Here is a 56,611-nt window from a genome sequence, read left to right as displayed (position 1 = left end):
TTCGGTTAGGTGAATTTGACATGTTTTCATTTCAAAGTTTAAATAATCATTGTAGTTGACTCTTATCATTGATATGTTGAAACATATCTACATAAATTTGGACCTCACCATAAACATAAATCACTCGTCACTCACTGCTAAGTCATCGTTAAAAGCAATTCAAAACGAACCTTTGCGTACTATTGGGAGGGGTATGGTCCAGATGGGTTTTGCCCCACACTCAAATGCTTTATACAAGCGCATCACTGTTTTGGTTTACCGCGTCCATTACACTATCCCACTGCCCTACCTGATGATATAAAGAACCTAGAACCACAATAGTCTGTTTATTTTTTTTCTGGATAATCTGCTTTAATGTGTTATTTTGAAATTGTCGATGAATACGATTGCAATATCTTTTATGATTTATTCTTCTTTTTCAGATGGCTACTTCAGTATCATCTACTTGTGCTGTGGAGGTTCCGGCCTTCCAGCCCATCACAATCGCTGCAGAGGTTCTGCAGCAGTTTGACCCACTGGGTCAACGCGATCAGAAATCCGCTACCAGGCTGTCGAGTGATAGTTCGGGCAGATGTGCTATCAAAGATGTCTTCGGAGATATCTGCTTTGCTCAGGCTATTGGCCAGAGTAACACCTTACAAATGGAGGATGTCCCTCTGTCACCAGTTGAAGTCCACCCTGCTCAGGATGTCTGCTTTGAAGCCACTGAGGTTCCTCTGCCCTTAGAGTCTGTCTCACCCAGTCTGCAGTTTGGTGATTTCGTCAACGGCTCACAGGAGGTCGTGTTCATACCGAGACCGAAGGTCTTTACATCGAACATCGACGTGTAAGTTATTGTTAGAAGAAACTAGATATTCCAATGCTCTATATATAGTAGTTCTAAGATTTTAAGGAAATGATACGAATTGTCTTTTTTAGAAGCAGTCACAAATGTATTTCACATCTTAAAAGTTGTGGAGTGACAAAGAGCATCAACAATAGTGCCAATGTATATATATATAGTCCCCGACTGTGAATTGGTTTCATATATATTGCATTCTGAACAATATGGTAATGTATTTCATTCTTATACAGCTTCTCCGATCTAAGGACGTTCAGTAAGCTTACAGGTTTCATACCGACCTCCCAAGTGACCAGGGTGACAACAAAGGTGCCCAAAATCATCGCTCAAGGTATGAACCAAGACTTCATATTCTCTGAAGTTAATGTTAGTCCTTGGTTATTGATTCCAGATCGATCGCATTTTATATCATCATCTCAATGTCATTATATTTTAGCTACTACTTTTAAAATAAATTTACACATTATATTACTTCATGCTTGTGTGTGTTACTGCTCTACTTCTCAAGTCAAAACGTAGGTTTTCATTGTTGTATGTCTATGTTGGTCTGTCCAGTTGTATTTCTCCCTCAGCAAATGGTATACATATATATGGTCTTTTCGTTGATTTTTCTTGACATCTTTTAGCCTTCATTTTTCTATTCCTGTATCTCCATCTCATTCTGTCTCTCCCTCCACCCGTCTCCAGTTCGTGCTCTTGGCAGTGTGTTCCGTGATCTCAAGCGCTCTGTTCTACCCAGCAAGAGCAGCCACAAACACTATGACACACTTACAGACAAGCCGGCTCTGCAGCTGTAAGCTTTATTACAGTCTGATCTTGTTCGGAGTTCTGCCCTTAAAATGTTCTTCCTAGATGCAAAACGAATCATAGTATTTTACTTGTCTACTTTGTGTTGATATGCCAATTGAAACAACTCTGTCTTATTTCTAAAGATTTTCCTACGAGACCATGCAGGAATGGAGGAAGACGAAGAAAACCCTCCTTACAAGGATGTACCGCCACCAGGACGCCCTCTCAGGCCTCCGAGAAGCCAGAAAGGTGGGGTCGAAGACAGTTTTACGTGTTACAGACGTATTCCATTTTCAGGCAGACATATTCTTCATCTTGTTTTAGGTTGTACATCGGCTGTGTGTAACATGGGGTTAACATACAAAGCCATATTTTTGCAGGCTTGTTGGAAGAGCGAAGCCAAAGTAAAGAAGTATCAACTGATCATATGCACTCAGCGATCCGCTCTTCGGCACAACCCGGGCCAGAAGGAGGCTAGGACAAAAGCCTTAAAGGTTAAAACATTAATGACAACGAAATACTCACTGATGTTCTATTATTAAACAATAACAACAGCAATCTGAGCATGTTTAACTGAAAATTTAGTGGCAAAACACTTTCAATTAGTCAAATTTTGATTTAAACTTCCTCAAAAATTACCCAAAGGTCGAGCTTTATGAAGTATGTAATTGAAATGATTTTGAAAATGAAAATTTGTATCTATAAAAAGGTATGTATAAATTTAAACATTTTCATGTTTTGTATGAACAGGAGATGGAGGGCGTCCTCAATAAAAAACGGATGGTGCATATTAAGAACATTGATGCCTTTAAGGATAAATTCCTGCATGAAATATTTGCAAGGGATTCTATCGTTCAGGTAAGTTTTACTAAGAAAAACTTGTTCAGGCGAGATATGTTTATATGTATGTCATCTGTGAAGTTGGCCTTGTTGCGTTGTGATTGTGAGCGTCCTTTGAGTGTCTGTGCGTCCTTGATTATTGCGTGTACATTAAGTGTCATCTGTGAAGGTGGCCTTGTTGCGTTGCGATTGTGAGCGTCCTTTGAGTGTCTGTGCGTCCTTGATTATTGCGTGTACATTAAGTGTCATCTGTGAAGGTGGCCTTGTTGCGTTGTGATTGTGAGCATCCGTTGAGTGTCTGTGTGTCCTTGATTACTGTGTGTACATTAGGTGTCTGTTGGGCCTTGAGTCTTGTGTGTACATTAAGTGTCAGTTGGGCATCAACTCTTGAGTGTACATTGAGTGTAAGTTTGGCCTTGATTCGTGTGTGTACATTAGGTGTCTGTTGGGCCTTGAGTCTTGTGTGTACATTAAGTGTCAGTTGGGCATCAACTCTTGAGTGTACATTGAGTGTAAGTTTGGCCTTGATTCGTGTGTGTACATTAAGTGTCAGTTGGGCATCAACTCTTGAGTGTACATTGAGTGTAAGTTTGGCCTTGAGTCTTGTGTGTACATTAAGTGTCAGTTGGGCATCAACTCTTGAGTGTACATTGAGTGTAAGTTGGGCCTTGATTCGTGTGTGTACATTAGGTGTAAGTTTGGCCTTGATTCGTGTGTGTACATTAAGTGTCTGTTGGACCTTGACTCTTCAGTGTACCTTGAGTGTATGTTGGCCCTTGATTCGGGTGTGTACATTAAGTGTATGTTTGGCCTTGATTCGTGTCTGTCTCGTTTCAAGAGTGTCCGTCAGGCCTTGATTACTGTGTGTACATTGAGCGTCTGTTTGGCCTTGATTGTTGTGCGTACATTAAGTGTCTGTTTGGTTGATGTGTGTACTAGTGTTGTGCCGATGCTCGAATATAATCGACAATTGATCGGAAAGGCCTACATCGGCGACAATCCATTGTGAAATTTGAACAATTGACTATAGAAACAAGGGACGTAACCGCTGCAGACAAATTTACTTATTTCTAGCTAAATGCTAGTTTCTGTTGAAATGTTAAGGTGTTACTATGTTATGTTCTCATATTCTTATCAAGTCAGGATTATAAGAAACTACATTACCTTATTACAAATTTTCTTTGTAACTGCTTAAGGATTGATTTTCAACTTCTCATGTTTGTGGTTTAAAAGTAATTTTTAAAACATGATACCGTTTACTTCTTACCATGTAAGAATTTAGTTCACTCAGTTTTCTGAAAGAAACTGTTCTTGTAAAACATATAGAATATTCAACTGCTTGTTGTACTTGTTACTGACTGATTATTAAAAAGAAATTGATATCTTTCTTTGTTTATTTTACACATGTATACATTACTAAATGTAAGACAAAAAAATAGAGCCTGTGGTCTCGTGTTCTTTAATAGTAACTTGTAAACACTAAAGGATAGTCGCGTTCTGAATAAATAATGTAATTTATACAAAGAAATCTACAAACAATATTGTAAGGGAACATTGGTGTTTAAAACTGGTGCATGCACTGTATCTGTATGCCTTAAATATGAAGGCCAAAGATAATTAGATATTGATTAAATCGATTAATAATCGATCATTGATCGGTTTCATAAACCAATTATCGATAGTATTTTTCTGTCCGATTCCCAACACTAGTAGTGTGTATATTGAGTGTCTGTTTGGCCTTGATTCTTGTGTGTACATTAAGTGTCTGTTTGGCCTTGATTGATGTGTGTATATTGAGTGTCTATTTGACCTTAAGTTTTCTGTGTGTACATGAATGTATGTTGGGCCTTGATTCATGTGTGCACATTGAGTGTCTGTTTGGCCTAGTTTCCTGTGTGTACATGAATGTATGTTAGGTCTTGATTCATGTGTGCACATTGAGTGTCTGTTTGGCCTAGTTTCCTGTGTGTACATGAATGTATGTTAGGTCTTGATTCATGTGTGTACATTGAGTGTATGTTTGGCCTAGTTTCTTGTGTGTACATGAATGTATGTTAGGTCTTGATTCATGTGTGTACATTGAGTGTATGTTTGGCCTAGTTTGTTGTGTGTACATGAATTCCTGTTTGGCTTTGATTCATGTGTGTACATTGAGTGTATGTTTGGCCTAGTTTCTTGTGTGTACATGAATGTATGTTAGGTCTTGATTCATGTGTGTACATTGAGTGTATGTTTGGCCTAGTTTCTTGTGTGTACATGAATGTATGTTAGGTCTTGATTCATGTGTGCACATTGAGTGTCTGTTTGGCCTAGTTTCCTTTGTGTACATGAATGTATGTTAGGTCTTGATTCATGTGTGTACATTGAGTGTATGTTTGGCCTAGTTTGTTGTGTGTACATGAATTCCTGTTTGGCCTTGATTCTTGTGTGTACATTGAGTGTATGTTTGGCCTAGTTTCTTGTGTGTACATGAATGTATGTTAGGTCTTGATTCATGTGTGCACATTGAGTGTCTGTTTGGCCTAGTTTCTTGTGTGTACATGAATGTATGTTAGGTCTTGATTCATGTGTGCACATTGAGTGTCTGTTTGGCCTAGTTTCTTGTGTGTACATGAATGTATGTTAGGTCTTGATTCATGTGTGTACATTGAGTGTATGTTTGGCCTAGTTTCTTGTGTGTACATGAATGTATGTTAGGTCTTGATTCATGTGTGCACATTGAGTGTCTGTTTGGCCTAGTTTCCTTTGTGTACATGAATGTATGTTAGGTCTTGATTCATGTGTGTACATTGAGTGTATGTTTGGCCTAGTTTGTTGTGTGTACATGAATTCCTGTTTGGCCTTGATTCTTGTGTGTACATTGAGTGTATGTTTGGCCTAGTTTCTTGTGTGTACATGAATGTATGTTAGGTCTTGATTCATGTGTGCACATTGAGTGTCTGTTTGGCCTAGTTTCTTGTGTGTACATGAATGTATGTTAGGTCTTGATTCATGTGTGCACATTGAGTGTCTGTTTGGCCTAGTTTCTTGTGTGTACATGAATGTATGTTAGGTCTTGATTCATGTGTGTACATTGAGTGTATGTTTGGCCTTGATTCTAGTGTGTACATTTTGTGCCTTAAACTCCCCTTATAAAGCTCGTCCTTCTAGTTCCTATTGTATAATTTTAAAAGTTTACACAACAATTTGATTTGCCCATCAAAAGGTTGAGGTGGTAGATTCTAATGTTTGTTGTTTTTCACTGCAGCTGGCTGGTGACGTTCAGAGAGAGATCATGGTTGAAATGGAGGCAGCAGTAAGCCGCCTGATGAGGACAAACAGGCAGGACGTGAGGTTGGTGAAGTTAATGTTTTTGGTCGATCGATCATGTATGCCTTATGAATATGGCATTTGTACAATTCTATTGTATACTGGATTCAAAAAATACTTAGGCGTCTGGGAAATTGGTTACAAATATGATTTTCCGCTAAACACATGCACAATATTTTCATGAAACAATGTGCTTAAGGTTCATTACATGAAACAAGGATGCTTATACCTCAAGGAAGATGTGTTAAGTACTACAGTATTTTTACTGGTGGGTGAAACCTGTTTTACACAGAAAAGTCTGGAATGTTAATGTCCTTACTGTATTTCAGCGCTGAGCAGGTTGCGGACTTTGCCAGGCAAATCTACGGCATGACTTCCCGCTCCTATTGCTTTGAAAAGGTCTCGGTAAGAACTTAAATTTTAGAAGCGCCTAATTATCGGTTTCTATTCATGTTTAATGTGAAAACCTTGAAGTTTAAAGTCATTCACATTATATCAAAATTGTTGAATGTCTAGTATAAGTCTGAATATTTGTGACCTTGCTGTTTTTAGCCTGATCCTTGCCACAAGGAGTGGGTGACCATTTCGAGCTTCAACACCAGTAACATGAACAGGAAGGACATGCTGAAGGTAAGGACCTCTTGATTCCATATCATAATGTGGCCTCAATATCTCCAAATGTTTTAGTCTCTTACAACAGGAGCAAAACTCACCTTTTTGTTTCGTTATAATTGGTATATATTTACACTCGGAAGAGTTTTTGAACTTGAAAGATAATAAATCTTTAAGATAATAACGATAAACTAATTTTTAATTGTAAAATCAAGATAAAGTTAGAAATTCTGCACAATGTAAAAAACTGCTACGCTTGTCAAACTTAAGAACTTTTGAGAATTTTGGCGTATTGTTAATATGTAACTTTTAAGTTTAGACTGAAAAGAGATATGGAGATGGCTTTCTTTTGAAAGAAACTGCACGCGTAGAAAAGGATAAATATATAAATATATATATTAAATGATATAACACTGTTTATTGATTCGTTAGACTTTGTTAAATTACTTTTGGTTGCATACCTTTAATTAGACTGTTGAGTTATATATAAAGACACGTTTATTATTTTTGGTGAAACAAATACATTATTATGTCATCTTAAGAAAACTTTAATGAAAAGTACTCATGTGTTCTATCTTTCTTTTTCAGGTGTCGGCTTAAGGCGGAGCTCTTTGTGGAGAGTCCGTGTCTTGGTTGTCTGTCTCCGCTCAAACACTATGTACTCTAGACTATTGCACCTGTGAGGCCCGTCCGCCAGAACTCTGGGCTAATTGCTGTATTTAATTATTACTACTTACTTGAACATAATTTGTACTTTTAACTGTATATTTCCTGTCTCTTGCTTCCGTCTGTAGGGTCCGTTGGTGTTGTTGATTAGTGTCTGGTTTATTTATTAAGTGATCCACACATTAAACAGTCATATACTCTTCATTAAGTGCCGGAGTTATTGCACCTGGTGTGTGCGGGCTGAACAGAGTTTTTAGTGCAAAGTGCGTTGAGCGGGTCGGGTATTGGGGCCGTGTGCAATAGTGTTTAGTTTCCGTACATTGCAACTCGTTTTTAACCAATAGTAAATGTCAGCCGCTATGGAAATCATCGCCATTTTATGATCTATCCCTTATAATGTCATTTTGGAAAACCATTTTCCTTTAACCATTAACAAATAGAAAAAGCGAGTTGGAATGTCAACGTCATATATACGCAATACAGGTGTACAATGAAATTTCCATTAGACTGCTTTTTGGAACAAATTTTCGGGTTTTATAAGGCAGTTTTTTATATAATTTTTCTATAACATTTTAATACATATTTAGACATGTTTGTGTATATACTGTAGCGTATATGGTTAAAGGAAAATGATGTCGGCTGATCAAAATTCTGAAAAATATAATATTATTGTTAATCTATATAGATCTTTAGTAGTAATTGGTAAATATAATTTTGGATCATCAATTCATATTTCAAACAATTGGAATTGACATGACTGTTCATTATAACTCAGCTGACACAATTTTCATTACATTAAGTTTAGTCTTCAAATAAATAATTTCAACTTCGTCATGATCTTTATTGTTTATTTCCCATACCAGCAATTTGTTGCTGAGATAAACACACTCAAGTACACGTGAGCAACGTACAGAATATTGAGCACAAGTTAACACTTAATATTGTTCACATGTTAACATGAACATCGTACATAATATTTAGCAAAAGCATAGATGTACACTGACCGGCCCCGATAGCTCAGTGGTATAGCGTTCGCTTCGGGTGCGGAAAGGTCGGGGTTCAAACCCCGGCCGCGTCAAAACGCTAAAATATTGTACCAGTAGCTCCCTTGCTTAGCGCTCGTATATGGTTGGACTGGGAAATCGTGTACACAGAAATGGTCCGACCCAGGAAAGTTGCATCCCTTGTATCAGTGCCCTACATCGAGCACGTTAAAGAGGTATCGGCGCAAAGAGCTAGGTATCGCACCGGATATCTTGAGTCTTACTCTGTTTCTTCAAGTCTTCAAATGTTTTGACTGTGCAGCGTAAGAAGGGGACTTATTGATATAGATCAAATATCTAGTTTAAATGCCAGGCAACTATTTAGCTCGTTTATGAATACGATTTAATCAGCTAATCTATATTACACTGGAGTATGTTTCTTGGCTGGAAACCAGAACTGTTTTCTATTTTGAGGGGACAAAAAAGTCCATGTCGGTGCTCGAACGCATGACCACATTGGTGAGAGTATATCACCACCTTACCTACTGGAGCCTAGCTTGTTGCCCGGATCATTATTGTTATGTTACTGTTTACGAACAAGCCGGTTTTCTTAACTCATAGTTATTGTTTATTTTTGCTTTGCTTAACCATTCATTCGGCATAAGAGAGGCTCAGCAAAAATAAATTAAAACTTATTCAAAAGAAACGTAAGCTCACTTTGAATTCGAAAAAGCAAACCTTTGGTGTGACCAGTCTCTGTCCGTTCAGATCTACATAAAGGGCAAGACGAGTCAGCTGGACATTAGTCCTATCTAATAATTTTCACAATGCATCTAATTATCAGCATTAAGCCAATGAGTGTACATTAAAACGTACAAGGTCAAGATAGATACACAAAAGAAGCGTACCTTTTAGTTTTAATGTATTATAATTATAAAGTCGTTAATGATCAAAACAAAAAAGCATATGATTTGTGTACAAAATAAAAAACAACAACAACATATTAGCCTTCATAACTGGGGTTTTCAATTAATAGCTACGTGGCCACAAATATCTCATTTCTAAAAAAGGCAATTTTCAGTTTTCTTAAAACATGCTATTTGCCGTTGTCGTCGACTCCGGTACTTCTTTCCGTGTACGTTACTAATGTAGCAGAACGTGAAAGTGTACCGGGGTATCCGACCATGTGTATTTGATGTTTGGGTCTACAGCTCAGTCTGGCCTGTTGTGTTTTATGGTCTTATAAGTGTCAGGTGTAATATAAAGCTCCCTCTACTTTAACAAAGTGAGTCATTGTGTGACCCGCTTATGTCCGATCAACTTGTGTCACCAAAGTAATGTAAATGACATTGGAACCATTTATATACCTTATAGTGAGCTTGTACGTGACTAACCAATGTCCGTTCGACCGTGATCTTACCCGCTCGTGGTCACATGACGTTGTATGTGACCCGCCTATGTCAATTCACTCGTGAGCTTGTGAGTGACCCGCCGATGTCCGTTCAGCCATAAGCTTTTATGTAACCAACCCATATCCCTTAAATCGTAAGCTTGTAAATGTCCTGCTGACGTCAGCAATGAGCTGGTATGTGACCCGCCTATGTCCATTCAAATGTGAGCATGTGATTGACATTTATATAAGGCGCATGTAAATACAGAATACTGAGCACATGTTAACACAGAATATTGAGCACATGTTAACATGAACAAGATACATAATATTGAGCACATGTTAACATAGAATATTGATCACATGTTAACACAGAATATTGACCACATGTTAACATAAACAACGTACACAATAATGAGCACATGTTAGTGACCAGCATTTGTCCGTTCAGCCGTGAGCTAGTGAGTGACCCGCCGATGTCCGTTCAGTCATAAGCTTTTATGTGACCCGCCCAAATCCCTTAAATCGTAAGCTTGTAAATGACCCGTTGACGTAAGCGATAAGCTTGTATATGACCCGTATATGGCCATTCAACTGTGAGCATGTGATTGACCCGCCTATGTTCGTTCACCAATGACCTTGTATGTGATCTACCATGACCCCTTAGATCGTAAGCTTGTATGTGGCCCATCTATGTCCGTCAACCAATGAGCTTGTATGTGACCCACCTATATCCTTTAAAGTGTGAGCCGTCTATGTATGTTCACCGTGAGCTTATATGGGACCCGCCAAAGTCCATTCAACTGTGAGCTTATATGTGACTAGCTTATGTACGTTCAACCGTGAGCTTGCATGAGACCAGTTTATGTACGGTCAACCGTGAGCTTACATGTGACCAGCTTATGTACGTGACCAGCTTATGTACGTTCAACCGTGAGCTTACATGTGACCAGCATATGTACGTTCAACCGTGAGCTTACATATGACCAGCTTATGTACGTTCAACCGTGAGCTTACATATGACCAGCTTATGTACGTTCAACCGTGAGCTTACATGTGACCAGCTTATGTACGTTCAACCGTGAGCTTACATGTGACCAGCTTATGTACGTTCAACCGTGAGCTAACATGTGACCAGCTTATGTACGTTCAACCGTGAGCTAACATGTGATCAGCTTATGTACGTTCAACCCTGAGCTTGCATGTGACCAGCTTATGTACGTTCAACGGTGAGCTTGCATGTGACCAGCTTATGTACGTTCAACCGTGAGCTTACATGTGACCAGCTTATGTACGTTCAACCGTGAGCTTGCATGTGACCAGCTTATGTACGTTCAACCGTGAGCTTGAATGTGATCAGCTTATGTACGTTCAACCCTGAGCTTGCATGTGACCAGCTTATGTACGTTCAACCCTGAGCTTACATGTGACCAGCTTATGTACGTTCAACCCTGAGCTTGCATGTGACCAGCTTATGTACGTTCAACGGTGAGCTTGCATGTGACCAGCTTATGTACGTTCAACCGTGAGCTTGCACGTGACCAGCTTATGTACGTTCAACGGTGAGCTTGCACGTGACCAGCTTATGTACGTTCAACGGTGAGCTTACACGTTATGTACGTTCAACGGTGAGCTTGCATGTGACCAGCTTATGTACGTTCAACGGTGAGCTTGCATGTGACCAGCTTATGTACGTTCAACGGTGAGCTTGCATGTGACCAGCTTATGTACGTTCAACGGTGAGCTTGCATGTGACCAGCTTATGTACGTTCAACGGTGAGCTTGCATGTGACCAGCTTATGTACGTTCAACGGTGAGCTTGCATGTGACCAGCTTATGTACGTTCAACGGTGAGCTTGCATGTGACCAGCTTATGTACGTTCAACGGTGAGCTTGCATGTGACCAGCTTATGTACGTTCAACGGTGAGCTTGCATGTGACCAGCTTATGTACGTTCAACGGTGAGCTTGCATGTGACCAGCTTATGTACGTTCAACGGTGAGCTTGCATGTGACCAGCTTATGTACGTTCAACGGTGAGCTTGCATGTGACCAGCTTATGTACGTTCAACGGTGAGCTTGCATGTGACCAGCTTATGTACGTTCAACGGTGAGCTTGCATGTGACCAGCTTATGTACGTTCAACCGTGAGCTTACATGTGACCAGCTTATGTACGTTCAACCGTGAGCTTACATGTGACCAGCTTATGTACGTTCAACGGTGAGCTTGCATGTGACCAGCTTATGTACGTTCAACCGTGAGCTTGCATGTGACCAGCTTATGTACGTTCAACGGTGAGCTTGCATGTGACCAGCTTATGTACGTTCATGTGACCAGCTTATGTACGTTCAACCCTGAGCTTACATGTGACCAGCTTATGTACGTTCAACCCTGAGCTTACATGTGACCAGCTTATGTACGTTCAACCCTGAGCTTACATGTGACCAGCTTATGTACGTTCAACCCTGAGCTTACATGTGACCAGCTTATGTACGTTCAACGGTGAGCTTGCATGTGACCAGCGCATACATCCATTCAACCGTGAGCTAGTATTTGATCATCTTATGTCCGCTCAATATAGGGTGCAATAGCTTTAAACCAGAAATTCATTATACCTATTAAAACACATTTTAGCCATTTTAAACATTGTTTTGCCATCGAATTGAATACATTTGAAAATATTTGAATAGACCATAAGTTTTTCGCTCGTTTGCATACCGGTGGGGTTCAGGGAAAGTTATTTCGTGTACTTACGTTTTCTCCGATCCATACGAATCGGCAACGATCAAGTTACTCTGGGTTGGCAAAATGCGAGGGGACAAAACCCTTACAATAAATTTCATTTCTTATATTAATGAGTTATCTTCCTTTCAATGAATAGCGGTGATTTTGTAACGGAGCATCGCTCCTGAATTACAATTACAATTATTTAAATTCAATTTCGAAATTCGATAAAAAAAAACGGTACGACAATCAATCAGAATTAGAATAATAACATAAATTGTTGTATATGGCATTTTGGTCCGTAGGCCTTTCTTGAAGAACGAAATATTAAATTTGATTTTTATTTAAGTTTCATCTTACAAATCCTAGTTTCATTTTAATCATCTTTACTTCACAATCGTTTCGCTTAATAGGTTTGATGCGAATTGTGTCCGTCTATTTCTTTTATATATAATGTTGCAATAACATATCACAAAAGATGGAAAAGCAAAAAATAATATGCTAAAAATACAGTGTCTATTTTTTTTAATCTTAAGTATCTACCTACCCATTCAGTTGTAAATGCATTTTTGGATTTTTAAAAAATACACGCTTTTGTAAATCATGTATAGGCCCGGGCCTATAGTGCCAGCATGGAGCTACGCCTGTGAAACTATGAATGATACGTTCACAAATACCAATGCTTACCTCATTTTGAATTATAACATTGAGATAATATGTGGAACTATGTATTCCTAAAGCACTGTGGAGCACCATATAAAGGCATCTACCAACCGTCTATCACAAAGCCATACTGTATATAGACAGCGCTACTATAATTATTCCATTATAGATATAGTATCTCGATATAGCACTGAACGAATAGATATTTATAGATATACTTAACTACAAAGATGACACATCGATATTCGATATGACCATACATACCTGATGTATCGCACTATTTTTTCGATATCGTAAGCTTTCTTTTCCCACCAGTATATCTTAAATCAACTTAGTTGAGATAAAAATAGCAATGATTTTTGATCGGTTATTAGCTTAAACAACTCCATTAAAGGTGAGTAACTGCGCTAAAGGTATCACAAGTAAAAATAGCGCCGTGACAAGGGTCCTTTTACCTTTTAAGGCACAATTTCGTGGAAATGGGCGTGATTTGTCATTTGTTTAGCTTATTGGTTGCGCAAACTTCTAGTATATATACCCGTTTACTGCAATGTTAAATCATTTAAATAATTCAACAGCAAGTATATAGCATCAATACAAAATACAATTTTGGATACGTTTATATCTGCGCTTGATAAACGGTAAGTAGCCTTATTTATTTACTTATTATTTTAGAATTAAGTTTAAACAATTTGCAAGCAATAATCATTATTTTAAATCTGAATTTTATTTAAGAATTAATTTTAAATTATTTGAATGCAATTATCATTAGTTGTATAATTTATGCGTTTTATGCATTTTAAATTTAACAACCTTGAAGGTTGTCATGCTTCTTTAAACACTTGATATGTAATTTGTCTATAAGCCTTTTTCGAACTACATGTATTTCAAATTAATATAATTACCATTGGTTATCTACATTAAAATATGATTTTTATTGTTTTGAAATGTTTGTAATGTAAGCGTTTGCTTGCACCTATTTGACGTCACATTGGCTATTTCACATTTTTGGTCTGAACATATTTTCGAACGTTGCGAGTGTTGGGCTTATAATTTAAATGCAATGTTTTATTTTTGCAGAAATATAAAATCAAAATGAGTCAAATCAATGACGAAGAAATTGCCAGCGTTGTCATTGACAACGGCTCCGGAATGTGCAAGGCGGGGTTCGCAGGCGATGACGCTCCCCGGGCGGTGTTTCCTGCGCTCACCGGGCGCCCAAGGTTCGACATCGTGATGGCGGGAATGGGCGGGAAAGACACGTACATCGGAGACGAGGCACAAAGCAAACGCGGAATTCTGTCGCTTCGTTACCCAGTTGAGCACGGCATTGTCACCAACTGGGACGATATGGAGAAGATCTGGCATCACACATTCTACAACGAGCTCCGGGTGGCGCCCGAGGACCAACCCGTGCTGCTGACAGAGGCGCCTCTTAACCCCAAGGCCAATAGGGAACGTATGACTCAGATCATGTTTGAGACATTCAACACGCCGGCATTCTACGTCGCTATTCAAGCTGTATTGTCACTGTATGCGTCTGGGCGGACGACGGGGGTTGTTTTTGACGCTGGTGACGGTGTATCCCATGTGGTACCTATCTACGAGGGGTACGCGCTGCCACACGCTATTGAGCGCATGAATCTTGCCGGAAGGGACCTCACACACTATCTTAAGAAAATCCTGACTGAGCGGGCATACAATTTTACATCTTCGTCTGAAACGGAAATAGTGAGGGACATAAAGGAGAAACTGTGTTACGCGGCCTTGGACTTTGAAAGTGAAATGGACTCAGCAGCGAAATCTTCAGTCGTTGAAAAGAGCTACGAGCTCCCTGACGGTCAGGTGATCACCATTGGTAACGAGCGTTTCCGGTGCGTGGAGGCTCTGTTCCAGCCATCCTTCCTGGGCATGGAGAACGGTGGCGTCCATGAGCTGCTGCACAACTCAGTCCAAAAGAGCGACATCGACATCCGGCGGGACCTTTGGAACAACGTGATCCTCTCCGGTGGCTCAACGATGTTTCCCGGCATCGCCGACCGGATGAAGAAGGAGCTTGATGCGCTGGTTCCCGCCAACATGAAAGTGAAGGTCATCGCGCCGCCCGAGCGGAAGTACTCGGTGTGGATCGGCGGCTCCATCCTGTCCTCACTCACCTCCTTCAGCCAGATGTGGATCTCCAAGCAGGAATACGAAGAGTGCGGACCAGGCATCGTCCATAGGAAGTGCTTCTAAACTCAAACAGTACATATGGAACAAACGCTGTGTACTGTGAAAAGATAATTGATTTGTATATATTCTTGTACATAAGGTTTTACTTCTTACATCGTGCAATATTTGCCTGTATATAGACTATTAGTTTATTTGAGCATGCATTTATATGCTTTAAATTGACTGTTAGTTTATACTAATGTATTTATGCTCGACTGTGACGAAAGCTATTAGCTTATAGAACCACGCTCAAGTACATTTTCTGGGTGGAAACTAGAACTGTCGTCCATTTCGAGAGGTCATGAGAATGTACGTTTGGTGGGGTTCGAACCCAAAACCTCTTGGGTGAGAGGCGGACACCAATACCACTAGACATCTCTGACCGTCAAACTCATGGTTGATTGTCGTCCTCATTATTGTGTACATAATAACTATCAAACGCATTCACTTTGCATATTTATCAGACATTTATCAGATTTAAAATCATCAGTTATAATCATTTTTGCCTCAGAGTATATCATCTTTGTTTGATTTATTTTATAAAAATGCATTACTTTGTGATATTTCATTCATGAATTACTGGATAATAAAATGTAAATACATGCAGAATTGTATTTGTTCTCTGTATTATTAGGTATTACGTTTAAAACGAGTAGAAATGGTAAATCAAATTCATTGAATTATATTTTTGTTCGTTCAAAAATATACACAAAAAAGGTTGAATACATAGAATAGAGGATACAAAATGACTGCAGATTTCATTTGACAAGAAGCAATGTCCGTTTTTACAAAAATCTAGGTATGTTTTAGCCGTTCATTGAAGTTATCTTACTCTTATAGTTTTACTATTTTGCTACCTAGTTGAATGATTTAGCTAGTATTGAAATTTAGCACTAAGTTGAGGAAATAAAAAGAACAATCAATATGTTGCCATGATCTGTGACGTTTATACAGATTTAAGATTATTGAAGTTAAGAATAAAATCCTTTATTGAAGGGGATCCAAGCGGTCGGCAAATCGAAAGAAACGTTAGAAGTATATGAAAACTGCACGAGCGTCGCACATGTTCACGTGCTCCATGTATATACATCCGTAATGAATACTTACTCAGGCAAGAGGCTGTCATACAGAAAACAAATGGTCATAGCGTAATCCTTTTTATCTTAAACCGATGGATTAATTTCGAAAAAATGGCACACATGTTCACCACATGGAGACGCTCACTTGCAGCGCCCAGGGTGTTGTCACGAACGTTCAAGGTCAGGGTAACATATAGGTTACGACGGTTAATGAATATTGGTATGCCCATTCAATAACTTCTCCCACTGGACTGATTTCATTATAAGCGTTTGCTAACCTGGGAAGGTTTACAGTGTTGTATGTTACTCTAGATCTTCTTTAGCAAGCGTAGAACCTCCAGTCCCCACCCATTCATACCCCACCCCTTTTGATACGCGGTATTCAGTTGCGTAGAAACAAATCTTTTGGCATTTATTGGTATTTAGTACTCAGATTCTTAAAATCGTTAAATACTATGCGCTACACAGGATTTAGTCACATAAAGAAGTACCTTGTGCACAGGGAGGAGGGGGTGGGTACCCCCTCAATATTATTGTGTGACAAACGTTTTTTTTTTTTCAAATAACGCTCTCTGTCCATCTTTCAACCTTCTGGGGGCATGCATCGTTTCCATTGATAGCGTTGTGCACTCATAAAAGACCCCAAATCGTTTGAACATGCTTCGTTGAAATTCAAACGTCTGTAATTAATTTGTAAATCTATAATCATTGTTTCCTTTCATGCCCGGATTGTTATCGAAAACAAAAGAAAGTTACACGCCCAATAATTACATTATAAAGTTCCGAAATTAGTACTTCAATAACCGATTTAACGAAAATGTCTCAAAATGCTCAAATAATACAGGACACCATTGTCTTTAAGGGGTATGTAAAATTTCAAGCAGAAAATGATAATAATATCAGTTTTTGTTTTTTTTTTAAATATTTATTTTTAAACTAAAATAAATATTTTGAAAATAAATTACAATTCGTTTTAAATTAAATGTATTTCAAATTTATGGTTTTTACATTTGCTCATTAAATTTTATGCGTGATTATAATTTGGAGATGAATACAGTTAAACGTTGAGCATTTATGCATTTCATTTCTTGTCCAGAAGAGAATCACCTTGTAAGAAGACTGAAAAGGCGTACCGAGTTAAAGTCCGCGTGGTATCTCCCTCCAGCAGACGGCCGGAACGCGCGCGCCAAAGATCGCCTCGCATTCAAGGCGCACGGAACGCGAAAGATACAGCAAATAATAAGTACGGGCAGAACATCCATAGCGAAGCCAGTAATAAAGTGCCAGTTAGTTTAAAAGACAACGGAACCGGAAACACCAAGAGCGGCGCACCCGACAGCTCCAAAGACGTCAAAGACTCTAAATCTGTGATGTCAAAGGCGGCTTCAACAACAAAGAACGGCGGGAAGCTTTCTGTAGCGAAGAAGGAATTAAAATGCGGGCTGTGTACCGACAAGTTTCACGAGCCCAAACTTCTCTCGTGCCTTCACTCGTTTTGTCAGAACTGTCTAAGGCGATATGTGGAAAAGGGGAAATATAAGAAAAGCTTTCCTTGCCCCCTTTGTTCCAGGAACATCGATATACCGAAAAACGGCGGAGTCCGGGTAAGCTAAAATGTATTATTACTACAACATTCAATCCAATCAAAGGAATTCTTTTTGAAAACAGTTAATAAGTTAAACTGTTTATATATTATGTATAGTATTACGTGGAAATGTTAAAATATAATTAAGTGATGTGCAAATGTGTTCCTTTTAATGAGCAACGTTACGTATATGACACGTGTGCCCGCGCCGTATCCCTTGGTTTAGACTGGGGATCTAAGGGGGAGACCTACGTTTTTTAACGACACAACGAACTACTATAGAGTATATTATTGTAAGGTTACCCTGACTAGAGCTTTACTGGTTTTCAAACGTTCGACTGAGTAACTCTCGTTTAACATTCCTACCGAAAGACAGTATTTAAGTGATTAGGCGGGTGATCAAACTCGAGACCCCTGCGTTGACAGTCAAGTGTTTTATCACTAGATCGCGGATCCGCCAAAATTCTAACCGGGTTTATTTAGCCTTCTTGGAATCCTCATTTTCTACAGCTAAACATGTTCCTGGCAGCTAGTAAAAGTTTGGATGAAGCGCCCCCTTTAGACATCACTGACTGACACAGGCACTCTTACTGTAGACAGATCTATTGAATGCCAATAAGCTTTAAAACTCAAATAATATATTAATTATCTTCATTTACTTAGCTCCTACAGACAAATATGTACTTCGTAGAGAGTAAGAGCACGGCCAAAAGCACTCCCTTTTGACATTTATGCCACGTGCGCCGACATGGACCGACGTCTGAAATGTCGATTTATTTCAAAACTCGAATAATATACCCCATTTTCTTCAAGTACCCCGTAACGATTAAATACATAGCTTGAAGCGCCCAATTGTGACACGTGATATTAAGTCTTAAACTTAATACTTTTTCATCCCCAGTTTCTGCAAGCGAACATGTACCTGGTAGCTATCAAGAGAACGGACATGGCGACCCCTTGCGAAATCTGTGACAAAGACGCCCTTGGCGTAGACCGGTGTCACGTCATTCAATAGTTTGTGTTTTGTTTTTCTAGTCCCTCCCGGCAAACATGTACCTAGTGGCTAGCGAAAGCACGGACAAGGCGCCTCCATGCGACATTTGTGATACGGGCGCCCGTGCCGCGGACCGCTGTCTGGACTGTGAAGAGAACATGTGTACCAACTGCCTCTCTTATCATAACAAGATGAAGGCTACAAGAGTACACAGGACCGCGCCCATAAGTACACTTTCTATTAAACTAAATAACTTATTAGCTAACTAACTAACTAAGTGACTGACTAACTAAGTGACTGACTGACTGACTGACTGACTGACTGACTAACTAACTAATTAACTAACTTACCTACCTACCCTATCCTATCCTATTTATCTATCTATCTTGAAAGCTATCTATCTTGAAAGCTAGCTAGCTAGCTAAATAACTGTCTAGCATCATCTTTTCAGTATCATGTGTTACTTTAATTTTTTTAAAGCACTGAACTTTTTTCAAATTTGGAACTTGTTCGGAAATTGCATCAAATAAGCAACCTTGATGATGCTCAGCTAGAATATAAGTTCTAACTTATCTTTATTCAAATATATATATACACTGGTAAGTCCCCTGCAAAAGTTGTTGTTTTACGAGTCTTAAATAAAAAAAAATCCAACTATTGAGTTTATTCCAGGCGACAACACAAAGTCCAAGGCGAAGATCCAGCAGAAGCAGTATTGTGACCAGCATGAGCAAGAGGAGCTGCGGTTCTACTGCGTTCCCTGTGCCAAGATTGTGTGCCGCGACTGCAAAACCATCAACCACACCGTCCATCAGACGCTTGAGCTCAATGACGTGGCGGAGGGCCGGAAACGCGATATAGGAAAATCCCTCCGCCATACTAAAGAGTTTCTGCCAAAAATCCAAGGGCATATTAAGACACTGACTGCGATGGCCAAAAGTTTGGAAAAGAACACACAGGAAACGACCAAAGAGATTAAAGGTCAAGCTAAAAAGCTTCATGAAGAGATAGATCGTATGGCGGCGGAAATGATTTCGGAGATAAAACAGAAGAATAAAGAAATGGAGAACACCCTACAGAGGAACATCCGGTCAGCGGAGGTCGTCTACGCCTCCATGGAGTCCATCATACTGGCTGCTGAATCATTTATGAATGTTGGTAGCGACCATGACGTCATTGAGAATTCGGTGAATATTAAGAATAGAGTGGAAAACCTGCCGAAAGAGGTTCCCGGCGAATCAGTTGATTTTGTAGAATTCAAATTCAGACCGGGTCCCATTCCATCCACGGATCTTTGGATCTGTTTCGGAAATTGGACCTCCGACGTTGCTGCCAGTGTGGCTATCTCAATTCCCCGCCAGATAGGACCGGCCATGGCTCTAATGGTTAGGGAGCTGAGCTCTTTTGCCGTCCTTGGAGGCAAGGCTATAATATCCATCGCCCCCTCCAAAGACGGGAATGCGTGGTTGTGTAACAGCTTGTCGGAACATATATTCCTTTACACAAAGAGTGGCCAATGCAGAACGCACGTCAAGGCTGGTTTTGAAGTCGGTGACATCTACGTCGCCTCCGATGATACCCTTATGATGTCATTTCCGTCGCAGAGGAAAATACGTCGAATGACCGGAAACGGACAAATCACTGATTTTGCCAACCTGCCAATGTATCCTGCAGGCCTTACACAGATGGAAAGCGGGGATATCCTAGTATGCGCTATGGAGAAGCTTGGTGAATCCGTTCGTGGCCCGGATTCGAAAGGTGCCGTTTTGAGGGTGAACAACTTCGGCCGCGTTGAGAAATTTGACAAGGAACGTAGAACAAATTTGTTCACGCGCCCTATACGAGTCACCGTCAACGCAAACAAGGATATTATCGTCTCCGAATGGGCGAAAGGAAACGACCACGTGGTTGCGCTCACAGCCGACGGTAAAATGAAATGGCAGTACCACGGACCGACGACGGTGGAACTAGCGCACACGTTTGTCCCCAACGCCCTGGCCACTGACAAATATTGCCAGATTCTAATCGCCGATTCCCACAACCGCGCCGTGCACCTGGTCGACAAGGATGGCCACTTCATCAAGCTTCTACTGACGGAGAAGGACGGACTCGGGGAGCCGTGGTCGGTGGCTGTGGACAGCGAGGGCTTCCTCTGGGTCGGTGACACCGAGGGAAACGTCCGTGTCTACAAATACATGTCGTAAACTGCATACACTCTGAGTTCTATTTTAAATATACATGTACTACGTATGGAATTGAAAATAGTTTATTTATTGTACATAACTTACGAAGTTCCTTGTTGAAATTGTCTGACATTTGGTTTTTGCAACATGTACAACTATAATTATCGTAGATAAAAACATTTCCGTTAAACACATTTTCGTTCTGTCTTTCGGTTTTAAGTACTTTTTTCTATTCTACGCTTCACAATTTAAAGAATGCGCACCTACAAATGTTTTACCCGTTTATTATTAAAATTATTAAAAAATCGGCATTTTAACCATCATACACCATATTTACATATAGTTAAAAGAGCAGTGGTGTAGCTATAAATAGGCCTTGTAGGCCTGGGCCTACAACCTTTTTTTGAAAATGACAAAATTTAAATAGCCAAAATAATGCAATAAAAACTAATAGCTACTCGAACACTTTGAACAACTCAAAAGTTTGTTGTTTATTTAAACCAAGTGCAGGGTATTGCTTGATTTTATTGTTATAATTGCAAATATTATTAAGTGAGTGTAATGCACATATAAAAGTCCCCAAACTCACATAGAACCATCGGGCCTACAATTTTTTAGGACTAGCTACGCCCCTGAAAGAATGTGCATTTTTGACACTTATCTTTTTTCATTCGAGTTCCGAACGTATTCAACGCTTAAGTAGCTGCGAAACAGTTTTCTCCATGTTTGACTACTGGGCGTGTTCCTGTACATTTCATTGTATCATTTCCTCAATTGATTTCTTGGCCATATCTTAATCCATAAAACAATCGAAACTAAGTTTAGGAACTAGCCAAGCAGGCACGGAAAATAATAAACATCTGGTTTGGAGAAACTCGCTGCATAGCGTTTCAATCAATGAGAGACACAAATGCATTATGCCATCGTTTAGTTAATGAACGACATGTAAAACAAAATAACAGCGTTTTCTTTAAAATTTCATACCATCAGGCTGTCAGTTGTTTTAATATGTGTGACACTTACACAGGTTCACACAAATCATCTCGTCACATGGCCACTGTGGATAACTTCTGTTCCCCTTTTTATCCAGTTGTAGAAAAGAGTTGAAGGGGGGGGGGGGGGGGATAAGGTTAATTTTAGAACATGTTGGAAGTAGCCAACAGTCTTTCCGAAGTGTTATCATCGTATCGATCAACTAGTCACCAGATTTGTCTTAACAAATCGTTTGCACTCGTCTGCAAGTCTGTGTATATTTGTACAATGCATGTTTTATCCAACGAACAAAGTGTCATTGTGACTGGCAACTATTGATCAGCAACAGTGTTTGCGAAATGAACGTATGAAATGAGGTTCTACTTCCGTCCGCTCGATAAATTGCATCCCATGGTCTACATTCGAATTGTTGACAGGCATAGTTTCTTATCACTCTCCACAGAGACATGCAGTATGTGCAGCACACTTTAATTCACAACTATCGTCACTCGTTTATTAATTCTTTTGGAAGTAACAATGTCTCCACACGGTAGCTCGCAGAGTCCCGAGATACCGCTAGTACACTCATCCGCGTCGTCGGAACCCTTTGGCTTGTTCAACATATAGTAATCGTTACGATTGGTGGTTTTACAACTTCACAGACTAGTCTACTTCACAGACATGAGGTCTGTCTGACGTCTTAGTCATCTATCTTACTTTATTAACAACCTCATTGGCTAACACATTGTCAACGCAAAATCTGACGCAGTGAGTGTGTATCTGATGAGTGGCAAAAACACCCGCGAAAATTGAAATTCTTAATGATAGAGCCTAGTACTTGATGATTGTCTATCTGCAATCTCATTGGCTGTATTCTTATTTCAGTTATGTTTCTCCGTATATCAACAGCAAATCACTTTAAACTCAGACATCAAATATAATGTATGTTGTTCGTCGAGTATATTTACGTATATGAACACATATTAATAGGACCTTGAACGATCTGCTATTAAACACACTGGTAATGAAATTAGTGAGATGTGACCATTAGATGGAGCGTCGACACGTCAGGACAAGGATGGCAATTTTTTACGGACTATCCAATGGTCAACAAAATGGTAGGCACATAGAGAGAGCAAGGTCGTGTGAAATAAGACGATTGCCCCACACATTTATTTCAAAATGCTTGGACAAACATGCTTTACAGCAGACACATTCGTTATGACCAGATATTGTCAGGCCAATGGTGACATACCCATAAACATTGTTTTCTAGCCTCAATATCATTTAGTGTTCAAGAACAATAGGATCCCCGGATGGACTTACATGTAATCATTTAGACGAGTGCGACGACCATATATGCAATTAGCACATAAAAACGCCTCTTTTCCATTTAGTCATTCATTGGTTTAATAAGGCCGGTTATTTAGAAGCTCACGCATGTGCGCTGGCTAATATGAAGACATTCCGCGCCAAACACTAAGTAAGATTTACAATTTATAAATCATTAAACAATTTAATCGGCGCCGGATGCACTTTTTATATTGACTTGTTTGGAAGATCAAAAATAAACACGAACAATTACTTTAATTTGCTTAAATTAATGCCATTACATTATCGGTATATACCTGTAGGTTGTTATGTGCTTGGTGCATATCCGAAAGCCACAAAACTCATCAATGTTAAAAGAAAGGAAAGACAGTGTCATATATTTCAATTTAATAGCATACAGATTAATCAAAATGGTCATGTATCACACAATAGGAAGGTTCATGTGCGAAACGTTCTTATTGTACAAGTAATAAGAAAGTTCCATCACTAAAAGTAAATGACATTGTGTGAAACCAAGAAAAGGATGGACTCATGCATTTACATTTGTGAAAACCATTTTCTTTGAAATAATTTCAGCATATATTACCTTAAAAAACCCATAGTCATCACCATCAAAATTAGCAGGGTTTGGCTACAAATTCACTGCTCTAGTATGCTAATTGACATTAACAATATGTATCAGGTACTATTCAGATTGTTCTGGAATTATTCTGACCCTTGATGGTTACTGGATCTTTCATGTTATGCTATGTCAGTAAAATTAAATCATCAAAATGATTTGTGCTTTGTGAATACATGAAATATGACATCTGAAAAAATGGAGCAATTTTTTTAGGCTTATGCTTATACAAAAACATGCAAAAAATATCCACACTGAAACAAGAGCGCTGCAGAGAGAATGCAAACAAGAGTCTGTTTTTTGTTTGTTTGTTTTTCCTCCATAAGATGATTTACTGGTCAATTACTAATGCCCTTGTCATACCCTGGCTAGGAATGAGCATTTTGTCACTAAAAAATTGTGAATACAATTTCATGTGAATATTTTTAACAACTATTATTTTAAGTCAAGTTACAGATTTTCCATTACTTTTTTTCAATTTTTGAAGGGGCATTATGAACTCGATAATTAATTCAGTCAGAGTAGTAGTTAGCCTTTATACAATTGTGCATACTGTTACAAATCACAAGTATTAAATGTTTCATAAGATTATCATTAACAGTTATTAAGTTATGGTATAGTTCAAGTTTCTGTATGCTATTTCAAACTATCAAGGGTCATTACTTGATATTACTTGATATTTATTAAAGAAAGATTTATGGGCCTTGCTCCACATATACATAATGTCTCTAGTAGCATATGTACAAACTTTCATGTGAACTGAACATAACAGTTTTTGGTTATAATGGCCATGGTTTAAGTTTTCTGCACTAGAAAGGTGATGACTCAGATACCAATTCCATGACAATTAAACTAGACCTTTTTTCTCCCAAAACAACCTAGACAAGCTAAAAATGATGCCATGATTCTTAGAAAAGTGGGGATGACTCATGAATGTAGGCAACTGAAAATGGTGACAAAACTGGCCATGTGTAAAACAAGGATAGGAGGAAATTACCACCAAAATTCTTTTTACCAGGGAAGATGACTGACCGAAAATCCAAGTCCTGAAAATTTTATTTTAGTATGAAGGATATGGTGTCCAAAACAAGGGTTTAGGGGCTTCAACTCCTGTTAAAATTTGTTTTTAAGGTCATTAATATTTGTTTTAAGTTTCTTCTTATTATTCTTAATGGAACTGCTCAGCAAGAAAAAATCTTTACAACTGTACCGTAGTGTGAGATTGAAACTCCAAAGTCCAAAAATTCAGGATTAATTCTGAACTTTTATCTTCCCTATACATCAAAAATGCAATTGCAACCAAAAAGACTCATTATTGACTATGGCATAAAATGGTAGGTATCCGGAATAAAAAAAAATGGCGGGTGGGGTAAGCGGGGGCGGCAGACCAGGGTGCAATGCGGTGCTCGGTCGCAATGCTGCGCGTAAACTGCTCCGGGCACTATCCCCAGTGCTGTAGAATGCCAATGCGGGTGTATTGGCAATGTATTTTTAAGTACTTTGAATAGTTCCATTAATAGTTAGTTATCCATGGATTAATTTATTTTTGTCTTCGGAAGACGGCAAACAACAGGTTTTCAACTTAGCCGCAGATACGAAATTTGATGCGTGTCCAAAACAGGTCGAATAAAACACACAACAATGTAAAGCTCTCGTTGTAAAAGTGACCTTTAGACTTAAAAATTATCATTATATCAATTTAAGACACAGCTTATGGCCAAACGGATGTGTATTGTGTTCTATGTAAACATTTGCAATCCCCAATTCGAAACGTATTTACATCTCATTTTATGTGCTACATAATGACTTGTCTGTATTACACAGACTGTTGAGTGCTACCGAAGTTCGTTGTATTAAATTCGATAATAGAAACAGCAAGTATATTTAACATTTTTTTACTTTAAATAAGCACTATCCATCTGAAAAACTTACAAGCAAAGCGTAAAAAGATGACAAGACATAAGGGATGAGCAAGAACTAACGGTACTTAGTTGAACGATAGTCCGGACGATCAGGGTTCGGACATACAACGAAAGTTTGGAGAGCATAAAATGCAAGGAACAAACGATAAAAACTGGAAAGAGCGCAGCAAAGCTGATGTTCTCGATGTTGTTCAAGTCAATCGCCCTCCTAAACTTGACTTATCAAATCCTCTCAATTTACAGATTCATACATTTTCTGGCAGTTGAAACAAATAGATTTTTCTTTCATGCTTTACGATGAAATATGGGGTTTTAACAGTGAAATAACAACAGTGAAAATATCAATTTGATATTTTCACTGCAAAATAAGGAGTGAAAATATCAATTTTCAGAACTACTTTTAAAATCTTTTGTTGTTACATGTACTTGCCTTGGTCAAAACAGAACACTGGACTTCAGTAAATTATGTCAAAAAAGGTTAAAAAAAATAAAAAAATATTTTATAAATTTAAATAAATATATAATTGGAAATTAACAACTTACCGTTTATTACCGGTTATCCCGTTTATCAAACATTTTACTGATCTTTGAAGCTGAATGTTCGAACATTTGCTTTCATTCCAAACAAATTACAGACAAAAACAACTGTTCGAACATAAATAAAAATTTATAGCATCGATCAAATGTATTTTGAACTGTTAACCGTTGTAGCACGTAAAATGGGCTTCCTGGAGAATTCACACAACAATTTATCGGATAGATCCGATATTTTTTACCCCACCCACATCTCAAAATGTGTCAACAAACTAGCGTGGCATTTACTCTTCTGGAAAACAAACATTTTAAAGCGAAACAGACTGGACAGTAAGATGACTGTATATTAACTTACTATAAAAACACGCGTATATGCAGTCTTAAAACTAAGAAGAATGGTTAAAATCCAATGAGTATCCACATTTGTTTTGCTAACACATTTGACCTTCCAACTTTTCATCCTATAAATAGCGGCGTAGTAATTTGGTTAAAATAAAAAGTGTTTTCATTATTTTTTGGAACATTTGTGCACTAATAATACTTCATTTTTTACTGTTCATAAAGCTTTGCAATAAAAAAACGAGCGAATATTAAGCTATAAGAATGAATAGCAGAGAACTATTTCTCAGCAAACCGAAAGTAAAAAAGTTGACAGCTATAATTATGCATGAGGGGCGCCCTACGGGTAGCGGCGTAAAGCCCACCCTTTTCAAAAAGGGGGTAATTCAGAAATAAATAAAAAACAAATAAAACTCCGAAAATAAGCATAAAAGAAACAGAAAATTTGTTTATTTCAGTGTAAGATCGTATTTTATTTCACTCGTGATCATAAAAAAACTACATTTTCACTCGTGGCTTCGCCACTCGTGAAAATATGTTTTTCTATGACACTCGTGAAATAAAATACGATCTTACACTGAAATAAACAAATATCCTCTATATCATTTTTAACACACAAGCAGCAATGTTGCTGTACTTCGTAGAAATACATTTGACATACTACACAAACAGAATTTTCAACAACCTTATTAATTATTACGGTTTCATTTGGCTAATGACTATTATTCCTCACATTTTTTTGAACAACGGTAAATAAGGCCAGTGCGTTATGGTTGTATTTGTCCTTAAAGCTGCACTCTCACATATTGCAGGTTTAGACACTTTTTTGGTCTCAAAATCGGCTGATTGTGGAATAAATGCATTCAATTCAGCCATAATATACCTCTTAATAGAACAGATCTCAATTGTTTGGTAAAATATCGAAAATTACATTTGTTTAAGGGTTCATAGCTACATTTTAGCCATAAAACATCAATTTTCGAACGTAAATAATATAAACTGAAAGCAGTCTTAAATAACTGGCGTGCGTTTCAGAGACGATCGTTAAGGTGACCGTTAGCTGATTTTGGTAGGACGACAAAAAATACCGATCGGCACCGTTTCAGAGACGTAACGTGCACCTGCTTTATCGTTAATTCTGATCGTAAACCTACGACCGGTAAGAGGCACTCGTTAACTTAACGATCAAGATGACGGATGAAGTTTTCCTCCATATCAAAGTTTACTTTTATTTTTTTATCAACATTTGAGAGTTTTATATTGCGTGTAGCATGTTCCCTGGTATAGAGTTTTTCAACTACAGTCGAAACTCGATGGCTCAATATTCTAGGGACCGGCCAAATTACTTCGAGCCTCGAGAATATCGAGCCAAGCGGGATTGCTTACAGAATGTTATTTTTTCATTTGTTACATAAAGTCTATTTTACCTCGTTTGTTATTGGCTACGCTATCTCCGCAAGAGAAGGAAGAGTATTTATTGGGCATAGTTACGCACCCTAAATTTCGTAATATGACTTATTCGATTATTAGAAAATATCATTTTATTTTTTATGTATAATAAAAATACATTTATGCGAAAACAAGCAATTGTAAACAGTGGGTAACACAAACATAGCTTAAAAGTTATATCAAAATGCATAGTAATTTAGGGATTGATAACAATTAGAGACATAACTTAAAGTGATGGCAAGTTTATTCAAACTGTTAAACCATTTAAATTCGATAATAATTATAATACCAGTCAAGCAATTTTAATCGATTAGCGCGTTGTGCTAAATCAAGCTAATCAAACAAATCAAGGCGTGAGATTCTTAACTGAACCCGCAAAAATGACATCGACCCAAGCAACCAAATCAAAGTGTGAAATTCTTGTTTGGGACCGCGAAAACGACTTCGAGCGTTGAGAAATATCGACTCTCAAGATATCGAGCCATCCGATCGAAATTTATATGAACAAAGAGTAAATAAAAATCGGTCCTTTTAATTTGGTTCCAGCCAACGAGGATATCGAGCCATGAGATATCGAGCCATCGAGTTTCGATTGTATGTCTAAAAATAGCTGAAAACAGTACGAAGATGTTCTATTTCCGCCGTTCTGTCAAAAAAGGATTTTAAATGTAGAAGATGTAAGCTTTTTGTTATATTTAGTTAATGTGCTGAGATTGTGTACATCTAAAACATGGAATATGATGTACAATTTGATTTGGTTTCATTGCTGTTTAATATGTCATGTAAAACATTTTCTTGAAATTCTTCAATTTCGGATGGTTTTTAATTCGGATAAATAAATGCCTGTACATATTTTGTTGTAATATTACCGGTCTTTGTGGCATGTAGTCAGTGAATTATTAAACCGTGATACCATTTTATCATGTCATAATATAACATAATTATTTTTCTTATTTTTACACATCTAAAACTGATGCTAAATATGTAAATAAACTGTACAGTAATGTAAACAACACTGTCACAACAAATAAGTTGATTATTGGCACTTGAATAACATGGACACTATCAGGTGACAATGTAATCATTTTGAAACTTGTTTTAGTAAGGTATCATATGGTTTATGTAGAACTTTTTAGTATATGTACGTATGTGAGTTTTCAACTGCCAAAGGTTAATTTTTGTCTTTTTCAGTCATACCATTTGATGCCAAGTGTACAATAAAAACTGAAATGAAAATTGACAACAGGAGTGTCATGGTCTTGGTGGAAAATGCTGTGCTCTTCATTGTTCCTGTTTTCATTTTTTTTAGTTTTTTTGCTTGTTAAATTTTTTTTTAGTTAATTATTTAAGGATTAAAATTCGACATGTTGCATTTTATTGGGGTATGGTTTGCAATGGGGCTGTTCAAAATGAACTGCGCCATTGCATACCATACCCCAATAAAATGCAACATGTCGAATTTTAATACTTATTTTTACATTCATTTAAATCTACATTTCTGCTAAAATAAATTGATTATTCAAGAGCATTTTCTCTTTTCTTTCTCTCGTTGTTCTCAACGGTGGGATGAACACTGCAAAAAAATGGCGTCGAAACAAAATGCAGCTGCCGAGTTATGTTGCGGTCCGAATCGAGCTTAATGTAAAACTTTTTCAATGACATCACTCATGACGTCATACAAGCTCCCGTTATAGAGGTTATTTTGAACCAACTGTTTTTGCATTTTCGTGACATTAAACAGCATTTTTAAACACAAACGTTTCTTCAACTGTTCCAGCCATCCTGCAATTATCTACATTAAAATCAATCAAATTATCGCTGCTTATTTTGTTTACTGCAGATTAAAGTTTTGCATGTTGCCAATAATTTTACTACGATTTCATTAAAAAAATAGTTCCGTAGTAAAAAATGCCCCGCCCCTTGGTATTATTGCGCCTAATGACAGAACAGAAGTATCGAACAAACGCACGCGATATCGATGGGAAATGCCATTGCACTTTATACAGAAATAAAGTGCAATTGATAAACAACAACCATCGTTAAGGAATGAAGTGTGAATGTAAATATTTCAGGCTGGTGATAGAAAACTATCAGGAATGCTTCAACACGGCCTGTAAACGCCAGCTCCACCACTTTACGATGGTTTAAAGAAAAAGAGCAACTTTTGTATTCATTCCAAAAGTGTTAACTTTGTATAATACTTCAAGCGCAAAACATACTCGATAGCGCCACCACTACTCGACAGCGCCACCACTAGGGCAACAGCGCCACCACTTTTATAAATATGTGCATTTTTCCTTTTTAAGAAATGCTTATTAGTTTTGTTGTGTTCCGGCATAGGTACTTTACATAACAGTTATGGTTTCATGCGTGAGAATGTTCTTACGGGGTGTGTGAGCACTGAAATGTACTTGCTACGCAATCAGATCTCAAAAGATGCACAAGTCTGATTCGGGAGAAAAGCTCCTAGCACCACAGTTTGCACAATATTGAAACGAAATAGTAATCAGCCTACAGTAGAAGTGTTCTTACACGGTACCACATTCTCCGATTTTCGAAATATGTTCGTTAAATGAAATTATCAAATAAAATATAAATCATACTCACGTGTGTTCATGTAAACATAGGGCACAGCTCCACCACGGAAGTGTCGACAGCTCTTCTTCTTTGCACCACCGTAAAGTGGTGGAGGCCGTTTACAGGCCGTGTTCAAGCTGGCAATGGAGGGAAATGTAAAAGTAGGTAGGAAATGTTGAAATGCAATAGGATATAAACCAATTTTATGAAGAATACAATAAGATGAATTTGTATATTGATACAATGTTGGCCATCTTACTTTGAGCAGTTAACTTGTATAACATAATTGTTATTTAACATGTTAACATTTAATGTTTATATGAACATTAAACAAGAAATAAAATGTGACCAGCATTTTCATAAAATATGCAAACTATTTCAGTTGAAAAATGGGAATGTAAATTATGTGTTAGTTGTAGTTTAACCATTTAAAGGCGTTTTCATAAATGTATTATATTGTACTGTATTAAACAATATTTTATAACTTTTTTGTCTTTTCAGGACACTGAGAAATCACAAGGTTTCAAACATCTAGAATATGCTCACAGTCAGTCTTCAAGATACTCACCTTAATGGTTCTAGTGTGTTTTAGGAGCCTTTGTCAGAACAGTACTTTATACCTACGTACACTGGAGAAGCCAGACCCAGCAGATAACTACAGATATATTGACACAGAACATGAAATTCATTGCATATCCAAACACAACATAAGACTTTAAACTGTTAAATAAATAGGCAGTTAGGCATTTGTGTGTAACCTTCATTATTTGAAATGAAATTTCTTATATATATATATAATTTTTTTTAATTTGACTTTTTATTTAAAAGCCATTAGCACTAGATTTTCCAATTATATATATATATATATATATATATATATAAATATATATATATATATATATATATATATATATATATATATATATATATATATATATATATATATATATATATATATATATATATATACAGTTTCAACTGTGATGTATATCCAGTTTTACATATTTCCCCTAAGGATTAAAACACTTTTGAATTATATAGGAAAATTTAAATGATACATTTATTCAATCTTATGAAAATATATAAAACACACACTACCATGGTTGATCATGTAAACCTTCATACTATCTTTTATAGAAATTAAGTGAATCTTTTGATATTTTTGAATACATTTATTTTTACTTTGACTGGCTCATGTTTAAACACAGAATGCTATATAAAGTGTATACTCCAGTGTATATCGTAACATGATTGAAACAGATAATAGATAATATTTGCATGAAACTCTGAACACTTAACCACTATGGCAATCTGCACCAGTTAAGATACTTTTTGTTGAATAATGTGTTTTGATGAGACGAGCTTGTAAAATAGCTGTATTTCTTTTCGTCATTTTGTGTATTTGAAGCATGTCTGCAAATGTAGATTTTATCATGTATTTTGAATGGATCTGAAATACTGTTTATTTAACTGTTATAACAACGATTGACACAATAAAGATGGATTTATTAATTGTCTCCATACAAAAAATCCAACCAGTCAAAATTGTATTTTCGAACTGTTTCCCAATACAATAACTCTCAGTCACAGTTTTGGTGCATAAACGTATCAACTTTACTCGTTATCTGAACTAAGGCCGGTTGTTGATGATTGGAATCAGTCATCATCATCATCATCCTCATCATCATCCTCATCATCATCATCCACCACAGCCACCACCACCAACAACTTCACCACCTTCATCATCATCCACATCACCAATCATCAGCAACATCTACGCATCATCATCTCGTCATGATCATTGTCTTCAACGTCACATCATAATTAGTATCATCATCTTAGTCGTCGTTGTCGTCGTCGCATTATCATTATAATAATCATAATATCCGTCTTCGTCGTCGCCGCATTATCACTATCGTCGTCATCGCATCATCATTTAAGTGTCGTTGTCACATTATTATTATTTAATCATCATTGCCATTGTCGTCGCATCGTCATGACTATCATCATCAGCACCATGCTGCACGTTTGCTTTTACTTTACAGAACATTAATATTACGCATACTATGATATTTCACTTAACAAAGACGAATTTAAAGTAAAATCACCAGCCTGAAAAAAACAACGTATTTTGTTGTCCAATTTTCATTATAATTACACAAATTTTAAAGGGAGCGTCGGAACCCGCCACTGCCCCCATCACATAAATCCCGGATGATGATGTACTTAAGATACAATTGTAACATAAATAGCAGATGGTTAATCAGAATAGAGACTACGAGTTTGTATCATTTGTGTCAATCATTATAAAAAGGAGAGTTTCATTAATTGATTCCCTTCAAGAGATTATTATTATTATTATTATTATTATTATTATTATTATTATTATTATTATTATTATTATTATCATTAATAAAAAAGACAGGTGCGCTCATCAGGTTAATATGACGTAACGTCATTTCACTTCAGACTGGGTCACTCGCTTTAACGCTGTGCTTTATCGTTATTTTTGACGTACGACCGGAGAGTTTACGAGACATTTCTGAAACGTCTTTATGATTATCGTTAAGTTGGTCGTTATTATGATCGTAAATTTACGATAATGGCAGATCGTAAAATCTATCGGAAATGCACCTCTGGTTTCCAGACATTTACGCAAACATTGGCTCATTCAAAGACAAAAACTAACAATGTTGTCAAAACGATAAATCTGTGAAAGAACAGCTTTAACTTTATTTTTATTTGAAGATAAGTTCCTTTCCTAAAATTAAGCCACTATTTCAGATTGATTTTGGATTTGCGATTTCACGATATTTTTCATTTACAAACGAGATAAATTTTCATAAAATTGTACTTACAATTTAGTAATTCACTAAAACCTTGAATAAAGTATTCAAGAATATAAAAAAAATCCTATTAATATTCGATTCCAACAAGTTACGATCTCAGTCATTTAGTCAAATGATTAGAAAACGAATATTTTTCTGAGTTTTCCAATTGACAAGTAAAAATATTAGTTTTTTGAAGAAAGGAAAAAGGTTTCTTTTGCAAATGCCGAGTTAATGTGTGGTCTTGGTTTATAAACTTTAAAAAATACACACACACACACACATATATATATATATATAAAGAGAGAAATGTGACTTGTGTGTATACATTGAAGAAAATAAAAACAAGCGGATAACAACCGGCCCTGTGGGCCTCCAGTTTGAAAGTGTACAATAATTTAGATTAAAGATGCATATTAATGTTAAACAGACTTTTTATAATTTTGAAAAATTATAAGTAAGTTATGTACAACAATAGCAAATGTTGAATTTCAGTGTTCCTACATTTTAAAAGTTTATCATGAGTAATAAGATTTTTTTGATTTTTTTTAACTATGTTTTATTCAAGATTTGATAATAATCAATAATTACTAAGCGCAGGAGGGTTGATATGTCCAGGTTACCGTATAAGGCATAGAGACGGTTTAAAAGTTAAAATAACAAACACAGTGTTCCTCAATATCTCCATTTTCAGTCATCAATCATTTACCAAGTTTACATAATTCCTGAGTGTTCTGAAAAGATAAATATTAACAATCATAAGATAATGAAAAATAACGCATTTATAATTTTAGCTGTCTAAAACACGTAAAAAGTCTAATATCTCATATGATATAATCATGTGCAGTGGCAGATAAAAATTAAATGTAGATGATAATGAATAGGTATAGATGGTAAGGGGACTCGAGACCTCCACCCATTCGAGTCGGGCATGTCACTAGTTGAAACGATGTGTCGCTGCAATATACTTTTAAGATGGCTTCTTTGTTTGATTCTCGCCATAAAGGAGGTTATTAAGGATAAGGAGGCACTGATGGTTCGAAAATAAGACTTGGCATAATTGCTCATAATTTCTACAGAACAGAAGGAAATAGACTACGGTTTCTGATTGACCACAAGAGCATAAGAGTGAGTCGATGAGAGAGTGTCGATGGAGGTCATGTTTTAGTGAGCTAGTTAGGTTTTAGACGTGGAACGGGATTTAAAGCTAATTTGTACGCTACAATGGACGGCTGTGAGACAACAATTGGAGAAAGGTGACTCCATTCACGAATAGCAGAAGAAAGAAATGATGTTTGGTAGAGTTGAGATTTGCAAGGAATTGGTTGGATCAAATGGTTGTTTCTGAAAATGTATCTATGATTGGGCTGGTCATGAAGCAAGAGCGATAAATATGTTGGTGTCAGCTTATGTTTCATTTTATACAAAATAGTAAGTTTACGTTTGCTGCATTGTAGAGTTTTGTTATATTACAGTATTTTTTGGCACGAGTTATAATTCTTGCGGCCTCGAGTTGTAACGCCTTAATGTCAGCTTTGAGATGCTCTGACGCATTGTCCCAGGTCACGTCACCGTACTTAAGCAAGGAGCGAATGTTTGTAAGATAGAGTTTTTTTGAGGCAGTCTCTGTTAAGGAGAAATGTAAGTTTTCGAAGGTAACAGAGTCGTTGCCAGGCTTTATTGACTTTTGATGTGATATGAGATTTCCACTTACAGTCGTCTAAGAGGGTTTATTCTAAGTGTTCAGAAACGGGATGTTATTGGGTATTATCAAATCATAACTTAAGGTGGTCTGGTTTGTTTATCTTTCTCGAGAAAAGTAGTGTTCTCGTTTGTGCAGGGTTAAAGGAAACAAGCCATGCCTTATACCAATCATGCGCAGCTTGGAGGTTAGGGTTTAGAATTTCTGCGGTCATTTACAATCATAAACATTCTAGTGCCAGCAGCAAATAGTCAGATGAGGGAACGGATGTGGGTAACTATGTCATTGGTATAGATTAGGAAGAGCAAGGGTCCAAGGATGGATCCTTAGGAAACCCCGGCTGAGATGTTTGACCAACTTAAGTGCACGTTAGCGATGACTACTCATTGATTACTGGAAGACATGTAGGAATTGAACCAGTAAAGTAGACTACCTTTGATACCGAGATGCTGCAGCTTGGAACGAAGGCCCTTGTACCATACACGGTCAGAAGCCAAGGAATCACAGCAAACAACACATACCTCCTTACCTTCGTCAGTGGCCTTATATATGTCATTGTAGATGTAAATGAGTTGATTTACCGTTGAATCTCCGCGGATGAAGCCAGACTAACAGGATTTGAGAAGGTGGTTAGAGGTGACACAATTATAAATGTGTTTGTGTACACATCTTTCCATTAGTTTGACAACACAGCTAAGAAGGGAAATAGACAGACGGGTCAGATTCATATAGATCGGGGAGACATTTGCGATTTTCCAGTTAGAAAGGAAGTGTGATGACAATATCAACTTCGAAAAGAACAACGATAGGGGAAGCGCAAGGGAATCAGAAATTCTTTAAGGATTTTCGGACTGATCATGTCCGGGCCACAGGTTTTAAATGGATTGATGGTTGCAATGGCGTCTTTGACGTCTTGCGGGGAGATGACAACTGATGACAGGTTGCAGTCTGCACGAGGGAATGAAGCAGTAAGAGAATGGTGTTGGTCGTAGACAGTGGATTGCTGACAGAAGTACGTGTTCATTAGAATTACATTTTCCAACTCATTTGTTGCAGTGATTCCATTGGCTATTAGTGTGGGAAGCGGATTTGATTGTTTTTCTATTCAATAGCAGTTTTGTTAACTTGAACCATTCTTTAATACTTATGTTTTCGCTGTTTATTCGTTGAATGAGCTTGTTTTGAAAGTCGAGTTGGGCTTTGCGTTTTTCTCTTTGGACATCATTGCGTTTGCGTTTAAAGTTTAACCATGCGGTTTCAGTGTTTGTCAACTTAGCTTTTTTGTAGAGTCTTTTGCGTTTACGTATAATTTGCGCAGGTTAGAGGTGAACCAAGGAATGTCATTTGGGCGGATGGTAACAATTTAAGATGGGATAGGTTATAAGGCTGCATTAAGTAAAGTTTGATTTAGTAATTCGAAAGCTCGGTCTAGCTGATTCTGATAGTTATCTTGCTCCAATCATTATTTACAAGTTCGTTTATAAAAATGTCGAAGTCATTCTGGTCGTATCTCCATATTTTCCTTTTAAAAGACATGAATTTAGGCTTATTGAATTTTACAAGGTAACCGTTGGACAGTGGACGCGCACAAGGTCAGGTATAAAAAGGGTCCGCTGTGAAGCTAGTGATAACATGTTCGGGATGGTTCACGATCATAAGATCAATGAGAGACGATGAATTTTCAGTGCAGTGGGTAGGTTCAGTAATAAGTTGATGTGCGTTAGAAGATGAAACAAGTTTTTTTTTAAAGAGGGGTTTAAAACATTGACATTAAACTCTCCTGCTATAAGTATGGTATTAGAATTGCCTGTGAAGGCGTCGACGATGTTTTCTTCTAAGAGAGACGAGTAGTCGTTATTAGAGTTCGGGGTTTAAAGAAGCCTCCAATGAGATTATTTCGGTGCTGTGTAGTAAGTTCAACACAGAGAGGTTCAAGATCAAACAATACGAGATCAGACCTAGGAGAACACTAAATACCAGAACTAACGTAGATTGCAATCCCACCACCATGTTTACCTAGTCTTTTCGGGGCAGGGGGGTCTAAATTGTAAATAATGATACCGTTATTGTCTGTGGAATAACGGAGCCAGGTTTCGGTGAAGATGAGCATATCCTAGGACTGTGCAACTGTAGAATATTAAGTTAAGGTAAGATGCTCATGATATTAAGATGCGTATCACTGAGGCCAGAGTCGATGAGACACGAATTGGAGAACACGGGAACGCTTATTGTCGTTGATGATGTTGATGATGGGCCACGATTTGGATGAATGTCACCTGCAATGATAAGTTACATTACGAAAAGGTAAAGAGCAACGGCAACTTCGAGACATAACAGAACGTTTTGAGTGAAAATGTGGTTATCGTAAGACTTATCCTATGCATTTATTCTATAACTCTTTGAAACAGCAGTGGATATCCGAGATCTATCTTAAAGAATTAGATAAGTAACGACCGAGCCGGTAACACCTGTAGCATAGGCTATTGGATAAAGTAGTTATATAAGAATGAAGTGAGCATGGCGACAATTCATATGCTTTACGTATAAAGGGGCGCAATGAGTATATTTAGTCAAGTAGTTATATAGTTCGCGCGCGATATATAGATGACAGATCTGACAGGATCGTTCGCTTGTAGAAGATGGTAGAGGTCACGGGCTACCTTGACTGGATAAAATGGTGATTCAGAACACATACTAGTAATGATTTCATAATAATGGTTGAGTATGTAAAAAACACTATCGTTTAATTGGACAGTAGAAGTACATGAATGGAATACAGAGAGGCATTTAAAATAGAAGTTTACAGCTGTTAAAAATGGAAATACTAGGTATTATGTTAGTCAAAGACGCCGGGTTGAATGTGATTATGTCTAAGGGAAAGAAGTGTGATTAAATATTTGCTTCGTATAAACAATAATTATTTCCCTTGCATGTAGAAAACTATGCTATTAACAAAAAAAAACCACAGGAAGTATACAGTGAGAACTGCTAATATTTATGCAAAAAGCTACAGAAACAAGCCCAGTAGCAAAATGTTTAATCATAAACAAGACTAACATTGCTAAGGCTAAACAATCTTAATTTGTTGCGTGTTGTGTTAAGGTATACCAAAAAAAATCTGGTTTTATTTTGGTAAAAGAAAGAGACGGTAAAGAATGATAAAAAAGCACTCGTAAATCAAGCGGAAAAGAGAAACATATACAATAATGACAAAAGCAAATGAGCAGTGATTCATCTGAAACGTTTCTAGTTCATTTTCAGTAAGGATTTAAACCAAATAATGTGTTTCGAGTATTAATAGTTAGGTAAAGTCAGTAGGTGTAAATAGATACATGTATACTTCAAGAATTAAGTCGAGCGACCTGGGGTGCAGCGTGACGTTTGAATTCATTGAGCGAGTCTGTGGTGTTAATGCGGCGGACCGTCAAGTCGTTTTCTCTCACGAGGATCTTACCGTCGGCGGTCCAGACACTAGTGACGTTCTTGGTCTTCAGAAGACTGCGGGCATGATAAAACATAGGCCCTTCTGAATATTGCCTTATGAATATTCATGTTTATCTCAGAGTGAGGCTTACTGAGCAAGCTATCTAGCTGCTTACCTAGAAACATGTATAGCTGACCATGGTGAAAGCATAAGCACCAACATCTTTTAACAATCCTGATTTTTTAGCCTTAGCAATGGTAGTCTTGGATTTAATACCACATTAAACCTTCATTTTTGTTGACAATTATGTAAAAGATAACAAAACAAAGTTCTGGAAAAAAATCGAATGATAAAGGTTTTAAATACTATAGTGAGAGCTATATCCAGAATCCAGAATCCAGAGGTGTGTTACTTTATGTTGTGTTACGTTCGTTGCTTATGTATACTGACCAGGCCTTTAAATTGCAAACCATTGATATAGAACTGTAAAAATTGATCATCCAGAGCCTGTTTATAATTATCTTAACCCTGCTCAATCCCTAATAAATTATGTAATCAGCAGCTACTCATACTTTCGCCATCTAAGCCAGAGGGCTTATCAATACACATCCCTGAGGGTTCTCTAATTACAAGGATGGATCTGATGGTCAGAATTTGATGGTCAGTGGTTGATTTACCATAGTTTTCATAAAGCTTTTATCTAGTTATATTGGTTTGTAGTGTCACCATACAAAATGTGATGTATTAAATATTTTTGTTGCAGTTTCAAAAACAGATAATGGGTGTAGATTGGATGGAAAATGCTACAGATCCCAAAAAAAAATGAAAACCCACACCAGTTAAACGTATATATTAAAACAATTAAACAGACATGATGACATGCATGTACAGAGACAATATATCAAAACCAAATAACAAATGAAGAAATATAATATACATATTATGTTGTGTTTTTATTTCTCTCAAATGCATGCGTTTATAAATTAATATAAACATCCATAATGATATAATTTTATAATGAATGCACTGCAGGTATCCTTCATGAATGACGAGAATATAGAGATCACAAGCTCATGGTGTTTGTGCCTTATTGGGTTGTCAGGTGTTTGTGGCCATGTATTGGGAGCACTTTACACAATTGCCAAATACAAGAAGCTTGACACTTCCCTGCCACAAACCCATCATGTACCAAGAGGACAGTATAGAATGAAACTAATGAACTATCTAATGAAAACCTATTGATGCCAAACATTTCAAGTTGAAGTTGCTGATTGAGATTTTCATTTTCAACTTTCTGGTCAGCTAGGTCTTTTTGCATCCCCTAGATAGTATCTTCTTGTATTAGTGTCAACAGTTGACACCTGAACACTGAAAACAAATGAATGCATATGCATGTGCATGTATTGAGTTTGTTTAGATGAAACATTACTGCTTATTATATAGCATTTATTTTTTCATTTCAATGTTTAATATGCTCATTAAATATTAAAGTTGCACATGTGTTATTTTACTTTTGTTTACATACCTTTCATCTGCCATGATCTTCCTCTTCAATGCTCGCCTTTCTGGTTTGTCACTGCTCCAATCAAACACAGACGGTGCATAAGTTGGCTTGAGACATTCCCGGACTAGTGTCCATGCCCGATAATCGTCTTGTTTGAAGTGTTATGAACAAACAACCATCATGGTGATCTGAAATCAAATACTTGTTCATCAATGCTGTTTAGCATATATATGGTATTTCTAAGAGTCTGCACTGACCCACATAACTTTATTGATAAGCATTGGTACTGTTTCCTTTTGAGTGTTTATTACTTATATTTATTTTGAAATGACATGCTTAAGTGTTACCTTTTTAAAACAATTCAGCCAATAAACATGTGTCTAATAACAAAAGTTTTCAATACATTGTTAGACAAATAGCCTTAAGTTAACAGAAAACAAATTGAATTTACCTTGAAATGTTCTCCTTCACCTCGTCTTATATTCACAATCCATTTCGTTTTCATAATTGCATCTTTAGGTACTTTATGGAAGTGTATGTTATTATAATACATAGAATCTGAGTTACATAAAGGTACACAGCAATGTAAAGCAGATTTTCCACTGAATTGATTCGTGCTTGGGCTTATCAGGTGGTCAGCCATTGTGTTTAGATTCTTGTTTAGTTAGTTTCGCTCTGGTTATGGAATGCAAGGTATGCATATAATTTGAGCTGCGATCCCTTGTCAAATCTTCGTTGATGTAGACACCAATATGACCTGATGCTTTCAGCTTGGTTTCATTCAGATAGCGGCGGCAGATGCAAAAGACCCTGGTTTACCCTTTATGATGTTAAGAATTTTAACGTCAGTGACCTCGCTTTAGGTTTCGGGGATACCAGCGACTCTCAGACAATTTCTATGGCTATATTGCTCGGCCGCGTCAGCCTTTTGCTCCAGCTCGCTAACTTTTACCCTGAGCTTGGCATCGTCCTCTTCTAGTGCATTTATCTTTGCTAAAACCCGCAACATAACAATGTTGGAGACTAATGAGGTAAATCTGGATTCATGTCAAGTGTGTATCGTTTTTTCGAGCATAGTGCCAGTTTTTCGGAACAAAGATCGGAATCGCTTAGCCAAATGTTTGTCGCCGGTTGCAGGGCAGTGTTAGTGTTTACGTCATCAAATGTCTCATTAAATGAGGATATGGTTAGTTGCGGGGAAGGGGGTTCATCTTTTGTTTTCTTTAAGTCGGATTTGTTAAATGGATACGACAAGTTTCGCTTTCTGTCTGGTTTAACTTGAGGTGTAGTTGAATAAGTGATCATTTCACGCCACGCTTACAATTACCATCAGTATAGATGAAGGATTTTTCAGCGTGGGAGTAACGAACAAGTTTGTCTTATATGTCCTTTTATTACAGGTGTTCAAATGGCATGTTTAGTAAACGAATAGGTTGTTGCTCATCCTAATTTCGTCAGACATGACTACATTGCTGTATCATAGTAATAAGAGACCATATATACGGTACATAAAAATTATTTTGTGTGTGTGTGTGTCCGTGCGTCCGTGTGTGCGTGTGGCGTGTTTAAAATTCCTCTCATCAGTGATTATGCATATAAAATTAACGGTTAATGTATTTGTATGTGTGCGTGCGTGCGTACGTGCGTGCTTGCGTTCGTGCGTACGTTTGTGTGCGTGCGTTTTCTCAATTTCACTTATCGGTGATTATACATATAAAGATAGATAGCATTATGAAATATTTAGATTTTGATTTTGAATCATGAATCCACATTTTCTATACGACCATTGTAAAATAAAGGAAGCTTAAACTTAAGATATTCAAAGCAACATTTTTGCTTTCCGTTATGGGCTAGCTCTGGCCCTAAGTGTTTAAAAGTTCTGGGGCGAACAATAGGCCGACGCAACGGGTGATAAGCCACAAACGATAATAACCGTTATAAAATATATGAAAACAAGTATGATATAGAGGATATTTGTTTATTTCAGTGTTAGATCGTATTATATTTACAACCTAACTTCCATTCCTTTAATGAACTGCCTTCCGGCAATTGCGTTTGTCAATCGATGAACGCAACATCTTCGGATATGTTCGGATCGCAATTCATCGTATTACAATATACACGAAAACTATTGATCTTGTTTGTTTTGTGTCAGCAGGTCACTTAAAATATAAATCAACATTTTAGAAAGTTTTGATTTATTATATGTTAAATGTATTGTTGCTATAAGTTTTTCAATTTTACGTTTAAAAGTTAATGAAAGTTCAAGTGATTGATCTTTTCCCGCGTTATTGTGACGTCATTTGCAAACATGTTGTCGGATTAAGCATGCCCGTATTAAGATTCAAAGGTGTCGAATCACATTAATTTTGATAGAGCCTTATTTTTGGACCAAACGCAGGAACAGAACAGTGATGATGAATTAGAGTGCAAATGTGTGTTGGCGATGCATGTGCATGGTGTTTGCCAGCAAAATCTAATCACCTCCAAAATCCATTTTTTCTATGATTTGAAATCGAGTGTCAAAATGCTACATTGAAAATATTAAATGCTTTTAAGAAACTCATAACAGTCTCCGTAGTTAATTAAGAGTTGAACATTATTTTCTGCGTTTCATTGATGTATGAAGTGTCGGAAAAAATACACATAATTTGCATAAACACTGACGTAGCTGGGTAGAGCATATCTTCGTCAAGTACTATGCAATTGAGGCGTTGGAAGTCTAACACTCATAAAACATATATTCGCTGGATCTTGCATGACGTAAGTTTCATTTACAGACGTTTGGATAATAGGGGATTATGGACAGGATGCCAGGCAACCTGTCGGGGGCGACCCTGCCTTGGTTTAAAGACATCGATGGCATGGCTGTGCTTCCGTGGGGCAAAATTCCTAGGTATAAGACCGAAGATTAAAACAAAGGTACTTTTTCACGATATGCCCTATAGATCGATATGTCTCCTGTCAGTGTGACTCAATCTGGGTGGGAACGACATTGTAGGCGATCAACTGGCCGGCTTGTTTGCCACTATAGACGCAACAATCCTCTAGGTTAACATTTTGCCAAGGTTGGTGTGGCCACAGGGCTCACACTTGGACAGAAAAGCGGGTGGATCGCTTTGGCAAGTTCGAGGTTCGACACCATTACATAAAAAAATGTTCTTACATTTGCATATACACTAAGTACAACAGATCAGCCTAGCCTCTCACGGCTTGTCGGGTTCGTTCACATTCGGACTTGTCATTTTGGTTATGCAAAAGTAAAACTATCAATGTTGTTTATTTTGTTTCTTTTCAACGAAGAGGCAAAATAAGAACCTTTAATTTCCAATTTCAAGCCAATGTGGTTAAATAACAACGTCTACATGTATCTTGTTATCGGTTTCCTGCTTTAAAACTGTCCGAAGTACACAAAGCTGGATCATGTAGCACCTACATACCCATACAAGTAGTATTCGCAACTTTCTTATACCTTATATGTATATTCTCGATGGTATCGTCAGTTACGAAAAACCTTTTTAAAACGATTTTACTATGTTAATCCATCTGTATTCAAATTCCATCAATTATTGGTATCATGTGATAAAAAGGAAGTTATGGATGTTTGTAAATATATAAAAGTAGCGTCTGTTATACGCAATTCACTTATAAACAGTATAACTTAAAATTAGTAGTTATGAAACATTCCCTCACTGCCAAAGTTAACATATTAATTATTTTGTATTCAATTTACATAAACTGTTTGCCTTTATTACTTTATATTTTAAAATATTTATTTTTATTTAGACCAATGCAACCTTTGGGTAACTTTGTTGCAACCTTTGGGAGACTCGTGTCGCCCATAGGATATACCTTGTGTCGCCCAAAAGTAATTGTGTTTTTCTCTTTCCATATAGTTTTTAAATCAATTAACGATTTTTGCAAATGGATTTGGACGCTTTTCAAAAGGTTCAGTCATTGAGCACTGACCAGCAGGATATATAATTTTAGGAAAATTCACAAATAATTTTTTTTAATGAATTGTATATTATGAAAACAACCTTTGGGATACATAAGATTTTTATTAATGATTTTCTTGTCATGGATATATGTTTTAGATAATAATTCATAAATGTGAACAACGGAATATGCTTTAACAGAAAATATATTTTTGTTCAACTGAAAAGATTCCGAAATTTGCTAAAAAAAATATCTTTGCAAAATGCGGTCATATTCCGTGATATCATGTCGCCCAAAGGTTGCTGTTAGTTCAATGCTTTACAAAATATACGAAGGACCTTTACTATTCGTTGAATTATTTACTTTATTTAAAGGTTTATGAACACAAATGTCAAAAGTCTTCATTGTTAAAGTCTTATTTGAAAATGGTTAAATGAACCTGCGCACAATATTTCGAGGAAGTTTCAATTTGGCCTACACTCTCTATTAAGGGTGACGATCCTGACGAATTATGTAAGAACAACGAATGGTAATTCTTGCCTCATGTGCTAAGGTTACCATATGACGATAATTTCTGTATTATGTTATACTGGTAATTGTAACAGTTCATTTTAGAACCATTTAAGGTATAAAGACTTACAAATTTGTTCAGATATTTTACTTCATATACAACGAATATGATCGGAGAGAACCATTACAAACCAATAAAGCACATATATATTGGTCAGTAATGGAATTTTCGGTTTTCATCACAATTATCTGACTAATATGTTATTATGTGTCATTACATGTTTTAATGCTTTTCACTGCACATTTGATTTTATCATGCACACAGATAAGTCGGACTTGAAAACAGAGATATCTGTGATTTTATATACAAAATCTGTCATCTTACAATGCTACTTATTGGCCGGTCTGCATCCACTAAAACATTGATCAAAGTTGTTGATCACAATTATATATTTTTTTCTATATGGAATGCGTCAGGACTGCCTGCTACCGATAATCATTCCAAAATATTATGGTCAAATCGTACCGGCAATTAAATAACTTCTTCACTTTGTATTTAAATAACATTTGACATTTTTTGCTATTTCTGTTGTCAACAAATTTTACGAAAATCAAAAGAAATGAAGTGTTTTAGGTTATATTATTGCAACTTACACATCTTCCTTAATAAGTTGCAGGTTTAGTTCATGTATGCATATTTCTTTTAAAAAGAACTTAAGTTTAATACTATTTATTTTACTGTTTCTTTAATGTTCATCTCTTATTTATCCGTTAATAGTGAATGCTGGGATGACTGACTGTTTCCATGTTATTATATGTGTGTTACTACAATCGGCGAAAATAACTGCGAAATGGTGTATTGCATATTAAAGTGACACTACTTTAAACATATGTTGTTTCACATATGTATGACAAACATACATTTTAAAGTAATAGACCTTTCGTTACTTACTAAGAAATGCATTTGCGGAATTTCTTCTTTACTGATAACAAAATTTCAAACGTGTATTCAACAGCTGAAAACGTACAAAACATTTGAACTGTCGCAAAATAGCCCTCTCTTTCTCAATGTCCAAATAAATTCAAATTCTTAGTCCAATATAATCTAATGATTGTGAAGATTCATGGTTTCAACGTTATCAGTAGACTTACAGTCAATTGCTTGAATCCTGAATTGAACGGCGTAGAGACAGCACCAGTGTCCCGTCTGACAATGACTGACCGATGAAACTTAAACCTATCAATTTGGACTTCATTGAGTAGTCCATTATGTTGTTTGTTACGCATTTCCGCTTTACAAGTATTGCATGAAATATACGTACGACATGCAACGAATGACGTCGTATTCAAGATTTGTATTTCGTGATTATTTGCATGACTCAGCGATTATCAGTTTAGCGGCGCGGGCCGATTTTCGATTATTTTCTTGCGGCCCGTAGAACGTTCGCACGTGAATTCAATTTTTGCCTAAAAATCAATTTTGGCGACTACAAAATAATGACTTGGCTAAATAATCAAAATTTATTGATCCGTTTGAACATATTTATTATTGAAATCTTAAAGGGAGGCAAAATCGAACGCGGTTTAGAAAGACATGTTAGTGTTTGATAACTTGTGTGGGCCGTTAGGGTGGCGTTTTTCGTTCTGTGTTGACATTCAAAAACAAAACAAAGGAAACGGCAAAATTGAATTAACTTGAAAAACAGCAACTGTTCATACATGTTGACATCAATAATACGAGGTATTTGTTTATTTAAGTACAAACAGTCGTTCTACTTGCTAAGTGTTCATGTTTAATGAATTGAATTCAGTTATTCAGGACATGAACAGACATATGTCAGTGATTCGTACAGAAAAGTTTGCATAGACGTTGTGGATTGTTCAAGGTGATCAATTGAAATCGGAATGGGAACATAAACATGACAACAAAATGTTGTTTGCCTGTTTTGAGTTAAGCCATCGTTGTCAAGCCAGAACGAAATGAGAATGCACAACTGGATTGCAGGTAAACTTTAAAAAGCAAACTTTAAACTTGCAAAATAAAAAAAAATAGTAACATATGTATTCAAGATACTACGTCTCAGGCCATTATGAGTCACTCGGGCCAATTATCACTCAATTATCAATTATCAATTATCACTCGGCTACGCCGTGTATTAACCTCTAGGTAAAATACAGGTCAAATAAAATCTGATCTTCAATAACCCAACAACCATGTGCAGTCTTTAACATTTGGCTGTACTGTGATTATATGTAACGTTAATGTTCTGATTTATTAAATGCCATACCCTAACCCAAATCATGTACATGTATGTTTTAACTCATGGAACATGGATATTTATTAACCTTCATATTAGTATAATTTAGAATTTTCATTTTCTTGAAAAACACTTTTGTCTGAGAAATACTTGTTTAGAAGTGTTATTAAACGCGTTGTCGCATAAGTTTAATGTCGAGTAAGGAAACGTGCCCATGTAAGCCATATTTATTTACTTTGAAATATAAAATCGGGCAGCAGATCTGAAATTTGTTTATTGATTTCCTGTCTCTCATTCAGTTTGTGTTCCGGTCCTGCACCCAAGTCTCCTGACTGTGACAAGGATAAACTCCAACTATGATTTCTTAATTCTTTGGACCCGAGTCAGCCATAGCGGATTTCCTCCGCACTAAATGATGTAAAGCCCCTGACCTAGCAACCTGGTCGAGGGATTTAGTATTTATGGCAAAATGTCCCGCACACAATGGCACTATCGATGTTGCATTGTTTGTCGGTCAGTTTAGACAACAAGTTACGCAATGCTTGTTGCATGTATACATTGATGACAGTACCCATTCTGGCTGCATGTTGCCCCTGATATGCAATTTTCTCCAAGTCTTTCATTGGTTGAGAACACAGAGATTGTGATTTCACTGCTTTCTGTCCATATTTCTTCAATAGTAAATTTCCCACAATGCTGTCAATACTCGGTACTGCTAATATATTCTCTGCCTTGTTTGATATAGGAAAAACTGACCTGTAACTGTCTTTTTAAGCTGGCAATTTTGTTGGTTTCTCTGTTCCCCAGGACACATTCAACACAGATATTTGACTGTCATCTAGAGAAATACCATTTTTTTTTAGACTTTGTTGTGGCGGGAAATATTTCTTGCAAAACATTACAAGTTTTTCAACTATACTTTAGAAAACGATCATCACTATCATCACTATCAGAGTCAATTGGTACTGTGTGTGCCTTGCGACTGTTAGTCTCTGATGCGCCATCCTCGTCTAACAACTCCGAACGTTCTCTTTGACCAGGCATCAACGATAAAGTGTCATCATCCACATCATGGGTGAACACAGTATCCTATATCGGTGAGAGGGGAATACCCACCAATGTGTCAACCCTCTTTGGATTTGTGCTACCAGTGACTGTGCAAGTAGTAGCACTGGTTACTGGTCTCTGCCTGGACGAGCTAGCAGTATCCACCGAGTCAATGCTCTCGAAACGTGACTTAACATCTTTCCTCAAGGAATCTAGCTCTTTCTTGCTTGCTCGCGGGGTACGATAAGATTTCTTCTGAGAAACATGTGACCGACCCGATTCAGTGTCAAACTAGTTCTCTTCCATTTCTACTAAAGACAAGCTGTCTTTCTCAACACTATCGTTGCTTTACGAAGTGTTGGCCATAATAATCCATAAAAATCCAATTTATAATCCAAAAAACTATAAAATAATTGTTAAAACACTACTAAATTGTCGTTAAATTAGAAGAAAACTAAACATGTTGATGTTTCGACGCCGGAAGTAAAATTGACGATATGGGGGTTACAGGTGTTTATATAGAGCGCTTGTATCACGTGACCATGGTTAGTCACATGATCGCTGTATATAGCGTATTGTTGATGTTTAAAGGAGGTAATATCCTTATGTTTTTTTCACCAGGCAAGTATAAATCATGAAAAGAAAATACGGTATTCATGCGGTTAAAGGCTATTAGGAGATTACAAATTGAACAAGTTATCAAACAAAGTCTATCTTTATAATGGACATTGACATGGTATTTGTATATGGCAAATATGAGCAAAAAATAAATAAGATAAAAAAATATGTGTGAAATATTATTTTGCGAGTGCCGACTGGGCTTTTCGAAACAAAATAATATATAAATATTGACTGCCTTGAGGGTGACAGTGCATATTGTCAACCTGAGGTAAAAACTGTCGACCGAGGCGAAGCCGAGGTTGACAGTGTTTTCCGAAGGTTGACAATATGCACTGTCCCCTTCAAGGCAGTCAATATCTATTTTATTATACCGAACAAAAACTGTAGTATTTTTAAGACTAAAAATACCATTTTCACTGACAGCTGCGAATCTTGCTGCTCGGGTGATACAGACTTTAAGTAAAATACTATCAGTAAATCCCGTATTCGTACCGTATTGCCAATTTCATATGTTCTATAGAAGTGAGGTTTTATAATTAGTGCATTTTAAGGTTACAATGCCAGTTTTATATTAATCATAATTTTTCACATACAAATCCAACATGGCGGCGTATTTTTAGCGTATTTTCAATTTCATTACGTCAGAGGGTGATAGTGCGGGGTGATAGTCGAAAATATTGGCCTGGCGTTTTTACTATATGTTCTATAGAAGTGAGGTATAATAAAACTGCTTATTACATGAGATATATGACTATATCTAATTCACGTTTGAGACAAGTGAAAAGCGATTGTGAACTTCACCAACAGTATCTGCGCAGAATAACAGATATAGCCGACATCGAAAGACAGGGAAAACCCACGAAGGAAAATGTGAACAAATGAATGTTCAATCACACCAGCGTTCAGGAAATTGTACGAAATAAGACATGTACACGTAAGTTAAAGTTACATTTGAATAATTCAAACGTTAAAAATGTCTTTACAGATAAAACAACATCAACTAAAACCTTGACAGTGATGGGTTGGGTAATGCCTTCAGTAAATTGCACTTTTGATAATTATAAAAAGTCACTTTTTATGTTTTTACCCCTCGTAGATCTTTCGAACAAACGATTATGGAATGTGGATAGTACATTTAATCACTTCTTTTGGTTATGAATTGTCAATATGTCCGACTAAAGTAAAAACTATATTTGTACAGACATTTTCAGAAACGCTTATCTCCCAAGGGATGAACGCCTTGACAAGCCATATGATAAAATGAGTTTCAGGCTTTTTTGTTAAAGATCATCAAATATTTCATCAAATTAAAAGTTTTTGTATTCCTGAGTCCTGAGTAAACACGTGTATGTCGGGGGGTGGGGGTGGGTCCATATTTAATTCCTGCTTTCAACTGCTTCTTGCTTTTACTGAATACTATCATGTTCGGTTTGTCTGCGTTAATCTCTATGTTTCACGTCCGGAAGTGTTGGTAAACGATATCAATTAAGCGCTGGAAGCAATAAGGTGATGTATAAATTAGGGATAAGCCGGGCTATTACATATGGTGGACATGACCTTTGACCTAAATAAAGACTTGCATTGAATTTTAAAAGGAGTTTATCAACATAAACAAGGTATGAACACTTCGACAATATGACGGGCGTGTCCTCGAATTATTTCGGCTGGGCTTGATACCTGTCCTGCATATCTGACGATACAGTAATCAGAATATTATAAGACATTTGAATTATTTAAAAGATATCGGTTTATTCTATTAAGAATAAGTTGCTCATTCTATTTTGAAAAAGGACCGATAACCAGTGGGGTCGGAAACCTTTAAAAATAGGATGATTATTCTCGTTTGTCACTATATGTTATTTAACAAGATAACGGGGGTCAAAGAAGATACATAATTCATAACAAGTTCATTCAGTATGCAGTCGACCTGATGATTGGTGCGGCCTTATATTTTTTAATCACGTTGGTTACTTCGTCGAAACTTAAAGATTCAGACACGCCAGTAAGTATAATACTTTGCTGATTTTAGTATTCACCTAACTCCAGCGATGAATCTAAATCTTTTGCGTTCTGTACAATTGCAATACTAAAATACTTCGAGATGTAATATTTGTAGCATTTAGTAACGTTTTCATCAGTAAACAAATTTTCCATCGACAATTAGCGTATTGAAAAAATCTAAAGTATTGCCATTTTGCCCTCCAAGTAGCTTCTAAAAGGTTCTATAACTAGGTTCTGCGGTCGTATTAATATCGTCGTAAACTCAATTTCCATGATCTCATTTACACTGAAGATGTATTTGATTGAAATTACGTTTTGCATTGGTGTAATAAGTGCATGAAAGTTGGATTGGGCCACGTCCCAGCAGACATTTTATATGGGACCCATATGGGTCCTATATGGGCACCTATATGGGACCCATATGGGTTGCCCATATGGGACCCATCTGGAAAGTGCAACCGGGCCCCGTGTGGGTCCCATATGGGCAAGCCCATATACATTCATATGGGACCCATGTGGGTCCTATATGGGCAGCCCTTATGACCCATATGAAGTAAATGGGCTACCCATATAGGACCCACATGGGTCCCATATGAATGTATATGGGCTTGCCCATATGGGACCCACACAGGCCATTTAGGCAATATTGGTCCTACATATGGGACCCATATAGGTACTATATGGGCAGTCCTTTCAATCCATATTGGCAGTCCATTCAAGTAATATTATACCCATGTTGGTCCAATATGAGCAGCCCTTCCTTGTGAGTTTGATGTATTGTTCGAAGGGTCGAGGTCTGAAATACTTCGGCAAGTCTGAACTTTTTGGACTACAACCTGAAAGCATCCACTATTTAATCAAGTTACAAACCAGTACATACAAGGCATGGGTCACTTGTTTGAAAACTAATGACCAAGCATTGTGTACGGTGATCCTAGGAAGATGTCATTCCTTTGTGATATATAAGCTTATCTTTGACAAAGCCACACTGATTGAATTACATGTATTAACTAGAAATGTTAGACACAATGTCCTTTTGAATTTGGATAAGCCAAACAAATAACATACAGGTTCTGTAAAAATTAATTCATACAAAATCACTATGGCTTAGTCAAATTCTAACAACAATTTCATAAAACAACAAAATCTCATCAAAGGTTTCAATCCCTGCCAATTTATTCAAATTATCTGACTAGATTAGGTATACGACTGCATAAAAAACATGTAAAAATGCATTAACAAAGTTAAAAGGTATTAAAAAACAGAAAAATGAAAATGTGTTTCACCACGCAAAAGGGGACCTTATGGATGAACGCCATTGCGATAAATGAACTCGCTAAGTTTGTTGTCATTTTGACGTCATTGTATTTTCTACATTGCCTTCATATATAGGATGTTTTTTTGTAATTCTCTGTCATAATGGTTGAAGTTGTTGAAAGTAAATGTTTTAACCACAGAACAGGCACTATTCTTATATGATTTTAAGAAACAGGTATGTCATAAATCCACCCACAAGGTCCCTTTTTGGGTGTATACAATTGGTATAAGATATTCTTTATCAAACAATGCAGGAGTAAATAAAATAAAACAGCTCATCATTGTTTGCAAAAAGCAACAAAACAAAAACAATGGACAAATATTTACAATAGTTAAATTTTGAATCAGTTTATGTGGACACAAGATGTAGAATTCCAGATCGCATGTTGGATGAAAGAATACAGAAACGTACACGATCAACAACAAAATGTCGATAGAACCGCTGGATGCTCAATGTGAGCTTGAAAAACTACGTAGACTAGATTATACAGATTTTAACAAATAAACTAGATATTGCTTTTTCGAAAAAGCGCATGTCTCCCCCATTGTGTGGTCGTAGGTGAGAAATAATCAATGATGGATCCCAAAATCAATAGGGGCCATCAACTAGTCATGACTAACTGGCATACCAAGTATGAAGTTCCTGGGTGTAAACCCCCAAAATATAGGAGTTTTCTAAACCTCATGATCAACCTCCCTACCAAGTTTGGTGAACCTAGGTCAAACCATTCTCAAGATATTGAGCGGAAATGTTTTTTACATTGGGGGTCGCCGCGACCTTGACCTTTGACCTAGTGACCCCAAAAACAATAGGGATCTTCTACACCTCATGACCAACCTCCCTACCAAGTTTGGTGAACCTAGGTCAAACCGTTCTCAAGATTTTGAGCAGAAATGTTTTTTATATTGGGGGTCGCCGCGACCTTGACCTTTGACCTAGTGACCCCAAAAACAATAGGGATCCTCTACACCTCACGACCAACCTCCCTACCAAGTTTGGTGAACCTAGGTCAAACCATTCTCAAGATATTGAGCGGAAATGTTTTTTACATTGGGGATCGCCGCGACCTTGACCTTTGACCTAGTGACCCCAAAAACAATAGGGATCCTCTACACCTCACGACCAACCTCCCTACCAAGTTTGGTGAACCTAGGTCAAACCATTCTCAAGATATTGAGCGGAAATGTTTTTTACATTGGGGGTCGCCGCGACCTTGACCTTTGACCTAGTGACCCCAAAAACAATAGGGATCCTCTACACCTCACGACCAACCTCCCTACCAAGTTTGGTGAACCTAGGTCAAACCATTCTCAAGATATTGAGCGGAAATGTTTTTTACATTGGGGGTCGCCGCGACCTTGACCTTTGACCTAGTGACCCCAAAAACAATAGGGATCTTCTACACCTCATGACCAACCTCCCTACCAAGTTTGGTGAACCTAGGTCAAACCATTGTCAAGATATTGAGCGGAAATGTTTTTTACATTGGGGGTCGCCGCGACCTTGACCTTTGACCTAGTGACCCCAAAAACAATAGGGATCTTCTACACCTCATGACCAACCTCCCTACCAAGTTTGGTGATCCTAGGTCATGCGGTTTTCCAGTTATCGATCGGAAACGAAGTGTGACGTACGGACGGACTGACGGACTACCGGACAGGGCAAAAACAATATGTCTCCCCCAGAGAGGGGGAGACATAATAATTGACTAGATAATACAGAAAAATTCTCTAACAAATAAATGGTAACAAATAAATGATTGGCTAGATAATCAGGGCTCCCACTGCCATTCGCCAATGGCTCCATTGGCTACAAAGACTAAAAATTGGCTACAAAAAATGATGGAATTGGCTAAAGTGTCTAAAATGTATGACTTTCCATATAAAAATAAATTAATTTTAAAATCTATATATCTTAACCAGTTTCTACTAATTCAAGTAAATGAATGTCTAGTTACAGCATGTTTAAAATTGGGGCTATAAATCAATATGTAGATTTGTTTAAACCTGTGTAATTAGGGGGTCAAAATGATGCTTACTGTATACACAGTGATATGATCAGACATCATGGATTGTTCCTTGTTTAAGATTAAGTTGAGTCTGCAAGATTTGAAATATTATATTAATTATTAAGTTTAAATGACTCTGTCAGTACATACTTATGAAACTGATTTTGTAGATACAAATGTTGTAATTTTCATATTTAAATATATATATCACACATGATTTTGCATGGTCGTCTTTAAGAATAAATTAGAGCTGTATTATTTATTATGATGAAATAAATAGCTTTTGTGAAAACAAATAAAAACATGAAATCTTAAATATTGCCTCTAGTATATATTCAAAAAATCATAACTTGAAGAATTGTACTATTTTTGGGGGTTATCAGGTTGGGAAGCTGATGACTATGGTATTTCTAGCAACCCCGTGATTTTCAGCGCGAGTCAATTGGCTAAAACTTTTTTTGACCCAGTGAGAGCCCTGATAATACAGAAACATTCTAACAATTAAAGGATTAAAAAAAAATATAAAGAGCAACGAATCTCATGATGGCAGCAAATACAAATAAGGACGGACCAAACAATAAAGTCACATTTATGAAAAGAAATAATGCGAGTTTGTTTATTTGCACACCTCTGCTTGGCCAGATTTTTGCAACATGCATATCAAAAGCACTGTTTAAATGCTTCCAAAACTTATTGTTTTGGAACAGATGGTGGAGTAACATGTGTTAATAAGAAATGAAATTGTGGAGGTGCCAATTTACATCAATAACTACAAAAATATCTAATTGAATATTTCAAAAATTGCCTTGACATTGTAAGTTTTATACTAATTAATAAGAAAAACCTACTGTGAGTACAACCAGTCGCTATGTAAAACTTTACAAGAATTTGGTTGGGTTTTATGTAGCACTAACACTGTTTATAGGTCAAATGGCCCCAAACAGGACTGGAATTTTTAATTCCAACATTTGCAGTCCTGTTCGGCCCCATACGACCTATAAACAGTGTTGGTGCAACATACATACTAGCAACTGGTTGAACTCACATTTCAAACACGAGGTCCCTACAAACAAAATGTTTTGAGGCATGCTTTTATAAAGTTCAAAAACAATTTCAGTTTTCCTCAGCATTGTCTGAAGAATTTCCTTGCGTTGGTCTCTTTCTCCGGTTTGTCCTCCCCCCATCACGGTCTCTTGAACCTGTCAACCATTTGGAAACTTCCAGTTCAACGTCCTTCAATGTCGATTGATGGGTGGCTGGGTTCCTCTGGACACATCCTAGCAACAAAGATTATAAAAGGATTGAGATAGCTTTTTATAAATATACAGCAGGGTAGGACGCAGGTCTGCAACTGTCAAGGAAAGATAAAATCTGAAATGCAGGCTAATTCTTGTTTTGTTTGTATGTGTGTTACGACTGTTTTGACAGTATTTCAGTCTTTATTACAATGTCTGTATGGAAAACAATACATAAAACCAAAATTGTTCAGATGTAATCATTTGACGTTTGAAAATGTTTTTAAATTTGCTTAATGTGTGTTGCTTTGAAACATCTACTTAAATATAAATTGTATCATGCAATTTTCAGAAAATGATCGACTAGCACAAATATTATTTACAGTTATTTTCTGGATTGTTTATGTCACAAGGTCCATTTTCTAATTTAGCATGATGCTGGCCATATATATATACTGTTAAATCTTTTTCTCATGTCTTTCTGATAAATTCTTCAAGGATTAATCAATCACAAACAAATTTTCACAATCATCAACTTACGGAACAGGATTTTCAGCAGTGACAAGTCTCCGAACTTCTGTTTGCCCTTCAACCCCTTCATGTTGTACATTTTTGCAACATTGTTGGTGAGCGTCTCCTTCATAAATCTGTCAACCATCTCTCTTATATCTACCCCACCAATGGTATACATGTATCTCGCCTTAAATGGAACATGGCAAATTATGAATCCATATGCTGCCAAAGTTATTATTTATTATAAATCCCTAACAGTCTATAGTTTAAGATGTCTTTTCACAAAAAAACATTTAATATCATTGTAACATCAGTCTAACCGCTAGGGAAGTCAGATGCATATATTAGTAAACCCTTGCCATGCTAAGGGCGAAAGTAAAAGGCTTGCCCTTCAGTCTAACCAGGCTATGTTCTGTTGACAGCATGGATTTACATTTTCAATGAAATGTCTGCTGCTCGACTTTTGATCAGTTCATTATAAATACTCAGTGTTTTAAGGTTAAAATGAACCGATTCTCCCTGTTATCTAAGAAGATTTCAAAGTTTATAACAGTATTCATCAGTCTAACATTTCCTTCTAAATGCACAATATGCTTACCACAGCTGTTGCATTGTTGGCGTCCTGAAGTAGCTCCTCCAAGGCTTCCATTGCTTCCAGGGATGACACAGGGAAGGAAATTCCCTCCGGAAGAGCATTCATGTTGTCTGGGACCGGGCCTCCTTGCAACACCAACTGATTAAGAAGTCTCTTAATCCCCCTTTGCTCTTCCCGCATTTCCTCCAAGATTGTCAAAATCTGTGTGACCGCACCTAAAATATATATGTACTTAATATATCATCTGTTTGTCATATAAGACCATCCTATCCCATTTTTACACTTTAAAACATTATATCTACATTTCTATTTCTTCTTGCAAACAAACTTTTATCATTTACAATTTTACACAAAAATAATAAATAAACAAGGGATCAGTAGGATCACAAAGGCTTTGTATTTTAGTGAACATTTATCAGGTGATTTGGCACATTGCCGTGAGATAATCTTAGTTTTTAAGGTTTTGGGGTCCTTCCGCCGACATTCTGCAATCGC

At 37.0% G+C, this 56,611-nt stretch overlaps 3 protein-coding genes across 3 annotated transcripts; 2 read left to right on the top strand and 1 right to left on the bottom strand.

The window, feature by feature from the left end:
* The first annotated feature begins 13,306 nt into the window (after window positions 1-13,306).
* On the top strand, window positions 13,307-15,619 carry LOC128227213 (actin-5-like). Its single transcript, XM_052937517.1, has 2 exons — window positions 13,307-13,458; window positions 13,898-15,619. Exon 2 carries the CDS (start codon window positions 13,913-13,915, stop codon window positions 15,050-15,052), a length of 1,140 nt encoding a protein of 379 aa, XP_052793477.1. The 5' UTR covers window positions 13,307-13,458; window positions 13,898-13,912; the 3' UTR covers window positions 15,053-15,619.
* Window positions 15,620-16,907: 1,288 nt separating this feature from the next.
* On the top strand, window positions 16,908-21,277 carry LOC128227209 (E3 ubiquitin-protein ligase TRIM71-like). The gene is made up of 4 exons (XM_052937512.1): window positions 16,908-16,971; window positions 17,204-17,711; window positions 18,728-18,914; window positions 19,359-21,277. The coding sequence occupies exons 1-4, from the start codon at window positions 16,925-16,927 to the stop codon at window positions 20,888-20,890; spliced, it is 2,274 nt and encodes a 757-aa protein (XP_052793472.1). The 5' UTR covers window positions 16,908-16,924; the 3' UTR covers window positions 20,891-21,277.
* Window positions 21,278-54,502: 33,225 nt separating this feature from the next.
* On the bottom strand, window positions 54,503-56,182 carry LOC128228686 (uncharacterized). The gene is made up of 3 exons (XM_052940136.1): window positions 56,120-56,182; window positions 55,549-55,708; window positions 54,503-55,050 (listed from the first exon to the last, which is right to left on the bottom strand). The coding sequence occupies exons 1-3, from the start codon at window positions 56,168-56,170 to the stop codon at window positions 54,887-54,889; spliced, it is 375 nt and encodes a 124-aa protein (XP_052796096.1). The 5' UTR covers window positions 56,171-56,182; the 3' UTR covers window positions 54,503-54,886.
* Between the last annotated feature and the right edge of the window lie 429 nt (window positions 56,183-56,611).

Source organism: Mya arenaria, chromosome 3 (assembly GCF_026914265.1).
Source record: "Mya arenaria isolate MELC-2E11 chromosome 3, ASM2691426v1".
Taxonomy (NCBI): Eukaryota; Metazoa; Mollusca; class Bivalvia; order Myida; family Myidae; genus Mya; species Mya arenaria.
The sequence above is the reverse complement of the archived record's forward strand: the minus strand, read 5'-3'. Positions and strand labels throughout refer to the sequence as shown.

Excerpts from the sequence above, each read along its gene's own strand:
- LOC128227209 (XM_052937512.1), top strand. The coding sequence starts at position 16,925 with ATGTCTCAAAATGCTCAAATAATACAGGACACCATTGTCTTTAAGGG. Across the intron at positions 16,972-17,203 it reads GACACCATTGTCTTTAAGGG|AAGAGAATCACCTTGTAAGA; the intron begins GTATGTAAAATT and ends TTTCTTGTCCAG. Across the intron at positions 17,712-18,727 it reads CGAAAAACGGCGGAGTCCGG|TCCCTCCCGGCAAACATGTA; the intron begins GTAAGCTAAAAT and ends TTGTTTTTCTAG.
- LOC128227213 (XM_052937517.1), top strand. The coding sequence starts at position 13,913 with ATGAGTCAAATCAATGACGAAGAAATTGCCAGCGTTGTCATTGACAAC.
- LOC128228686 (XM_052940136.1), bottom strand. The coding sequence starts at position 56,170 with ATGGAAGCCTTGGAGGAGCTACTTCAGGACGCCAACAATGCAACAGCT. Across the intron at positions 55,709-56,119 it reads CCAACAATGCAACAGCTGTG|GCGAGATACATGTATACCAT; the intron begins GTAAGCATATTG and ends GTTCCATTTAAG. Across the intron at positions 55,051-55,548 it reads ACTGCTGAAAATCCTGTTCC|GATGTGTCCAGAGGAACCCA; the intron begins GTAAGTTGATGA and ends CTTTGTTGCTAG.